General features: G+C 37.1%; 1 protein-coding gene across 3 annotated transcripts; it reads right to left on the reverse strand.

The window, feature by feature from the left end:
* Positions 1 to 17689: 17689 nt before the first annotated feature.
* mst1ra (macrophage stimulating 1 receptor a) lies at positions 17690 to 33568 on the reverse strand. 3 transcript variants are annotated; one of them, XM_079628008.1, is made up of 21 exons: positions 33369 to 33568; positions 30958 to 32222; positions 27434 to 27607; positions 26868 to 26996; positions 26537 to 26701; positions 25179 to 25339; positions 24198 to 24333; positions 23944 to 24080; positions 23642 to 23812; positions 23428 to 23521; positions 23140 to 23346; positions 22687 to 22833; positions 22438 to 22591; positions 22223 to 22312; positions 21948 to 22142; positions 21758 to 21838; positions 21048 to 21229; positions 20644 to 20753; positions 20324 to 20489; positions 19046 to 19182; positions 17690 to 18485 (listed from the first exon to the last, which is right to left on the reverse strand). In XM_079628008.1, exons 1-21 carry the CDS (start codon positions 33439 to 33441, stop codon positions 18272 to 18274), a joined length of 4188 nt encoding a protein of 1395 aa, XP_079484134.1. In that variant the 5' UTR covers positions 33442 to 33568; the 3' UTR covers positions 17690 to 18271. The 3 variants fall into 3 exon arrangements, with proteins under 3 accessions (XP_079484134.1, XP_079484136.1, XP_079484135.1); XM_079628010.1 differs by having other exon boundaries at positions 33226 to 33480; XM_079628009.1 differs by lacking the exon at positions 33369 to 33568 and adding an exon at positions 33237 to 33361.
* Between the last annotated feature and the right edge of the window lie 26077 nt (positions 33569 to 59645).

Here is a 59645-nt window from a genome sequence, read left to right on the forward strand (position 1 = left end):
ATTATGACATTGGTTTAATTCAATCATCTGGACTGTCACTTAGCACAGCGCAATGGCGTAAAAAAGCGAATGTCAGCCTGGAGAAAATTACAAACTTTGAATGGAAGGAAGTTACTTAAAATGTTATAGTTTGAGGGTTTTGAGGTTATAAGCTTCCTGATTGAATAGTCTATGTAGTAAGTTTTCATCTCATTCTTACATCGCTCTTCCTATATTCATGATCACATTAATACTGATTTAATGTGTATTAAATACCCACCCCCCCCTATAACCCAATGTTATGTATGTAGTTTATCTATCTATCTATCTATCTATCTATCTATCTATCTATCTATCTATCTATCTATCTATCTATCTATCTATCTATCTATCTATCTATCTATCTATCTATCTATCTATCTATCTATCTATCTATCTATCTATCTATCTATCTCAAAAGGTACAGTTTTTCGTGAGTCGATTTGATACATTTCTTGAATCATCCTTAAGATTTGCAAACCAGTTAGTCCATATCTCATAAATCCTTAGTTTATCTCTCAAAACTAAGTTTTTACGTTAATGAACATATCAGTGCCACCAGAATGACAACTCCTTGTGTCATTGTTCACAAACAAGATGCTTAGTCATGTTGTCAATATAACAGTCTCTGCAGTATTTTCAGGTGTAAATATGGCCACGATTTTGATGACAATGATTGAAAATGCACAAGACTGCGCTTTATCTGTATGGCATATATAAATTTCAACATTTCAAGAGACTGGACAGGATTCATAGTTACACTTTTACCGTTGGTCTGTCTACAAATTACAGTAAAATGTCATTGCGATATATATGATTATTTATCATATATACAGAGCTTATTTAAATGTTCCTAGAGACACAGTTGGAAGCATAGTTCGCAAGTTCAAAGTTAAAGGAACACTGGTTACACTTCCTGGACGGGGCAGAAAAATACAACTGCAACCAGATTTCTAAGAATGCAGGTTCAGAAAAACCATAAAGTGACTGCAAAAGACCTGCGGCGAGACTTGGTGGCAACGGGCACTGAGGTTTCAGCTTTCACAGTAAAGTGCGTACTAAACGCATATCTACACCACTACTGACCCAAAACCTTTTGGATACTACTGGACCTTTTTGGCCCTATGGATCAGCGGTATGTCTGGAGGAAGAAGAATGAAGCATTTGCTGAAAAGAACACTGCCTACAGTTGAGCATGGTGGTGCTCGGTGATGCTCTGGGGCTGCTTATTTGCATCCCCTGGCACTGGAAAAATGCAGCGTGTGGAAGGCTAGATGGATTCATTGAAGTATCAGGAAATCCTCAAGTCATCTTCATTTATATAGCGCTTTTAACAATATAGATTGTTTCAAAGAAGCTTTACAGTGATAAACGGATAATTTAAGGTAACAGGGATTATTTTGGCTTTATAGCGGTTCTTGAATAAATTTTCCAGCTAAAGTTAGTTTTGATTGGTTCAGTTCCATCGCAACGATCATTAGTTATTAAATTAGAGACCGCTAAGACGACACCATTCTCTCTACACGGACTTTAAACGCGAACCTGTGAGAAACGCTGATGGCGCTCACATGCGCATTAAGAATTAATTATTTAGTTATGCGCATTTGACTAATGTGCGCAGGTTTGTAATTCCCTACAGACCAAGCCTTAACAAACTACTTGTCTGGCCTTAAACATTTTTAGACAGAATTTTATCACTTCGGGGAAGATACGCGAAACCAAAATTATCCCCACAACGCTTTATCTGTAGAGTGGTAAAGGGATCCTCCATAGGGAGAGCTAGTTGGCACTTCGGCACTGCGTTGTTATCGGGTCCAGGCGAAGGTCCTTCGTCAGATCTGTATACGGCCTGGATCCGGCAGGCTGCGGGAAAACCTCAGGATAAACAAAGACACTAAAATTAGCATAGATGCCATTCTTCTTATGATGTAACGAGTACATCAGGATTTATGGGAAGTGTTCCCAGTTCTGGCTGACCTAATCGCAGCCTAACATTGAATTATAGAAGTCTATAATGTATTGTGTGAATGCTAGGTCAAAGAGATGTGTCTTTAATCTAGCTTTGAACTGAGTGTGTCTGCTTCCCGGACAATGGTAGGAAGACTGTTCCAAAGTGTTGGTGCTAAATAGGAAATATTCTTTTATCAACTGGCCGGAATTTTGAGATCGCAATAGTCGTAAAGGACTATAATGCATTAAGAGCTCACTCAAGTACTGCGGAGCTAAAACATTTAGTACTTTGTTAGTAATCAGCAATATTTAAAAATCTATACAATGTTTAATAGGTAGCCAATGCAGTGTTGACAGAACCGAGCTAATATGGTCATACTTCCTGGTTCTGGTAAGAACTCGAGCGGCTGCGTTTTGAACTAGTTGTAGTTTGTTTATTAAGCGTGCAGGGCAACCACCCAGTAGAGCATTACAATAATCTAGCCTCGAGGTCATGAACGAATAAACTAATTGTTCCGCATGAGAGCATATGGCGTAATTTAGATATATTTTTAAGATGGAAAAATGCGGTTTTACAGATACTAGACACGTCACTTTCAAATGAAAGATTGGTATCAAAGAGCACACCCAGGTTCCTAACCGACGACTCGGACTTAACAGAGCAGCCATCAAGTGTTAGACAGTACTCTAAGTTATTACGTGAGGAAGTTTTTTGTCCAATAATTAGAATCTCTGTTTTTTCAGAATTTAGTAGTAGGAAATTACTAGTCATCCAATTTTTTATACCAGCGATGCATTCTGTTAATTTTGTGAATTGGTAAGTTTCGTTAGGTTTTGAAGAAATACAGCTGAGTATCATTGGCATAACAGTGAAAGCTAATTCCATGATTCCTAATGATATCTCCTAATGGTAGCATGTACAGAGTGAACAGCAGTGGTCCTAGTGAGCCTTGTGGTACACCATACTGAACTTGTGATTGATAAGACATCTCTTCATTTACTGCTACAAACTGATAACGGTCAGATAAGTATGATTTAAACCATGCTAGTGCAATTCCACTAATGCCAACATAATGTTCGAGTCAATTTAAAAGAATGTTGTGGTCAATAGTGTCAAATGCAGCACTAAGATCAAGTAACACTAATAGAGAGATACAACCACGATCGGATGATGAGAGCAAATAATTTGTGACTCTAACGAGAGCTGTCTCGGTACTAGGTACGGTCTAAATCCGGACTGAAAATCCTTGCAGATATAATTTCTTTCTAGAAAGGAACAGGATACTGCTTTAGTATCTTTGACAGAAAGGCAGATTTGAGATCAGCCTGTAATTTACTAATTCTGTAGAATCAAGTTATTTTATTAACAAGCGGTTTAATCATAGCCAGCTTAAAGGTTTTTGGTACGTATCCTAGAGACAAAGATGAATTAATGATATTAAGAAGAGGATCTATGACATCTGCAAGCATCTCTTGCAGTAGCTTAGTCGGTATAGGGTCTAACATACATGTTGTCGATTTAGATTAATTAACGAGCTTAGAAAATTCTTCCTCTCCTATAGCAATAAATTAATAGAATTTGTCCTCAGGGAGACTACAATGCACTCCTTGATGCGATATTGTAATAGACGATTGCATAGTAATAATGCCCTGATTTAGGCATTATTTTGTCCCTGATATTATCAATCTTATAAGTGAAGAAGTTCATAAAGTCATTACTGCTGTGTTGCTTGGAAACTTCTGGGTTTGAAGCTTTCTTTTTCGTTAGTTTAGCAATAAATTAAAATCCTAGGATAACATGTCATGCCGTCAGTGAGGAAACTGAAGCTTGGGCATCATTGGACCTTCCAACAGGACAGTGATTCCAAGCATACCTCAAATTCCACCAAGGCTTGGTTGTAGAATAAGTCCTGGAAGATTCTACAGTGGCATCACAGTCACCTGACTTGAACCCCATAAAAAAATCTCTGGTGGGATTTGAAGAAGGCGGTTGCAGCACGCAAATCCAAGAATATTACTGAACTGGAGGCCATTGCTCATGAGGAATGGACTAAGATTCCTCAGAAATACTGCTGTCTTGTTATACATCTCGTTTGCAGCAGGTCATAACAGCAAAATGGTGTTCTAATAAGTACTAAAGATGTTTGCCATGAAGGGGTTGAATAATTTTGAGACTGAAGAAGTCATTAAAAGTTGCATTTTCAGTTGAATTTGGGGAAACCACTTGAAACATTTGTTGTGTTGAGCTATTTAAATTACTTTGGTGGATTTGTTCATTGCAAACAGCAGATAGTCTGTATATTTTGCCTGATTTGCAATGGGGGGGTCGAATAATTTTGATTACAACTCAACATGTCTGTTTGTGTGTTACATTATGTCTCTATAAAGAATATTTTCTGTATAATGTCAAATGCAAGTGGACTACTGAAATAAAGAATTTCAGAAAGTATACTGTATTACTGTGAATATTACCTGTTCTGTCTACGAATGATTGAGGAATTCTCCCGACATTCGGCTGTACCTGCCTCAGCCATTGTAAGGTCATGATTGAGAACGTAGTCCACAATAGTGGCCCTTATTTCACCAGAAACATCTCTACAATCTTGGCCTCTTCTACCTCTTCCACTGTTTTAAATCTGTAACCCTTCCACCATGCATCCTTATTCCTAGCTCTTCTTCTTGCCGGGTGTTGACCCTGTTTGTTTCCTTGTTGTTCCATATATTCCTTGTTGTTTTATATTACAGTTTATGTCAAACAGTTCAACCACTTTGCATTTAATGACTTATACAAATAACTAATGTCTAGAAGTTTTGACTACTCAACAGGGAACCAGTATAATATATTTTGATCAACATGACATTAGCGATTACACACACAGCAGAAAATTGCACATAATCAATTGCATGAATACCAAAGCATTTGCAATTTGCTCAAAAGATTAACTTAATTATGTACAGTTTAAAAATCAGATTTTAGATTATGTTTCAGGATCCTGAACATTTAATTCATACCAAACCAATACTTTTGTGACCTCTAAAAATAGCACGTTCAGATTCAGAAAGATAACAAGTTTTTTTCTTTCCTAAATATTTTTAGAAACGGGTCTTGGCTAACTCTGACATCATTGAACCAATAGTTTTCAAATGATATTTGCATTATGAGTTCTTTAAAGATGATTGGTTACCTTGACAACGATCGTCTAGTCTCGTTTACAAGCGTCATGACAGAGCGCAGAGGGGAGAGTGAAACGTATCAACTAACAAGCCTCGGCTTGCTGGGAACAAACAGTCTCCATCACAGTTTTGTGAATAACAATCTTTTGGGAGGGAGATGCATCTGCAATGAAGTGGTAAAGAATTGGAGGCCTGACAGAGAGTCCTTCTAGCAGAATGAGAATAGTAGAAAATAATAATAATATTTCATGCTGCCACCAGCATACAGTAGGCTACAGTTGACTTTTTACCTAAAGATACACAGTCAAGTAGTTATTTAGCAGACAGATTAATCCATAGTGACGCTTATTTTAGCGACTGCCTTCTTGAAAAAAGGCCTTATGAGGTGCACGTGGTGAGATTCGAACTTGCAACCTTTCTGAATAGTTCGTAATTCGAATCAGATGCTTTTACGTGTTGCTTAAACCAGAACTGTAGTATGTTGCATGTGCACATATGTGTGTTTGTGTGGGCGGGTGTGTGTGGTACAGACGCAGAATCATGAGCTAAATCCCCTCAGAGCTTTGCCACTGTAGATGACAAACTCTCACGTTGTCATGGTTACCACAACACAGATGCCCCAGTTACGTCCAGTGCCATGAAGAGTGGCACATTCTCCATCACAGATGAAGACACATCTTTCATAGACTGAATGTTCACATTAACGTTGCATAAATGTTTTGATACGTATCTGACTATGGTATGTGAACAGCTTCAGATGGTCAGATATAAAATCAGACACATTTTTCTGATAATATAACTTTATTGATGGATTTTCAGGCATGGCTCTTTGAAAGCCAATCAGAAAGGCCCGCTGAATTGCATCCTCTTAAGTGCACATCGAGGGGAAGGAATGAATGGAGGACTTGCTTGCTGAATGAGTCAAAGCAACATATGACGGACATTGAGAGATTTTTTCGGTTTCAAGTGCCTCTGTCCTGTCTGTGAAACGTAGCTAGTCTCTCTGCAGCCTGTAAATGTTTAATAATGTTTCTTACAGAGCAATCTAGCACAAGCCTTCACACCAGACTCTCAAACCTGATCTAAAGGCCACTATAGCCTTTAGTAAGAATGTACTATTTCTTTTCTTATATGTACTATTGTATGTACGAATGTACTATTTCTTTTCTTATATATTTAACACAACATGTTTTGCTTTAAATGTGTTTGAATGTAGTATCGCATATTTTGGTTTGTCTATAAGACGGTTACCTTGTGATTTGTCAGTTCCAGTTAGTGTCGAGAGTTGGCTGCCATTATGATTCCCAGTGGTGACGGTTCACTTCTCCTCAACACAAACTCATAATGGAGCAAATACATGTTTTCTGCACAAATTTGAAATCAATTGATACAGCAACGTGATTTTCTAAAGAATTCTGTTGGCCATCCAACATATTCAGCGTCAAAGCTAGGTTGCCATGGTGATAAGCACAGAAACCAAATCAGGGTCCTTGGAAGATGAGTGTTGTGTGTGTGTGTGTGTGTGTGTGTGTGTGTGTGTGTGTGTGTGTGTGTGTGTGTGTGTGTGTGTGTGTGTGTGTGTGTGTGTGTGTGTGTGACGCAAGCTCAGACATGAAGTATAAGTAATGGAATTAACCATTTGCTCTGCCCTGATCATCCATCTGTACTGTAGGTTTCCGAGGTTAAACTATGACTCAGGCTGTAAACTTTACATGTACTTGCGGTAGAAAAAGTGTACTAGATATTGTTCATGGCGCAAATAGATAAGTGGCATTAGTAATCTTTCTTTTAATGTTCTCCTTGCACAATAAATTACAAAATCACATTATCTGTGATTGATTTGATGACTTTAAGAAATGAAAGTGGTCTATTAAACAATAGGTTTTAATAGATTGTGCAAGAACTAATCTGTTTCAAAGCATTCTATATTTTACAAAAGGCCCCCATTATCTACATTTAGTTTATATTAATTAACGGAAACATTCTAAATCATATACAGTACAGACTGTACAAGTCGTGTTTGTGCTCAATGGAAATCTCAGCTATGGGTTTAAATGGAGTCAAGGCCGATGAACAACAAAGACAGACACCAGTGAGCAGCGTGTTCTCGTCAACCTCTGAAGAGATTCCAAACCTCTATGACTTCCTTTCTCTGTGGAACTCAAACAAGAATATTTGGAAGAATGTTTCGGTGGCCAGCGCATGGAAAAACATTTCTCAAAATATCTTGTTTCCATTCCTCAGAAAAAAATAAAATAAAGGTTTGGATGACACGAGGGCGAGGAAACGATGACAGAATTAAACATTTTGGGTAAACTATCCCTTCAAGAATCCTTTTTTATATACAGTAGTGAACATTTGAAGTGGAACAAAATTTAATCAAAGTTGTCCAAAGAAAAGAACGGTATTGTTCAAAATTCATGTATAACTTTAATGAAAGATTTTGATCCAAATGTTGACTACTGATATATATATATATATCATATCTTTAATAGAAGAAGTTATCCGCATGGTATGCATCAGCATGGCATGATAGTCAATATAGTCTTTTCTTCACAATTGTGAAGTATATCAGAGTGAAATGACTTCTCAAAACAAGAAAGATGGAGGGTGGGGCATGATTGGATGGTTGTGGTTTGCTATTGGTCAATCTCATGTGTGTGACAGGTTGTCCCGCCCCTTCGCCATGAACACATCATCAGAGAAAAGATGTTGGGCAAAAGGGATGGGGAAGTTATTTTTATTAAGGATTAGAGGGTACATGAATGAATAAATAAAATAAAACATAAATCTTTTATAATACATTTACACCCCAATAATCCATTAAAAAAAATTATTGTACATTTTGATTTCATGGGGACTTTAAGGTTGATTCGTTTTTTCACTTCGCTGAATTTAGTGTTACTCTCAGGCAAAATATACTAAAAATAAATATTATGATGTTTAAAGCTACAATATGTAAAAAAAAAAGTCACCGCTAGGGGTCGCTAACCTCTTATAACAAAGGCGTAGGTTTATGATGCAGTGATAAGCTGAATGATGGGACTTGCTGTCAAGCTGATGGATCTAATGTTTATGGATGAGTGAAAACATTCATGTTTTTTAACATTACAGGGGTATGAAGCAGGTCGCGTTTGCTAATAATAGATATCAGGGCCACACACGAGTCCCGCGGATATAAAGGAATAAGGAGATTTCATTCTCCGAACTACCCGCAAGTGCTGAATTAATACTCACACAGTCACACAGGTCAGCTTATTTGACGAATTAAACTTGTGAGGTAACGCAGCGCTGTTTCACATGGTCTACACGATCACTAAACTGCATTTGAGTGTGTTGAAAGTTAAAATGTTATTCTATGTGTTAGTTCGTTTGCTATATGAAACTATCAGTAGGCCTAAGCTAGATCAACATTAGAATAACATACTGATCATATTCTAACATTTCACCATGTTGAGCTATATAACATTGATTTGTTTTATGTACATTTGCTCACCTGTCTAATAAAGTACATGCAAGAGCGGTGTCGCTGTCAAGTCGTGACTCGTGAAGCTCTGTCAAGCTCTGTCAACTGTCTGGCAGTACGAGCGGAAACCAAGGATAGCGCGTATATTCCGTCATTGACAGGCAACATTTTTTTCCGGGACGGCCAATTATTTAAAATTGGAATTTCTCTGAAATAATAAAATCTTTGGAGACTTTTCGGATATTGTAAGTACACAACTGCAGGAAATATATCACACTGTGCAAGTGATTTTTGGATATTTGAATACACAATTCTTACATATTGTACCTTTAATGTTAGAATCTGCAAACTAGAGTTGTCAATCAGTTTAACATTTTAATAGAATTAAATACAAAATATGCTAATTGTTTAATAACATTAATGTCACATTAATACTGGCTGAGAAAATACCCCTAATGAAGATAATTAAAAAAACACACACAACATTATAGACTGGCAAACTTAGCATTCTAGCTCTGTTAACAGTTACTGGGCAAACAGATTTCCCAGCAACAGTTCATCTACTTAAGACAGATATATATTATTTTAGATATGCACAGTAGCAAGAAATACAAATTGATTATTTAGAACATGCTGGGCCTTGCAATCTGTTATTTGATATATACTGCGTGTTTCATTTGATTGCTTGTCTCAGCATGCAGTTTCTAACATTAGATATAAAAATGAGATAAAACAAGAAATAAAAAGATTAAATTTCAGTAAGCACAATGTTTTCATGAAATTGCTTAAAATGTAAACTGAAAGGCTTTTTAAAGCACTTTCTTTACATTTAAAAGGCAAGCATGCGGTTATTTAAACTAATAATATTTTCTCATTTAAATATTAAGAGGCAGATTGACCTTTTGTAAGATAAAACATTTTTGCATAATTGTAATTTTAGGTTTAGGTTTGACCTTTGCCTTCATCTTTGCAAAGCGTTCGGAAAGATCATATATCACCGCCTGGTTTTTCTCTCCCTCTTTGTCACAGAAAAGAATGACTGCATTGATTCACTAAAAATAGCACTGTATATTATTTTCATCCAAAATGCACAGTCTCCACTCCACTAAAATAATAGATATATTATGACACACAAATCCAACCTCAAATATAATCCAAATGTATAGCCAACAGAGCACAATAAAGTGGCGCAGAAAGAGCTAAGCACAATCAAGCTGATTCTTGGGAGAATGAACAATACACCATGCACCACCAACAACATATGAAAGCATAAAAGTGACATTAAGTCATCACACACACCCTAATCAAAAGAATGAATGCATTTTTTGTGGGCTGAATCGGGGGTGAAAAACACAGAGCATCTACAATGATACTGGATTCTTTGGTCTGTTGTATTAGGAGTTGCAGATGGTAAATCAACTTGCATTAATAATGATGATTCACATAGAGTTTTCACAGCTGCTAGAAGCAGCCTTCCGAAGTAAGAGTAAAGGGTTTCTATGACTACCTCTGTCAAGAAGAAATAGAAAAGCACAGCTGTCTCCTAAGCTTAACTCAGGTGTATTTCATAGAACTCTGCAATATACCAGCTTTGAGCAAAAAAAAAAAAAAAACAAGAGCCCGGGGCGCAAAAACTCTGCTGAAGAGATTTTATCGAGCAAATGGAGACAGCCAAAGACAGAAGATCTCAGAGAGATACACTGTCAAAGTCACTTTTGTCTTAGTATTTAATTATTTTGGAATATCTGCAGCAATAGCGAAGAAACAAAAGAAAAAGGGAGGATTATGTATCATACATTTTTCTTTGTGTGCATCCAGGTAATAGCATTTTTGTCTATTAAAGGCCATTCAAAGGCAGCAGTGTATTGTAAAAAAATAAAATAAAATTGTAAGCAACAGATACTGTACAGGGGGGGAGAACAAGTATTTGATACACTGCCGATTTTGCTGGTTTTCCCACTTACAAAGCATGTAGAAGTCTGCCATTTTTATCATAGGTACTCTTCAACTGTGAGTGACGGAATCTATAACAAAAATCCAGAAAATCACATTGTATGATTTTTAAGTAATTAATTTGCATTTATACTTTTTCTTTAAGAAGCCCTCCTGTTCTCCACTCATTACCTGTATTAACTGCACCTGTTTGAACTCGTTACCTGTATAAAAGACACCTGTCCACACACTCCATCAAACAGACTCCAACCTCTCCACAATGGCCAAGACCAGAGAGCTGTGTAAGGACATCAGGGATCAAATTGCAGACCTGCACAAGGCTAGGATGGGCTACAGGACAATAGGCAAGCAGCTTGGTGAGAAGGCAATTACTGTTGGCGCAATTATTCGAAAATGGAAGAAGTTCAAGATGATGGTCAATCTCCCTCGGTCTGGGGAACCATGCAAGATCTCACCTCGTGAGGGATCAATGATCATGAGGAAGGTGAGAGATCAGCCCAGAACTACATGGCAGGACCTGGTCAATGACCTGAAGAGAGCTGGGACCATAGTCTCAAAGAAAACCATTAGTAACACTACGCCGTCACGGATTAAAATCCTGCAGCGCACGCAAGCTCAAGCCAGCGCATGTCCAGGCCCATCTGAAGTTTGCCAATGACCATCTGGATGATCCAGAGGAGGAATGGGAGAAGGTCATGTGGTCTGATGAGACAAAAATAGAGCTTTTTGGTCTAAACTCCACTCGCCGTGTTTGGAGGAAGAAGGATGAGACCAACCCCAAGAACACCATCCCAACCGTGAAGCATGGAGGTTGAAACATCATTCTTTGGGGATGCTTTTCTGGGGACAGGACGACTGCACCGTATTGAGGGGAGGATGGATGGGGCCATGTATCGCAAGATCTTGGCCAACAACCTCCTTCCCTCAGTAAGAGCATTGAAGATGGGTCGTGGCTGGGTCGTCCAGCATGACAACAACCCAAAACACACAGCCAGGGCAACTAAGGAGTTGCTCCATAAGGAGCATCTCAATGTTCTGGAGTGGCTTAGCCAGTCTCCAGACCTGAACCCAATAGAAAATCTTTGGAGGGAGCTGAAAGTCTGTATTGCCCAGCAACACCCCCGAAACCTGAAGGATCTGGAGATGGTCTATATGGAGGAGTGGGCCAAATCCCTGCTGCAGTGTGTGCAAACCTGGTCAAGAACTACAGGAAACGTATGATCTCTGTAATTGTAAACAAAGGTTTCTGTACCAAATATTAATAAGTTCTGATTTTATGATGTATCAAATACTTATGTCATGCAATAAAATGCAAACGAATTACTAAAAATCATACAATGTGATTTTCTGGATTTTTGTTATAGATTCCGTCACTCAGAGTTGAAGAGTACCTATGATAAAAAATTACAGACTTCTACATGCTTTGTAAGTGGGGAAACCTGCAAAATCGGCAGTGTATCAAATACTTGTTCTCCCCATCTATAGGCTTTGCTATGAGATGTCTCATATATATATATATATACATATTCCTTTTTGTTTTATTAAGTCAGTAAGATTTCAAATTGAACTCAAAAGTAACAGTAAAGATATTTATAGTTTTTTTTTAAAAGTGCATTTCAAATAAATGCTGTTTTTATCATGATCCTGTGACACTGAAAACTTTGGTTTGTAATGCATATATCCATATATTTATAAAGATGGATATATAAAAATGGTGACTTACCAGAGAATTAAATATAAATAAGAGGGAAAAGGTCAGTATAGAGTGCTTGACTAGAAGGTTACACTGTAACCGTTAGTTTCATTCATTAAAAAACTTATCCAACATACCCTGCATAACTGAGGACTATAAAAAAACAATTCTAAAAAACATCTACACAGATGACAAGGCAAGCTGTCACACTTGACTCCAGTTAATATTCCGTGTAGCTTTATTTCTAAATAAACTTTATTTCTGTATAAACAAATAGAGGGTTTTCACCAACGTCACGTTCTGGGCGGTAACCAGGATGCGCGGCCATTATGGAGGCACTCGGATGTAAACAACAGCATAGATTGCACTGTATGTGTGCTACTTGACACATTGTTACACTAATAAACCACGGAAAAAAAACACGTGGAAGCTGCGAAATCATATAGAGTAGGACTTAGTAAGCAGGAAAGAGCGAAACGTTAGGCTACGTTCAGATTGTCAATCCAAAAAAGCACATCCATATGTGTTTTGAAATTCTATTCAAATCACATATCAGGACATCAGCTTCAGTCTGAACCATAGACAGTAAACTGAACGCTCTGATCGGATTTCGCGTGGTATGTGACTCTTACACCACGTAAAATGTAAACGTCAGACGTTGTTATGTGAAACATGCTGAAAGTCGACGCCGAAACAATGCTGTGTTGTTGCAAAGTGCCAGACGAGCAGAAAATTATTATTTTTGAAACTGGCGCCGACAAGAGCGCGGAAAAAAACGGTAGCCTACATACCACTGGCATGATACCAGCCTCCTACAGTTCTGCCGCAGGCTCAAGACGCAGTAGTCCAGCGCGGTGGCTACACATTTACATGTTGTAAAATTTAAATGAGACAACATCTCTATTGCAAATGCACACCCCTCCATCAACGCAACGTCATTGCCAAAGAGCTGCATGGACACACACATCGGATCTGAACAGTTGCGATACGGTGTGGACATCATTTTAGATCTCTTCTCTTTAACTTTTGACAGTTTATAGAACTTGAAATGTTTTTTCCCGGTGCGACCGATTAGTAGCCTACAGACCAAGGTTGGAGGAGTACATGCCTACAGATAACAGAATAATGTGAATATGTGCTTTTATATATTATATATGAAGCGAGTTGATGCATATTTCATACCCAGGCATGTTAATAGAGCTGCACAAGCAATACGAGGAAAAGTGCTGGTCGTGTCGTAACTCATTAAACTCAAAGGTCAGCATAATGTCAGTATGAATTTTCAAATAAAGTTTCAAAAGTTTTTAAAGTTTTTTTTAAAGGGGTCAAGTCATAGTTCATGACCATTTTCCATTAAATTCAAATGAAAAGTTAATCCATCAGCAGCCATCTTGGTAAGCTATTTTTTATGTAAGTAAAAAGTATATAGGTAACTTACATCTATGTGAATAACATAAAAAAAAAATATTACATCAATAAACTAATTTTGCTCCTTTAGCTCAAGATTTGAAAACAGACTTTAGAAACTTTGTGTTTTTTTTTATAGCACATCAAGCTCTTTTATCTCAAAGGATCAAGGGAAATTTGATTTCACATGATATGAGCCCATTAGAACAATTTGGCTTAATAAGACCTGAAGTAGTCTATATCAAATAGCTGGAGGAAATTGGTAGATAATGGCCTGAAATTGTTGCTGAAATATGTATTTAGCCCAAACTATTTCCCCCCCTAATAATACCACTAAACAAATACCCATATGGAGAGTTCACTTAATAAAAGCAGCTAAAATAACATGTTCATTTCAAACTTCTGTTAATGCACACTTCATCTTCCTTAGTGTTTTCAAGTAAAAAATGCCACCAAACCATATAAGTATGAAATATAAGCAGAAAAGCAATTTATTTGCAAATATGCTATAGTAAAAAAAAATAAAAAAAATATGATAGTAAGTGGTGAAACATTAACAAAAGACCTCAAACTTTCTTTCATAACAGAACATTCTGTCACTCTCAATGTGATCTGCAAAGATCAAAATGGCTTACCTTAGCATTCACTCCAATGCCGCATATAGCCTTGGGTCTGTAAAATGCTTTTCATGGCATGGAAACCATTTTTTCAATTAATTCCCATCCACAGACATATTCAACCCAACAGCATTCATGTGAATACCAATCTGTACCTTTGTGACCTCAGTGAGACTTTACATAATATCTCTAGATGTTTTGCGACAATGCAGAGAAGCAGTGGCAGAAAGATGGAAGAATGCACTGCAGTTCTGTTTGCTGGAAACACACAGACTCAAGGCTAAAATTCAAACTGAATACAGAAAATAAGATGTCAGGGTAAAGAAGCATGAATGCACAAAATCGTGACTTAAGGCATTAAAATCAACAACAAAATATAATAAAATAATAGCCTAATAAAATAGAAATATAACATAAATATAGTAGGCTATATATACAATGTTTTTTTAATGTTGTCTCGTATGCCCAGCAAGCTTGTATTTATTTGATACACATACATTCACTACTTTTAAAAAGACTTCTAAAAAAGTCGCTATTTGGATTTAAATAGACAAATGCTTAATCTATGGTTGAATCATTATTGCAGTGCTTATGATGTTTCTAGCATGTTTGGCAACAGTTCTTCAAACCCTAACTGACGGAGGGAAGACACATCATGGCCATATTCCAGGATGACATTGTCAAGATTCCTCAGGCTCAAATTTAGGAAGAATGGTTGAGAGGGAACATGAAGAATCATTTACACACATGAATTGGTACCTGAGTCCAGACCTTAAACTCATTGAAAGTATTTTGGATGTGCTGGAGGAAACTTTACAGAGTCCTGGACTTGCATTGTCAATACAAGATCTTGACCAAAAATGCAAATAATGATGGAAATAAATGTGTGATGTTATTTCCATCAAGAAGTGCATCAATTTTATTTACAATGCAAGAGTTAGAAGAACTGTTGCCAAATATATAACATGCTAGAAACATAATAATAATTGCATTAATGATCCAATCATAGACTCTTAAGCATTTGCCTATTGAAATCCAAACAGTATTTATTTTGTCCGGGCAGTGTATAACAGAAAACTATTCTTTAATAAAGACTAAAAAAAAATTTTTTTACAGTGACTCTGTTTTTTTTTTTTTTTGTTTGTTTGTTTTTGCAAATTCATGTGTGTAGCACATTTTGGCAAAGTACAAACACACACATACCGTACATGTACAGATAAGCTTCAAAGCTGCAGAGGAAGAACACAGTGTTCAATAGAAGACAGGTTCCTGCTTTGGCTCTGACATCTGAAACATCCTCACCATCCTGAGCTTCCTAAAGACTCCAGCACTCCGCTGACAAAACACAAACAACACTGATCTCGAAGAGGATTGAAAACGAGACACAAATAAAGCACACCTGTAGGAAGACCATTTAAACAGCTCACTGGTCAGGTTTTATGGATATTTTCATGGATATTTCTTCAAGATTGTGACTGATAACCTAATAAGTCAATTTAGCACTCTCAAAGTCTACATGTGGTGTTCATATTCATCATACCTCAGATTTTTCCATGTTTTGGACACAGGGTTTGTATTAAACAAAGACAACACTTGAACAATCAATGGAGGAATCATGAACAGACAAGATAAGAGACACTAAACTTCAAAATAAAAGTACACCAATTAAGGAGTCATGAAAACAGACTAAGAAAACATTTAAAGCACTTTTTTATTAGGTCTGATTGCTTAGAAAAGCAATAGCACACTTCTCTTAATAAGTAGGTATCATTCATGTTGCACAAACACTATGAGACACCAATTTTTGGGTAAAATTGGTAGTGCTTTTGCAAATATTGTTAATCTCAAATCACCCATACAAATCATTGCCAGACCCTCTCATCCCTCTTTCAGAGAAGACAAACCACATAAACTGGATTAATGCTTAAAGAAACGTCTACGTCTGAGGGATTGAGCCGGAAGTTCATGTAGTTCTGTCATGTGTGACCGTTCCAGAATCCCTCCACTAACAAGCTTATTGACCAGTATACCCTCCATGATTCAGTTAGGCTACAGCCCTTCTCACTCTCTTTCTCCAACACTTACTTCGCTCTGCTCAAACTCTGCTTGGTCTCTAACAAAGGCTGAGTGACAGAAACAATGAGAGTTAAATACAGTGTGTCTTCAAAGTGAGTTGAGGTGAAGGACAGTTGCTGGTAGCTATGCAATCAAATTGTTTCTGGGAAGTTATAGAAGTATATTATAGAGGTATATAGATATAGCCTATATGTTTCAATACCTGCATCATGTAATTTTCCTGTTGAGGAAGCTGAGCTGTGCTTGAAATAGTGTTTCAGTTTGTTGGAGCATCGAATGGCATTTGCAACCCATTTTACTTTGCAACATGTAGCCTATTTATGAGTGAAAAAGTATATTCAATGAAAAAATAAAAATGTCCTTACTTGATCTTATCCATCCGAGGTTGTTGGATCTTGAGAAGTATGTTTCACAACAGAATTGAGCCAGACATGTAAGGAGGCTGAAAGTCAAGTTTACACTGTATCTCAATGGTGATGCATGTTTTAATTTATTTTTATTTGCACCTATTGTTGCTATTATTTCATAACAAAATCTCAGCTCTAAATTACATTAATTGTGAGACTTTTGAAAGCATTACTAACAGCAGAAGCGTAAAACAATCACTTTATGGATTGCACCAGTCAATTTTTATTTCATGTTGATATTAATTCTCACTTGTTGTGAATATAACTTTCCAATATATGATTTAAATGGATTTTAAAGAGATCAAGGCAAGCAGACTGAAAAGACAGAAATGACTCAGCATTTCATGACACTGGCATTTAAGTGTTGCGTTTTTTTCCCAATGTGACAACTATGACTCACGGCAGTCCACAAGAGGACAAAGCTCAACACAACATGATAGCATGCGATACTAAAGTTATGTGGAAAATAACTTACAGAAGGTCTATACTGACCTCCAGTGACGAGGAAGGTGAATCCCTCCAAGTATGCCCAAAATCCTAAAATAATTTATCAGAACATCATCACAGCTATTGTAGGTCACTGAGCTATTACTTTACTAAAAACAATGTAGCTTATTAGCATCATGGTTCATATTATTCAATAGCCCGCACAACCCCAGTGAAGTAATTTTAGTAGCTAGAACCAAATCGCTAGACAATGTGTTAAACATTTTTTTTTCAATTTTCTTTACTTCAATTCAGTAGGCTAATAAAGTTTTCCACCATTTTAATAGCTTACACAGCTATAGCTAACAAAAATATGTTCTAAGAACATTTTGAAAATAATACCATTTCTGAATGTTATCTTAACGTTCAAAACGTAGTGTTTTTTTATGTTTTAACATTTTTGTTGATTTAACATTTTTGAAGAATTTTTACAATTATGTTTAAAAAAAGTTTGTAATTTAATGTCAACAACATGAGTTTGAACTCTTTATTTACACTGAACAAAAAATCACAGAAAAAGTAGTAGAATGAAACTGATGGAATCATATTTCAAGTAATAATATTGCTTTCATCATTTTTACAGGCAGTGTGAACATAAAAATGGTTTGTTGAACAGTTGACAGAACAGTGTTGCACTGTAAAGTATGAGCAATAACAGATGATTCAGTTGATATCAGGGTAATAAACAATTTCATGTGCTTTAAAAAAGTATAAAAAAATCTGACAATCAACATACTGTAACACAACAAAAGAAATGCATTCATATAAAAAGTGCACTTGCACAGAAGTTGTTAAAATCCCAAAGACAAGACGCCAATTTGTCTGTGAAACTAGTTCACAGAAGCATGACCATAACAGAGGCACACACATAATGTCTACTGTCTTTGGCTGGACACACATTGGGATTCTCCAAATACAGCAGATCATCTTCAGTGCATGCTCTTTGGTTCTCAAACTTCACAGGACTACATGAGCCGTTGAATCCACAGGACGAAGGCAGCTCAGACTTCATTTGGGACTAGGGTCAGGTGGAAGAAGAGTGGTCCCAGTGCGCGGGTGGGGCCGGGGAGAGTGAGGAGTAGGGTCGGGGCTGGTCTAGATTCACATAGGTGATCTGGAGGTTGATGTAATGGTCCCCCTCTAGGTCGGAGTGGATCTCTTGAATAGCTTGTACGAGCGTAGGGAAACCTGGTCTCTTCTCAGGCTCAGGATGCCAACACTGCATCAGGATGGACCACCTATAAAACAAAAGTAAATTACACAATCCAAAATGATATATTAGTATATAGTAATTTATAGTATGTAATTTATACTCTATAGGGCCAGATTTCCTATCAGCTTGCGTCAGCGCAAACCCTCTTTTGGTGATAAAAAAACGTGGACAGGGTTATTTTTGCGGCTGACCAAATTGCATTTGAATGAGTTTCTATTTCAGATGCAAAATTTATGGTAGGAGAGTATTTAATCATTCAAGGTCATTTACTAAGGTTTGCGCTAGTCAGTTAACTGGTAATCGGCATTATTTAACGCCAAAAAAAAGCACGTCTTAAACCAGATGCTAATTTGCGCTGCTCTTTGGTAGATTGCGTTGGTCATTAATGGAAATGATCCGGCTGCATCAGTGTTCTTTAATTTGCGTTTTGTCCCATGTGCGCTTTTTTGGAATTGCACTCTCAAGCTAATATGCCCTGTTTAGTAAATCTGGCCCATAGTATATAATCAATGAGATATCAATTTTGATTCCACATGAAATGCCCCCTTCATAATGAACAGCAGGTAAATACACGTAAAATCATACATGGAATCAAAGCAGTATTGTGGCTGTGGCAGTCGACGGCCTTGCATCAGATATGATGTAATGTCATAAGGGTCCACATCAGGATATGGACTGGCCCCTCTAGTCATCATCTCCCACATCAATACTCCATAAGACCACTAGAGGGAATAAAATGCATACATTTGTATGTAAGTTATATAACCAATGTAGCGTCATACCTACCTGCTGAAATTTAAATCCCACTGTTTGATACATTTACATAAACATTATTATTGTTTACCCTGATTTGAATTACCCCAATTAAAGGGTTAGTTCACCCAAAAATGAAAATAATGTCATTAATGACTCACCCTCATGTCGTTCTAAGCCCGTAAGACCTCCGTTCATCTTCGGAACACAGTTTAAGATATTTTAGATTTAGTCCGAGAGCTTTCTGTCCCTCCATTGAAAATGTATATACAGTATACTGTCCATGTCCATAAAGGTAATAAAAACATCATCACAGTAGTCCATGTGACATCAGTGGGTTAGTTAGAAGTTTTTGACGCATCGAAAATACTTTTTGGTCCAAAAATAACACAAAATAAGACTTTATTCAGCATTGTATTCTCTCCCGGGTCTGTTGTCAATCCTTCACAGTTACGCTGATGGCGTAAGACGCTGATGACGTGTTATCTGGTGCGCCCGAGCTTCATTTATAGACTGAGGGAAACGCACACTGTAAAAGTGTCTCATCCGCGACATGCACATTTACGCACCATTAAAAAAATGATATCCACGCAAACCATGTAGAATAGCTTGAGTATAGCGTGCGTCTCCCTCAGACTGTAAACGAAGCTCGGGCGCACCAGATAACACGTCATCAGCGTCTTACGTCAGCAGCGTCACTGTGGTGTCCTGAACGCAGATTCACAACAGACCCGGGAGAGAATACAATGCTGAATAAAGTCTTATTTTGTGTTATTTTTGGACCAAAAAGTATTTTCGATGCTTCAAAAACTTCTAACTAACCCACTGATGTCACATGGACTACTGTGATGATGTTTTTATTACCTTTATGGACATGGACAGTATACTGTATATACATTTTCAATGGAGGGACAGAAAGCTCTCGGACTAAATCTAAAATATCTTAAACTGTGTTCCGAAGATGAACGGAGGTCTTACGGGCTTAGAACGACATGAGGGTGAGTCATTAATGACATTATTTTCATTTTTGGGTGAACTAACCCTTTAATCATGTGATTTTAAAAACATAATTCTTGAAATGGCATAAAGATTTTTCATGTTTAAACATACCACATCTGATTTAGTGGTGAATTTCTGTGTCTGCAGACTTTCTAAAGCCATCCATTTGACTGGCAGCTTTGCTTTCTTGTTGTCCTGGATGCTGTAGTATTCCTTATCATAGACATCTCGTGCCATGCCAAAGTCAGCCACCTTCACTGTAAATAACTCATCCAGCCTAGGAAAAGCAGTTCCATTATATTCGATAGAAATGTATTTTTCCATACTCATTGTACTTTGGTAGGACAACAAAAAAAGGGTGTTGATTACAGTTTGGAATATACATACTCTACTAGACACATTATGATAAATTAAGGTTGCCGGTTATTTACATGCAGTTGCGTGCAGCAAGGTCTCTGTGCACAAATTTCTTGTTTGCAAGATACTCCATTCCTTTGGCAACTTGAAGACCGAAGCCAACCAGGTCCTTCACTGTTGGATTCTGAACATGAAAGATGTTTTTATGAGGCATTTTTCAGTGTAACATTTTAGTAAGGTGACCTGAACTTAAAAAGATTAAAACGTTTCTGGAAAAACATCCTTGTTGATTCTGAAGCAACATTACTATTGACAAATCATATTTTAGGGTTAAAGTTAGGCTTAAGATGGGTTTGGGTTGGGTTTGGATGAGCTGGGTTTGAGTCATCAACCTATCAGTTCTAATGATTAAAGTAAGGGTTAAGGTACAGTATGTTGTTCCAGACACTGATTTGTAGTATAAATGGAATGTGCTTACCCTCTGTGTAGAGCGGATGAAATGCCGGAGGTCTCCATGTTTCATGTATGGCAGGATCACCAGGGGAAGTCCATCACTGGGAAGCACAATGCCCAGGAGAGACAGGACATGGGGGTGGTGGAAGGCCTTCATAAAGATTCCTTCTCTTAAAAACTGCTCCACTTCCTCCAGATCAGTGATCCCTTTAAAGAAAGAATAAGACATGCATATTTATATACGATATATATACGACATATTGTCTTTTCCATAATAGCTTGACATGTTAATGTTGTAGGGTAAAATCACTTTGTTTGTCTTTTGAATAATTAATATATGTCTTTTCATAATCTTACTAAAGTACTTTAAACCTAGGCATGCATAACTTATTTGTACAACACTGGTTATCAGTTGATATTAAAGATTTTTGAATTTATAAATATTGGTCAATGTGAGCTAATGGTTGATAATGATAACTAACACTCACTTAAAGTTACTCTTTATTAACACTAATATGTTGATAACAATGTTATTATTCTGTATATTACCGGTATAATGTTGTGATGCCTGAATTCACTTTTAAAATTTTAAATGATAGATTTTTTTTAAATTAGATTATTCAGAAATTGGCCTTAACATTAAAAATAACTCAAATAAAATAATTACCATCTTATATTTTTCAGCCACAATTTTAATATTGGTGCACCTTTATTTAAAAGTGTTCATTTACTTACTATTGAGTGACTTGACAGCACAGTGAATCTCTTTGTCATCACTATCAATGAGATATCCATGATACACCGTTCCAAAATGACCTGAGAAAGATTTGGGATGAGTATTAAGATTTGGGATGAGAATGTACTATTAAATAAGAGAAAAATGGAAAATAATATACCAAAACTGCTATTGTCCTAAGAAATGTACCTTTCCCAATGATTTGGTCATTCTGGATTTTGACCTTTTTGGGTGGGATCAAAACATTCTTCACTTCCTCCAACAGATCTGGCCGGAGAGCAGACATAGAGATCGTCGGAGATGGCATCAAAGGAGCGGCTGCAGAGTCCATCGTAAGACTGGAGAACGGTCTGCTCGAGGCTTGGAATGGGGAAACTACCAGACCTACAGGACACAATTTATTTTCACTGAAGAATAAAAGCTCTTTATAAATGATATCTCATTGTTTTCACAGGTTGCCTCACCTCTTCTGTAGTCACCATCAGGTGATCTGTCATAATTCTCCACCGCCGTGCGAGATGAATTCATGGATAGTCGAACCTGAGCAAGTGCAGCTGCCAACCAAACAGTTTTGTTTTGTTTTTTACATTCATATTCACCAAATTGGACATTCATTTTTCATACAGTAAAGGGCCCCTCATCTTGTTCTTGGTACCAAAAAGGTATTGAAGGCACTTACCTTTCTTTCTCTTGCGCTCATGTGCCATGGCTACGTAGGCCAGAGCAGCCCCCACGCCAACTGCAGCTATGATGCCCAGCACCGTGCCCAAAATAAAATTATTCTTCGTAATAACTACCAGACCAATGTAATATTCTTCTCCATTCACTAACACCTGAGAAAAACAAAATGGAAGAGAAGAGCATCATGAATAAAAAACAGAGGCAGCATAAACGTGTCAAAGCTGAATTCAATGTCACAGACTCTGACCTTGACTGGCGCCCCCTGGCTAGGGATTGTCAGATTTTTGGGGATCCGGCAGGTGATCTCATTGTCCAGAACTGTAGCCTTGCAATCCACTCCATTGATTGTCATGATGATTTCCATGCAACCGGACACCAGGGTCAGTCTTTTGTGCTGGAATAAAAATAAGCATCAGAGAGTTATTTTGAATAGTAAAAATATTTAAAAATTACAGTTTTAACTGTATTCCTGATCAAATAAGTGAAGATTTGGTTCAAAAACTAAGAAAAAATGTATTGTTAATTAAAAATGATAAAACTTGTATAAATGACGTTATATAAATAAAAAATATATATTTTTAATATCAACATTTAACAAAAACATGTGAAACCTTGGCCTGGTCAGATTCTATACCTTTTAGTTAAAGGTCTGCCTACATGAGACTATATAACCCCAAATGTAATACATGCTACCACGTACATGCAATGAGACTTTGTCCTGCCCTGGATTGAGCTCAAGCACATGGTCCTCTGATTCAAACGGGATGGGTTCCCCATCAGCATGGCAGGTGAAAGACTGAGGCAGGAGTTCCTTGGCCCCATCCAAATCTACAGAGAGGATTCCTGATGACTTACATTTTGGGGTTTTACACTCTATCTGGGTGGGATTCCTTTGACCAACACACACCTAAGGAGGTACATTATCCAGTAAGTGGCAACATATTCACTATTATCAAACATGGCTCTTCAAAATACAAATGAGTCCTACGGTTTGCACTGGTCTTGTGTTGTTGACTCTGTAGTTAATGACGGCCTGGTAAACAGAGTCCAGATTTTGCCCAGTGATGGTTATTTTGGACCCTCTTCATTGTGGCAGCACCCCAAAAAATACATAGCGAACAATTGAATGGCCTTTTACATCATTTACTGTTAAATACCATTTTAAATGGTTAACAAAAGTAAAACTGAATGTTTTGACTCACCTTTTAAAACCACAGTTGGGCTTCACACCCGTCACCTCAGGATTCACCATGTAGCTAAAGGTTTTTGAGGCTGAAATAGTTGATTCATCAATTACAACCTTCACATCTACTTCTGAAATCTCCTCAAAACTTTCAGACCTGCAAACGATAGACGTTCCATTGCTGGAGATGCTGTGGAGAAACAACAGGAGGAAAATCCTCAGAAAGCAGTAGTCAAAAATGTAGTACTCACATCCCTATTATATTTCCAAACCATGACTTATAACTGTTAAACAGTGAATTTCATAACCTGGCACAATAACCTTTCAACAGGGCAAATTCTGCCTCCAAGGCTGACCGTTCTGTTTCCACCAGCATCCAGATGTTTTCCTGACAGGGTGACCAGGGTTCCTCCAATCTTAGGTCCAAAGTTTGGATTGATATCTGTGATTTCTGGGGTCTGATGGAAGATATTGGGTATAACAGAGTTTTATCAATGTAAAACAGCAAAATCATACATAATTACTTAACATAATCAAGTGGAATAATTCAAGACTGAGAGTGTTTTGGTCATTACCACAAAACTGAAGTCTTGTATGCTAGCCTTCCCAAAGATGAAGTATCCACTTCCCACTCTTTTTTCATTCACTTCCATTGTTATATCAACACTTTGCTCCAGGCCTGACACTTCACCGTCAATCCTACACACCAGCCTGAGAGATGAATGAAAAATAACATTCATGAATAGATTGTAAACCATTACATTTTATTATCGGAAATGTAGCTGAAATAAAATAACATAAATAATAGATGAAAATAACTACTAACTGAATTAAAATGTTTAAGTTCAGGTACTGAAATTAAAACTGAAATAAAAGTAAAGATAAATATAAATATGTTGTAAAACAAACTATTAAAATTGACACGTATAACAAAATATCTCAAACGTAAACCAGAAATAAATTTAAATTAAATGAATTAATTGAAAACTGAAAATATAACCATAAAAGCTATTATATAAATTATATTAAATAGTATAATGGTATAGAAAATAAAGCTAAAATATAATTGATAAAAAATATATGTATGAAAAAAAAATGTAGTCCATGTTTATTAGTGTTGGGGTCATCAATATGAGTAACAAAAAAGGATATCTGTACTGCACTGATTTTTGTTCTGTGTATCAATGTCCCTGAGTTTCACTGCTTCTGTATGTGATCTGTAACATTTGTGCATTTTATGAAATTCTTGCTCACCTGTATCTGGTCTGTACGAAGTTGTAATTGACACTCATTTAAAGCTTGTGCTTGCAAAGTACTCCTGCCCAGTGCCCACACAAAAAAAACACGTTTTTTCTTGACCCGGTTGAGCAGTAAATGTTTTATCTGTACCTAAATGTTATACACACGTTTGTTTGACCTGAGTATTGGCTATTTAAAAAAAAAAAAAAGGATATGCTTTGATACACCCCTGTCACAGCTTCTTATTTCAGTAGAAAGAAAAAAACTGTATTTGTCAAACCTTTTTGTGGGGAAACTAAAATATGTGTGTTACTTACTGGGAGCTACTGCTTTTCTCTGGTTTAACAGTGCAGTTGTTATTTCCCACTTTAACCTGGTGAGAGGTTTCAGTGATAGCAGGTCGGGAAGCTGATTGGAAGTTCCAGCCGCAGAGAGTAAGGTCACTCTTACCATTTATGGGTACTATACTGGGGAAAAACTGAAAAGCAACAGTGCACAAAAATCAAGTTTTAGGGTTGTGCATAAAGCTCATAATAAATACTATGTGAAAATAGTAAAAAAAAAAAAAAAAAAATACTGAAATATGTTATTTAGATCAGCCCCTAACTTAATGTAAAACATGACTGTACAACATGTCAACTTAGTTTTTTATAATAAAAAAACAATATCAGTCAAGAGTCTGGACACAGACTGAATTTGTCTTTTATGAATTTATTTTCGCCAAAGGCTGCATTTATTTGATAAAAAATACAGTAAAAAATTGTTTTTATATTTTTATGATTATTTAATATCTTGCCTTGTGGAGAGAGGGTTTTTTTATTTTCTCCTTGTGTTTCTTTTTGTTTATGTGTTGTGTAAAAAAAAAAAAAATTTACTATAAATAAAATATTGTAAAAAATACAGTAAAACCAGTAACATTGTAAAATGTTTGTAGCAATTTAAAATAATGTACTCTACTTTAATATATATTTTAATGTAATTTATTCCTGTGATGGCAAAGCTTAGATTTTCAGCAGTCATTACCCCATTCTTCAATGTCAAATGATCCTTCAGATTTGTCAATGTTGTAAATGGTTATGCTGCTTAATATTTTTGTGAAAACTGTGATACATTTTTTTTAGGATTCTTTGATGAATAGAACATTCAAAGTAGAAATTAAATCTTACTGACTTCGACCTTGTAGTAGTACAGAATAGTAGTAGAGTATATGAAGTTAAAAAAACTAAAATTTTAATTAGTTTTCATTTCAATTCTTTGGAGAGCAAAGGAACAGCCTACAAATGCCCAGCATACATCTTAGCAACTTAAATGTTTTGTTTTTGTTTTTTGTTTTTTACATTTTCCGTCATTGTATAATTTTCATACTTCCATTTGTGTTATTTCAGGTTTGATGACTTTACCATTCTAAAATGTTGTATATAGTACAAAACTAAGGTTCCTTTTCACTCAAATGACTACACATACAAAGCTGGCATTCCATCAGGTGTGAGACAAGGGTGAGAGTCCAACAAGAACTGTGGTTGTTAACACACCCCTGCCCTGATATGACTACAATGATATTATCAGTGCACACTCACCGTGTATAATGAGAAATGCAAACTTAAAAGACAGACAGTTTATTGTGAGTTTACATTTACTGGCATATTATCGTCATACTCCACTGGCAATGTGTTACCTGGGTGATAACAGGAGGGCAGGAAATGCTACTCCACTGATCTTCACACTTTTGGGAACAGACTCCACCACACCAGCTACATCCCATAAACTTGGGCGCCGCTAAACAGACTGAACAGTTGAGGAAATGGGCACAGCCTGGACCTCTGGGAGACACATCTATCAGCTGTACATAGGATGAAGAGAGACAGATTTGACATTGGATGGATGTGAACAGAAAAATGCAGATGAAAACTATGAGTCACTTTATGAGTATATTTTTAAACGTTAAACCTTCAGTTCTCTGCTGACGGCTGTTAAGCTTTTGAACTGTACAGAATAAACGTGCATACCTTGTTTCCAACAACAAAGAGCAGAGACTCGGATGAACGAATGGCAGCCATTCGTGAAACTCTCTGCATGTCTTCCACAAGAGAGTAGTTGGCAAACACTACAGGGACTGATGATCTGCTCAGAATGACCTGAAAAGTATACACATTTTGATGTTTTTTATATGTACACATTTAACAGAAGGACACTTAGTCACAGCTACACAAATATGAAGCATGCATAACATCTGTCCTTATAAGGGAAACATTCATTCATAGTAACCATCCAATATATGGAGCCAACAAAAGCCTGGCCTATGATCAGATTGGCCACTCATTAGAGGGAAAGATATGAACTTTAAACTTTTTAACAACTGTTAAGGAGAGGATTCAGAGGGGGCAGCTTTTTGCAAATATTTATGGTGGCTGAAATGAAAGATTGGAGTTTGAAACCCACCTAAAAAGGCTTTTAAACACATATGTTAGCTCCATATTAAAATGTAAGTAAATTTCAGTAAGATGCAAAACATTTTTCACAGTATTCAAAAAGGAATCTGTTTCTACCCAAAAAATTGTGAAGCACAATTAACCTGCAAGAGCCTTCCATGATCCGTGCCGATGTGTGCCACAGTTTTGGTCTCAATGGTGGTGACCAGAAGAGAAGTGAAGAGAACATCATTCATCTTTCCATTGAATAAATCCACTCTGTAGCAAGGCTTTGCCACCATGGTGGGGAGAGCTTCGCAAGCCAAATCATCTGGATTCTAGACAAAATAGAACAAAATGAATAAATATATTTTGTGACTGCACTTTTTTTTTTTCATGTAACATTGCTTAGCAAAACATCTGTAAAAAAAACAGAGAGTACACAGAAAATGTCAATTTAACCAAATTAAACCTCACAAAATCAACAATTACAAGAATATACACACTCCATCCCACGGTTTAAAAGATAAGGCTTAAGCCTGTCCCAGACTAAAATGCATGTTTGAGCTGTTTTAACTGAAAGCAATTTGCACTGAGATATCATAAAATACGTCAGTGTCATTGTTTTGTCTCAAGATGCATATGTGTAATGTTTGTTTTTTCTAAGGCACGTTTATGAAAGCTATACTTACAGGTCCAAATTGAACTAAGGCCTAACCCTGGCTTAATCCAAGCCCTGTCTGTAAAACCAGGCCTATACGTAAAGCTCAATTTATTGTTTGAATAAACAGCTATATTTTAATTTCATTGACACTTTCATTAAATCAACTTTTTTACTTATTTTCCATTTCCTGTGCCATTTTGATTATGATTTGCTTTACTGATTTCAAAAATGGGGGCATTGTGACCGCAAAAAATTCATCCACAGCAACATCAACCAGTGAAAAGGAAGCAGCAGCACTTGAAAACGGAAGGCTCCAGAAACCATCTGGCAGTAATAAATGATTTCCTGCCCATAAAGCTTGAACCCTTGTACCAAATTAGGATTTTGTGGAATATGTGCAGTCTGTCAATGGTAACAGTTTGTCCAGTCTGGATTTAATTTGCATATTGCTCAAGAAATTAACGAATTTAGGAACAGATGTTGTCATAATACATTGCTGGGTAGTAACTACATGTAATCTGGATTAAGTAACTAGATTCCAAAATGTAGATTATATTACATTTTAAAATGCTCATATCATCATATTACTGTCAGGTGTGGAGGTGGTGAAAGGAGCGAGGACTCAAGTGCAGAGCTGCTTTTTCAGAGTGGGCTTTTAATAATAATAAAATAAAACAAACCAGACACCAAAAACTACACCAAGGGGGAAAACAAGACTAACTTGACTTGACTGAAGCACACAGCAGGTAGTAGTAAACTATTCAGAATTCATTGATTCTCCCTAATTTTTTTTTACTCTAAATCCTTTCTAAAAATAATTATTAGTTTGAATTTGACATTTTTATGATTAATCATTATCTTTTCATCAACTCACAATTCCCCTGCAGTTATTTCATCAACCCCAGTTTAGGAAACCCTGGCATAAAGTAATGCTTAAAAGGAACACTCCACTTTTTTGGGAAAAAGGCTCATTTTCCAACTCCCCTAGAGTTAAACAGTTGAGTTTTACCATTTTTGAATCTATTCAGCCGATCTCCGGGTCTGGCGGTAGCACGTTAAGCATAGCTTAGCATAGATCATTGAATCTGATTAGACCATTTAGCATCTCTCTAAAAAAAAAAATGACTAAAGAGTTTCGATATTTTTCCTATTTAAAACTTTACTCTTCTGTAGTAACATCGTGTTCTAAGACCGACGGAAAAATGTAAAGTTGCGATTTTCTAGGCTGATATGGCTAGGAACTATACTCTCATTCCTGCGTAATAATCAATGAACTGTGCTGCTGTACCATAGGTGCAGCAGGTGCAATGATATTACACAGCGCCTGAAAATCATAGCTGAAAATAGGACAACTTGCTGGGGACTATTTTCATGCAAATTTCTATTTTGAGAGAGATGCTAATGGTCTAATCAGATTCATTGATCTATGCTAAGCTATGCTTAAAGTGCTACCACCAGACCCGGAGATCGGCTGAATGAATTCGAAAACGGTAAAACTCAACTGTTCTCTGGAGTTGGAAAATGAGTTGGAAAATATTCTGTAAAATATAATGGAATTGCAAGAAAACAAAAACAATGTATGTGAGATGTATAGGGTGGAATATCCAGAAATGATTTACAATTGACATGCATGTGCAATCTAACTACAGGACAGCATAGTAAACAGTGTTTTATTTCAGGCAAACCCCTTGTTATCGGTGTTTCTATTGATTAAAAACAAACAGTTTGGTTAAAAACAAACAGTCACTACTGAATATCCTACCAGCCCACTACATACTTTCTTTGATTTATCAGATTTTGGCTCAACTCCTGTTTAAGCTTCTGAGGGATAGAGCGAAATTCAGCCCAAAGCGTTTGCCACAGAAAGTTCAGTCCACTAGTAAGATATTGAGTGACGTATTAGTTCATGTATGAGCATGTGGCGGCTGGTTTCTACAAAACAGAAAGTGACTTCATGGATTCAACAGACTTTTAATTCACACGCGATGAGAGTGTCTGATAAAGTCTGACTATCACTGAGATCCCTGAGCAAGTGCAGCTCCACATCTGAGTTTAAAACCACAATCAAATGTTTGTGTGAGTCATTTCCTGAAAGTGGCTGTACTAACCATCAAATATTTTATGGTCCACTCCTTTTAAGGTACAGGTTGTGTAATATAAACTAGACCAATTACATAAACCCTTTGACTAAACACAAGATGGGGACAAGTCTTGAGGTACAGGTAAAGCATAACATGGCAGTAGACAAATTAAAATGACTCATTCAGCTTTTCAGTAATGCAAAGTAAACATTCATATAGACAATTAATGCTATGGTGATCCGAACGGTTGCTAAGGCATTACTAGGTGGTTATGACGGTTGCTAGGGCATTGTGAGGCAATTGCTATGATGTTTTGGGCCTTGCCAGCTGGTTACTAGGCCATTGCTAAGCGAATACTAGGGTGTTTGGGGGGTTGCAAGGGCATTGCTATGGTAATCTAGGTGGTTGCTATAGCATTGCTAGGGTGTTCTGGGTGGTTGCTATGGCATTGCTAAATGGTTGCTTGGGCATTGCAAGGCAACTGGTGTGTTGTTGGTTGTCGGTGCAAGGGCATTGATGGGCAGTTTCTATGGTGATCTGGTTATTGCTAGGGTGTTGTAAGACATCTGCTAAGTAGTTCTGGGTAGTTACAAGGACTGTTTCACCCAGAGACCTCAAAAGGGGGGTTCTGAGAAGCAGGGTCGAGAAACACTTATTATGACACTGAAAGTTCACCCAAAATTTAAAATTCTGGCATAATTTACTCACTCTCGAGTTATTCCAAACATGTATGAGTTTCTTTCTTCTGTTGAACTAAAAAGAAGATATTTTAATGTGGGTAACCAGACAGTTGACGGTAGCCATTGACATCCATAGTAGGAAAAATATACTATGGAAGTCAATGGCTACCGTCAACTGTCTTGTTACCAACATTCTTCAAAATACCTTCTTTTGTAGCTTAATGTGAATTGTCAAGAGGCTGCATTGAGAAATACAAACTCACCTCATGTGGGCACATTTCACAGGACTGTAAATGGCACAATCCCCGTGAGAGTTGCTCCGTCCCACTTGAACAGCAGGAATCTAATCCCTCTTCTATGGCACTGTTCACGTAGTCTATTGGAAATGCACACAAGGCAGACTGGTTGATAGGATTCCCCCTTTGATCTGATACAGCAAACACCCCATACAGAATTGGGCTTTCCATCTTCACCCCTAGGTCATCAGCCAGCTCCTTGCCTGCTGTACTGAAGTGAGCAGCTTGAACCGAGTTGTACACAACATCCCTAAAGCTCCTTCTCCGGCGTTTGGGCTCAAAGCGGCATTCCAGAACGATCTCCCTGTACATCCAAACCTCGTTGTCCCTGATCGGCAGCCGCCCAAGATGGGTCTGCAACTTGCCGTTTGATTTCATTGGGCTCTCCAACTGTACAGATAAGAAATACACATATTCTTCCGTGGAAAACGTATAGATGTAGTCAATGGTAAATGTATCCTGGAATTTAGGAAGAACCGTTAGACCCTTCACTTCGCTGTCAAAGCCATTTTCTGTGTTAAGTAGACGGCGAATGGAAAGAGAGCGCTTCCCGAAAGTCCTGGCAATGGTGGTATTGATGGTAGCTGCTGTAAAGAAGAACGTTGAAAAGCCATCTGTGACTGCACTGACCTTTGTTCCCAGAGGACTAGCAACACATTCAGGACAATCCAAGCGTGAGTTGGCTTTTTCATCAAAACAACATACAGGGTTAGAAGGTTTTTGGCCTTCAAAAAGTTCAAGGTTGTTACAGACTCCATACTGGGTGCTCCCACAGATGTACAGCAAGTCAAGATAGCCCTGAGGCTCTAAAACAAGAACTTGGTTATCTGTGTCCAGTGAAGTTCCTGGTTCACTCTCAATAGCACAGTGACAGGTCTGGCAGTCTGGACTGCCAACTGGGCCAGTTCTTAATTCCCATAGTTTAGTGAGATTTTTGTCCAAGGCTTCAACAACATTTTGAGAGGCTACATAAACTTCATCAAAAGATTCCTTAACAACTATGTTCTGTATGGATTTTGTAGTTTGGAAAAAAGAGACAGAGTAGGCAACAGAGAAGTTTATGTTCATTTGCGGGATCGCAGGACATGTTTTTAGGGCACATGTCAAATGTATCTGCAACCAGATACACTTTAACAAGGTCCTGGGGCTGATGAACATCTCCACAGTCCTATGTAGCCTGAGGTGAAGGGATGCCACTGCTGTTACTAACACATGATGAAGATAACCAGGACCTTTGAATGGAAAAATGACAAAAATATATGAGATTAACAGTCACTGTAAAATGTTTTCTTCATTATGTCAGAACAACATCTATTCCATCCATTTACATTATTTTGTCAGTAACTTAAGGCTACTGAATGCAGCTCTCACGAAACTGATCAACATGTCCATAGACTGTTACTTGGCATTTTTATTATATTGTATTGCAAAATTCTCCCTTAGCCTACTCTATGCATGTATTAGTGCTTATTACACTAATCATGCTTGTTTCATTGTACATTTAATCAATACACTTTGATTTGAGGTCTTAAAATTAAAGTGAGATGAATTTGACACCACATTTTACTTTTAAAACTAATTAATGCTTTAAGATTTTGTACAGAGAATGAGAATGTACCAGTTTTTTTTTTTTTTTTTTTTTTACCAAAATAGGCTACATTTACATACATTTGGCAGGTGAAATCCAAAGAGACTTGCATTCAAGGTTTACATTTTATCAGTTACACACCAAATAGCCTTCCTATCACGTGGTATAAGGAACCAGTGTTGTCAATAAATAAATAATAGACCTGGAAGGCGTTATCATATTTGGTATTTTGGCGGAAACTGTTACTATCCATGGTAATAATTTGCAAGTGACCTGCCTATGAAGTAGACGGGAAATGGCTGTATAATTACGCAATATATAGCCTTAAGATAAAGATTTTCTCTTTAATGTAGGCTATTGGAACGTGCTCCCTGTAACCGAATTGTAAATAATGACTAGCCTATGCAACTTTACGCGCACTTTTAAACAGTCGATAAACAAACATGTCAAAGCGTAACGCAGCTTTGATTTTCGTTTTTAGTCACGAAGTTGTCTTATTTAGGCTAGCTTAAGGCTATAGCCTATTTGAATTAACTAAAATGTGGCGTGGGAATGTTACAAAAAAGTCTATAAGCACTGACCAAAAGGATAAAAATGTAGCCTAGGGCCTATTATTGATTAGTAATTGTAAAAAAGTGTGAATTTACCTGAAGCTCACCTGTGGCCGTTTCCCTCTTTCTCTGAAGTCCAATGAAGAGTGAACGTGCGCTCTCAAACGTCAAACTCCATAACAAAAACGCCACAGAATACGACACCAGGGATTAGGCTATACTTGATCAATTGTACCCACCTGAAGAAGAAAAAAACCTCACAAGATTAACTCGTTTCTTCGACGGGACAGTTTCGACTTCTTGTATTAGCATGAGACAGAAAATACGGTCAGTCCCACAGTCTCAGAACACGCCTGAACACCTCATAAGGAAGTGATGTTGCACAATTCCTCCTCATCCTAAACATCTCCCCAGGGATTGAAATGATCAAAATTAAGGCTTGCACTCCTCTTTCCTTGTCTTCTTAACGGCATTTAACATCCAGATGACGACTATAATATCTGGATTTCATTGGCTAGTCAGAGCAATAACATTTTTGAAGGAATGCAGGGAATGTAGTTCCCATGCTGGCTATAGGCTATTCTGGGGTGAGGGGAAAAAACTGGTCCGTCAACAATCATTAAAATAATGTAATGGGAATTTAAGCCAGCTATACACAATACACCAAAGCCTACAGTAGTTCACTTTACGTAGATGTTGTGCTGATGATACAGGTGTTCACACTATTAAACTGTTGTGTGGACTCGGGAGGGTGGGAGAAATTAGTAATTGTGTTTTGGGTGTATCATTTTCTGATGTTGTTACATAGCATGTAGACGGACGTAACAGATGATGTAATTATGGATTTCACATAGCCTATATTTAAGTACAGATGTTTACTATTTATATTCTTGTTTGCTTATTCTGCTGTCTAGATAAGATTACAATATATTTGAATAATTAGGCCTACTTTATTATACGAATTAATTTGTCATCAACAAATATTTTGTTAATAATTAATAAATCATTATTATTTTCTTATTATCGTTTATGTATTACATTATTTTCTCTAGTAGCCTAGTCAATGATAAAAATCAGGAACAGATTAAATATGAATACGGAGACCAAATTCAAAATGTGTTGTAATTTGTTGAAATTATATAGGCCTACTCACCTTCGCATCTTGATGAGTTTACGTATGTTTAAGTCCTTAGTTCGTGTGTGTGTGTGTGTGTGTGTGTGTGTGTGTGTGTGTGTGTGTGTGTGTGTGTGTGTGTGTGTGTGTGTGTGTGTGTGTGTGTGTGTGTGTTGGGGGTCAATTCCTAAGTATATCCACATGGTGGCGCCAACAACCCGCATATATTAACTGAAACGTTTCATAAATTCAAGAATGCTTTGTAAAATATCTAGATCTATTGGAACACCATTGCTTACAGTTTGACAATGAAGGCCTTAAGGCGAGACACGGCAGGCAAAAACATCGTTTTTTTTCACTGGTCAATTTTGAGATTTTAGGCTATTTGTCTTCAATATCATGTCTTCTTTCAGACTTGTGGTGAAAAAAAGTCCAAAATACACATTTAGGTCTTTATTTTACTACACTTTGTCTATTTGCGTCTGTAGATTTCTCCAAAATTCAACAAAAGTTGGCGTTCTAAATCAACGCGCTGCTCCGCGATCTCTGTGTTCTTCCTTTAATCACGCACATGTCTGAAAAGCTCTCTCTCTGCTGTACAATGCTGTCGGGTCCAAATATGGTCATTTCCTTTTAATCAGCAACCAATCGTGAAAGTAAAATGGGCATTTAACCCTAAAAGCGAAATCTCATTGGCTGATGTCAATTTCTGACAACGTGATTGGTTCAGATGCATCACGTGACGCGCTCTGACACTTAGATGTGTGTTTTTGACTGTTTTTCTGCTCAGTTAAAGGCCATAAATGCTGTGTTTATAAGTTTTGATGTGATTTAGGTGGTTTGTATTGTTGTTGCTAATGAATTGATAAGATATTGTGTCAGTAAATAGTTGTTTCTACTAAAAAAGTATGATTTTTTACATTACAAATCTTTAAATGCCTTTTTCTCAAAATGAGTTTTTTGTCATCCTCCAGTAGAAACATCTCAGCCTATGTAGCACCGATGTACACCAAACTTTCCAGTTATACACTTAGCAGTATTCTGAAGATATGTTCAGAGGGATTTGTTAATAAATCATTCCTGGACTGATTTATGGGACATTTTAATCCCAAAAATATGTCGAAAATCGATTTTTTAAGGCTATGGACAGTATATTTTGATTTCCTAGGTAATGAAAGCATATATCCTGAAATCCCTCTGAACATCTTTTTTCATCTTGTGTGTAAACAAAATGAAAAAAGAATTTTGCACCTGGCTTTATCATATGTTCAGATCTATCTACCGAAAATATATGCAAAAGTGTGCATATTTAATGAGATAATACCTAATTTGCATAATTAAACATACAAATTTCAAAAACTTGTAATACATTTTTTTTATGAACTTGTGTAAGTAATCAACTGAGGAAGTGTCATGGTGATATCTATTATTTTTAAATTGTACCCTATTCACCTGTAGTGTCTCGCCTTAAACCAATATTCGATGAAATATTGATAAAGTCAAACTCTATGTTATGAGTAATACTAATCAACAACATGCATGTAATATGTAAGTATTTTGTGGCACTGCAACATGTGCACACTGCAAAAGTAGATGCTACTGTTAATAATTATAATTGCACGTGGTATGAGTTACATGGACATTGCAATGAAAGAGAAATGTATAATGTTAAAGAGAAATGCTGTTCTTTACAACATTTGAGAACAGCTTGTGCTGTTATTAAACAGTCCATTTTGGACAGCCAGTTAAGGCACAAAGGTCATCCAGACTTCCTTTTGTCAGCTCAAACTCTGTTTGGGGTCTGTTCAGACCGCTTTAGTGTGTGTCTGTTTGCCAGAACGAGTGGAAGTAGAGTTGTTGTTAAACGGAGTACCCAGTAAACTACATGCGTCATAGCTATTCACACTGGAGTGAATGCTATTCTCTCTGTCTCTGAATGTCCAAAGGTGCCGCTCAGGCCTCTGCCGAGGAAGAGAGTGATACATAAAGTCTTTCCAAAACACGAGAAAGAGAAAAACAGGTTGCTAAAGAGCCTATGAAATCAAAATTAGAGTTTTGTGGCTTTTAGTTCATGCCATTGAGGTCATTTAGTCGAGTAAAAAAAGTTAAGAAACATTATTTTTGTCACTTTAGCATCTATTGTTGTCTCTCAATATCCAATTTTATGCAAAATTGTGTAATTTCAATGCATTTAGTATATTTTATAATAACCTTTTATGGTTTCAATTGTAATAAAAGCCATAAGAGAAGTGCACTTTTTAGCTTTTTAATGTCCCTCGTCTCTATTCAACAAGTTGTATGCAGTTTATATTAGCAATATTTTATTTTATTTTTTTACAATTTTTCAACGCTTTTTCAAAACTTTTCATACAGTTCTCCTAACCAATTTTCGACCTGGCACAGCAGTTAATTTCACATTCAAAATGCACTAAAACTACCAAAGCACTCACATTAAGTAATTCTTCCATAAGGTTGTCAGCACCAAACAAACACAATTTACCACTCATAAAACAATAATGTAAAAAACACCAACAACAAGTAGCATTATACAATGTTTTATTTTGTGACATATCTTTACAAAACATGAATGACACTTTTTAGATTCAGAATATTTCAATATGGAATTGTTGTAGAAATGTAGCAAATTGCTGCCTTATTAATTTTTGTTGGCCTGCATGCAGGCGCAGAGTTTTGGCAGTGGTTGTGTGTAAATGAGAAAATAATTCATTTACTTTGAAAGAAGTGGTCAGTGAATGCATTTTGTGCCGAAGCAATGATAAATGATCTGCAGTTCATCCCACACAGGCTGATGCTGATTTAATCACTGTGTGAAGGGTTTTGAAAAATTGACTTAAAAAAAAAAAAAAAAAACTAAGTTTGAGGTAAAAAAAAATGACACCCCATCAATACAGCCAGCTGGGGGCAGCCTATTCTGCTCTTGCATGCACCATGCTATTTATTACTTTCTCTGACATTGTCAACTTTATAAAAGGCCTTTCTGGTCCATTTCCAGTTCCACAGACAAGCCACTAATTCAATTTGTTAACTCGTCAGCTGTGAAGTGGTACTCTATCAGTGATTTATTTCACTGTGCTCCACTGGTGTGCAGAACAAGTTTGACGTTTTACTTCTGGCTTGCATAACTGTGGAACGGTTCGCAGAAACACACACAATGTTCCTCTCTCCCTCTTTGAATATCAGATTTAATGCAATTTCTTTGCATGAGAAATAGTGCTGCGATTAGGTCCAAACAATGCAAAATACATAAAAATAACAAAAATGTATGATAATAACATAATAATAATAATGATATAAAAAGAAGAAGAATACAATTGAAAGCACACAGCAATTAATAGGTAGAAGAATGTGATTATATGCAAACTGACAAATTTGGAATTATATACATTTCAGATGCATTGAATTTTGTTTTTCGGTATCACTTGCTATTTCTCTCTCTCTCTCTCTCTCTCTCTCTCTCTCTCTCTCTCTCTCTCTCTCTCTCTCTCTCTAATTTGCTGTACCTTTAATAATTCTATGTAAATTTATTCATTGCATAAGAAAAGAGAAACAAAGCTTATACTTATACTTATACAGGTTTTAGGTATGCTGTTCAATTCACCGCTATTTTTTTAATGAACCAAAAGACCCATACTTCCCCATCTCTTACTCAGGTCATTATATGACAAATTGAAATAGTATTATGTAGATTTTTCAAGGTATAATGCTTAAAATAATATCAGCAATTACTGTCGATGCATTCACGTGAAGAAGCTATGTGCTTCATTTAGTTCTGGAACAACACATAGGGGATACTGGGGTGACTTTTTTCACAGATTTTATATCACTGTCAATTTTACATATAGACAAATATATATAAATATATATCTATATGACATGTGACCATCAGGCTTGATTTCCTCTGTTCCTTTGCAATTGGTTTTCCTTGACTTTAGAATAATGGGAATTGGGCGGCTTTGTCATTCTAATCGCCTTCAAATAGCCAAACATGGTTGTTATCATCATTGAGGAAATTGACAGCAAAAAGATCAATAGTCAAATGCCTATAAACCGGACCAGTTCTATATACAACATTTTATTTGGCGTAGGAGGACACAAAGTCAAGAGTTTGAGAACAGAATGTGAATGATCCTCCATTGTTTGATGAGCAAAAGGCTCATTGTCTTGAAGAGAGACAGAGTGAAAAATAAACTACCCACACACACACAGACTCTGGAATGCTAACGTCATAATTATTGGATATTCTTGTGAGATACGGTCTAGTTGCATGACTTTACATTAGCCTGCGTCATCGCTCTTTATAAAAAACACCAAAGAACTTGCTGGGGCACATCACAGTTTGATTTGTACTGTAGGTCATGTGCTCCACACGTTTGTCCATCTGTCTGGGGAGTCAGCCACTGTTACGCAACTCTTTATCACATCGGTTGAACCAGTCAGTCAATCCAACAGTCAGTCTTTAAAACACAGATGTTTATTTTAAGCAGGCAATTTAATACCCAACAACAATGGCTATGTTTACTTTGACTTGACCCTAATGGCATGTCACTCAAATTTCAATGTCAAATCCATTCACTCACTGGCACTTTAATTGGGAAATAATAGTCATGTGGAATTAATGGCTTTGTTTCACTATCCTGAATTACTCCCTGCCTGGACATTCCCAAAACTGACTGGGTGAGATATTTATAGGTGTGGTTGCTGTGATTCACGGTGACGCTCACCTGGGTGTTCATAAACCTAATTTCAAGTGTGCATGGGAGCCCAGGTGGAGCTTGCGGTATTTGTGGGGACTTTTCATGCCTGTTAACTGAAACAGAAGTGCTTAAAGCAGAGGCATGGACATTTGGGGATTTAGTCCAGCATTGCCATATTAAAATGCAAAGCTATCTACAAGAAATAGTAGTCTATAAATAGAGTCTATCCCACCATCTCAGAAGACTGCCAGAAGTCCAGAAGACTGTGAAAACACCCTTGACAGCACAAGAAAAAAATTAAAATAAATAAAGATTGAGGAAAGACAGTTAAACTAAATAAAAGATAAGATTGTTGGCTGTTATAGGAAATATGAGTTATTTGTATGTTGTGTTTTCACTATAGTTCTGTTTCCTGTGTTTTCAGTTGGTTTCCTTGATTATTAATTGTTTGATGATTAGTTACACCTGTGTTTTATTTCGTTGATAAGTTTGTTCTGTGTATTTAAGCCTTTTTCTTTCTGTTCTTTGTCAGTTCTCCTCGTGATATTACGGTTGTTCTGTTCCTGAGTTTGAAATTTGCTTAATAAATATATTGACATTGCTGGAAATAGATAAATTCCTTCACATTTGTGCAACCGATTGTGGTACTGTAATTTTTAAATATGTCATTTTGATTATCAAAAGTTATTAAGGAATACAATTATTGACTGCAGTTATTTTAAAAATCAAAAAGTTTTAGCAAATTGATGTTTATTATTATTTAGGTCTGTAATTAACATTACAAAGTACTTTTGTATAATTGGGCATTGTTTTTTTTAGTTTTTTTGTATTTACAAAAGTATACAAATAAACAAGTCAGTTTATTTGCATACTTTGTGCCTTTAAAAATGTGAGGCTACAGATGAGTGTGTGTGATGAACAGTTAAAACCCTCCAGGAGGGTCACAGGCATCAATAGACCCCGTGCTGTTTGCTGTTCCTGGAATCAGTAACACTTAATAGCCATCGCCCCCTAACCACTTACACAAACTCATACGCACTCTATGCATAAACAAAAGCTGTTCAGAGATTTCTTCTACAGATTAGCCGAATGAGTAGGATGCATGCTTGTGGAATGTGACCAAGGACCTTGTTTTGAGTGTGATCCAGACATTAACAACCTCTCAGCTGCAGGAGAAAGAGTTTGCTGAAGAAATAAAAGCCTTTCATTCAACATACTGAACAGATCTACGACACCACTCATGCCTAATGTCCTTCCATTATCCAGATGTGTCTCGCAGAACATCTGGTTTTGTCTTTCTGTCTGGTATGTGTCTCACCCGGAACATTGCGTACACGTGCGGCAGTGTGTTTGTAAAGTAGCGTTATGTAAGTCTACTCCTCCTCCCCATTCTATGTCTGAAACTGCTACTGTGGCTGCACATGTGATGCACACTGATTCATGGATTTCTGCAGGTGAACTGACAGGAACAAAGCGGTCGACTCATGTTCACGGCTGCCAGAGATGGCAAATCATCAGACCTGTAATTAATTTGGCAGATAAGCTCAATGCGGCCATTATGAAGCTAATTGTAGAGTCTTGATATACACCCCATTTGCATCAATGCAGCCTAGATTTAAATTTGACAGATTTTGATACGCTTATTGTTCTTTTCTGAATAGTAGGTAGTTCAATACAATTAACATCAGGGTAATTGCAGCACTTTCACTCAGGCTTTTATCTGTTTTTTCAAAAAAGAATTTTCTCCGACTGTCAAAGTCTTTATGTCTCTTATTCTTTCAAAATGGCTTACGATCAGTTTTCTTCTAGTTTGAACTGGTTAAAGGGATTGGTTTATTTTTAAAAAATGAAACAACTGTCATCATTTCTCTCTCTCATGTTTCAAAAATCTGTATTATTTTCTCTTTTAACAAGACACAAAAAAAGATGTTAGGCTGAATGGTCATGTTGCTTTTTTTTCATACAAGATAAGTGAATGATGACCACAAACCCAAGCTACAAAAAAATTACCAAAGCCTTAAAAAAGTAATCCATGTGCACAATATTACAAGTCTTCTGATATCATAAGATAGGTCTGTGTGAGAAACAGACCAAATTTAGGACATTATTTAATGAAAACGTACCCTCTGATGTAGATTTGTGTGAATATGCAAATATTTAAATGAGATTTGAGCACTGCAGCCATTTACAATTCTACATTCTAGTAAACTTTTCCTTTTGTGTTCCATGCAAGAAAAAAATGTCAATACACGTTTGTAAATTATTACATAAATTTCATTTATGGTTAAACTATACCCTTTAATTTCCTTTTTCTATGGAAGGATTTGTACATAACCTGAGCAGCAGTCTCGCCCATGTTGTACGGCAAATTTCTGTAGACTGAGCATCCCCAAAATCCTAATCTTATCTTTTCTCTTTCATGTGTTTGGAATGGTGGGAGACTAACCCATTGCTTGATACCTACACTGTAAAAAATAATCCTGTAAAAAACGGTAAACGACTGGCAGCTGTGGTTGCCAGCATCATACCGTAAAAATACGGTGTGTTACTGTTTTTAAATCAACAGCTAAATACCGTTTTGTCAGTGACAGTATAAAACTGTAATTTAACAGCATATAGCTGTAGCTGACCAAACGGTATTTAGCTAATTTAAAAACAGTAACACACTGCAGTATTACGGTATGATTCTGGCAACCACAGCTGCCAGTAGTTTACCATTTTTTTACAGGATCATTTTTTACAGTGTAATTAGGAATCGCTTAGTCTGCTTTAAGTCTCCATAAATACCAAGGATTTCAGTTCTAGTTTACAGTTCTTCACTAATCACTACAAAAGGGTTTTGTGGGTGTGTATAATCATGTCAGTGCATGTAAGTGTGTGTGCTCATTTTCCCTGCTCGTGTTTGCAGGTTAGTGTTACTGGGTTCCACTTTCAAAGAATGACCTTGTCTCTGGCCTCCTAACATGTATAATTCAGAGCTAACCGGCCAGTGCTATTGAACCTTATGCAGCACTATACTAACTACAGTCAAACTGCTATTGATTAAAAGTGTTGTGTGTTGACAAAGTCATTACTGATGCTATTTTCAGGTCAACCCACTTTGACTAACCTTTCACATAGAAAGCTATTAATGTGTTTTACAGTTGTGATCTTATTGCCATTATTAACTATTCCTCATACTTAGGGTTAGGGATTTGAACAAACTCCTAACCTTAAGTATTAAAGGGTTAGTTCTCACAAAAATGAAAATTCTGTCATTAATTTCTCACCCTCATGCCGTTACAAACCCGTAAGACCTTCATTCATGTTCAGAACACAAATTAAGATATTTTGATGAAATCCGAGAGCTTTCTGACCCCTATAGACATCAACGCAATGACCACTTTCAAGACCCAGAAAGGCAGTAAAGACATCGTTGAAATAGTCCATGTGACTACAGTGTTTCAACCGTAATTTTATGAATCAACATAAAAATATTGGCCAACATAAGAATACAAAAATATTGTTGTTGGGTTTTTTTGCGCACAAAAAGTATTCTCGTCGCCTCATAAAAATAAGGTTGAACCACTACTCACATGGACTGTTTGCTATCTTTCTGGGCCTTGAAAGTGAAGATTACTTTGCAGTCTATTTGGGGTCGTCAAAAATGTGTGTTCCGAAGATGAATGAAGGTCTTACGGTTTTGGAACGACATAGGGGCGAGAAATTAATGCCGTAATAAAAAATGTTGTGTGTGATAACCCTTTCAATTTTCAAGTATTGAATTCAATTATATTTCTTTTCCTTCATTATGGTGCGTTCACACCGGACGCGAATAGCGCGTCATGCGCGAATGATTTCAATGTTAAGTCAATGCAAAGACGCGTTACGCGCGTAAAAAAATCCTGCGGCGCGAATGACGGTACGTTCACACGGGGCTTCAGCGTCAACGCTTGACGGAAGGCGTGGCTGAAGTTTGGCAGACGCCATGGTCATAGCAGCGTCAGCCAATGAAATTAGACAGGAATGACAGGATGAACGTGATGAACGTGATTGGCTGCCGCCTGGCTACTGTATTTGCATAGAGCGATCCTGATTGGCTGACGCTTCCGTCTGCGGCGCTTCACTGGCGTTGCTCGCGGCAGAAGTTGAAAAATTCTCAACTTCTGCTGCGAGCAACGCCAGTGAAGCGCCGCCGACGGATCCACAATCCTTTTCGGCAACGCTTGACGTCACCCATTCAAAGTCAATGGGAAGCGTTGACGCTCACGCCCCGTGTGAACGTACCGTGAGGCGTAGAGTGCGGCGCGGTAGACACGAATACGCCTCATTCGCGCGTCAAGTTCGCGCGAATTTAGCGTCTGGCGCGTTAAGCGCGAATGATTCATGTAGTGCTTTTTGTGCATTCACGCGTTTGACGCGAATTCGCGTCTGCCGCCTGGGTTGAAAAATCTGAACTTCTGCGTCAATTCGCCCCGTGTTAACCAGTCAGGAGCCTGCTTGCTTCACGTGGCATGAAGTGACGTAGCATAACAAACTCCTGCTCAAAGTCACTCATTCAAAATGGAGGAGATACTAATTTGAGCTGTGAGTGGTCACCCGGAATTATATGATTCAAGTTCATACTTTTATAGAGACAGGAACAAAAAGGACTTCGCTTGGAAGAAGATAAGTGAGGAGATTGTACAACCTGATAAGTTGTAAGATACACAAATTTCACTTTTGTGTTACGTTACTGACCTACTAACTCGCTAGCAAGCTGCCATGCTGCTAGTTTACAACTATTTAAATGATCTATCAACATCAGACATCTTGTAAAAAGATGGCCACCAACGGGTTTTGAAACTTTTGAAACTTTCGCCTCTGACGCACGTAAATTCCGCTTCAAATTTATGTTTTTACACGCGTCAATTTCGCTCTTGACGCGCGAATGGACACAAAGTGATCAAGCGTATAACTAGACGCGGCAGGCGCGAATTTGACGCGCTATTCGCGTCCGGTGTGAACGCACAGTTAGAAGTGCATTCAGGATTTTTGAACCAAAGATGAGATTAACATTGGGGATGCACAAAAATTATAATTCTGGCTAATATCGATAAGCTCGTTATTATTTTCATGTTATAGCCGATAATCAATACATTGCAGATATTTATTTTGTACTCTTTTGTCTAAATACATTTAAAATAAAACACAAAAAAATACGTTATTTTAATTGCTACAAGTGCATTTAGGCATCATAACAGTGTAAAGGATTTCCCCCAAACTCAACTTTTTTTAAGAATAGCTGTACAAGTTTCAACAAAAATCTTGTGTAGTTAAATGTATAACAATTAGTAAATTAACCTTGTATAACTTTTAAAAATCGTTTAACGTTAACGTTAATGTGTAGTTAAAAAAATGTATTTACTAAAGATTACATTTAACTTATTAAATTATTTATTTATTAACTATATAATAAAAAATAAATATGAATTTTTAAAATCAGATACATTATAATTAAAGATTAGCTTTAAAGATTAACTTCAAGTGAGTGTTAGATGACAACAAACGTAATCTAAAATGTAAAAATATGGGAAATGATCACACAATTAAATATCCCAAATTATAAATACAAAAATCCTAATTAAAATGTTAAAATCAGCAGTGTGATAAAGTAATACAGACACCTTCTGCATTGCATAAGAGGAGAGGTTTCCGTTCTAAAGGGGAAACCCAGACGGTGGTGGTATCTCCCTTCACCTCTCCTGGTATCTAAACCCTGGCCTCAATTCTGGCTGTGACGTCCAGACAATCCAATGAGCACTCGGATGACTTCACCAAACTTGGGAGGTTGATAATGACGTCATTAACGATACCCCAGCCTAGAGTGTTATGTCAAGTTTAGATATGGCCTAAGAGCAGAGGCATTTATACAGACAAACATGACATGCTGCGAGTAAACTAAGAGCATAGATTCGTCAAACAACGTTTCATTTTCAGCATGGCTCATGAGCTGTAACCCTAAACTGAAGACATCCTTGCCAAGAAAACTGCCGCTGACACAGACGTAGAAATACACACTAAATTAACCTCTTACATTAGTGAACTGAAAAGGACCATGATCTCTAACCTCCTACAGATCTCCCTATCATCAATCCAGATTCCCAGGGAGCTCAAGGAACATGCCATCCCCTGTTTTTGGCTCCCATGTGGGACGTTACTCTTAAAGAGAAGGTGTTGAAAGCTGACTTTCTTTGCACAGTTCATGGAAAGAGGATGTTATATATAATTAGCTGCCTTTTCTGGATAGCTCAAATAGCGGTTATATTAGAGTTGGTATTCTGTAAAAGAAAGTCACTTATTATCATTAGAGGCTTAGAGCATTTTATAGGAGGTTACATTTAATTGGAACATTATGATTGACTTTTTGATCGTTGGCCCCAAGCCACTTTTCTTGCACCCAATCTGGAACTGCATGTTCCACTTCAGAAAAGGCTGCGCTCATATCGGCCCCTAAAACCTGATGGTATCAAACCAAGGACTGTTAACGTCAGAGGCCAAGGGGCTGGATAATATCACAAAGGAAGGTTTTCACATAAATAGTTATAAAATGTAAGTTTGTAAGTGAAAAACAAAACATATCGGAAATATTTTCTCAAATTTTAAAATAAAATATCACATTTAATTAAATGAATAAATAAATGAAAGCCTACTTATTATGCTGTTCAATTATGGTGCCATTTTATTATTCGCATTGTTTTAGCATTGTTTTTCCCTCTGTTGTTTGTCAAAGATTATGCATAAATGTAATGTTATGTTTTATTGATCAAATTTAACATTAAAACATTTTTTCCTCAATTTAATTAAGGTTATCAGAACAGACATGCAACAAAATGATGCTTCACAGCCCTCTAGTAAAGCTACAGATACACATTTACGATGTGTAAAATCCATCAACAACTGCTTTAAGACCCATCAAACTCAAAACTAAAGTTGTGTAATATTTTAACTAAGCGAAAATAATCATAAATTCCTGCAATGACTGCAGAAAAAATGTTCTGGCCTGAGATTATTATCTGCTGTGTTCATGCCATGCTGGCATCTACAGTGTATGAGGTTTAACATACGTGTGTGTGTGTGTGTGTGTGTGTGCGTGTGTGTGCGTGCGTGCGTGCGTGTGTGTGTGTGTGGGGGGGGGGGGGGCATCCATCTGATCTTGTGTTCTCATTGACCGATATGAGTCACTAATCTCCAGTTAATGTCGGATCTTTCTGAAGATTGAGATCTGATTACACAAACACACGTGCATGCACACACACACACACACACACACACACAAACATACACTGGATTCTGGAACTTGCATGTAGCTGCCAAGAGTGTTAAGAGAATTGGAAACAGGTCCTGTGTTTAACTATAGGATAAACAAGATGAAAAGAAATATGGTAGAGACGTGTGCGAGAGAACGAGAAAGAGAGCCAGTGAAAGTACAGTATGCTCAAAAGTTTGGAATCAATAAAAGTAAATATTGTAATTATAAGTTATTATCAGTGTTCGAAATAGGAATATTCTTTATTATTTCAACAAAAAAAAATCATTGCGATTTCCGTATAGCCTATAATTTACAGTATGAAAAATAGATTTTTTTATATTTGCTCAAAATGTACATTCAACTGTTAATACATTATCAGTGTATTAACAGTTTTAGCATTAGATGATGCAAACGAGATAAATGTAAAAATAGGGAAATTGAGCATGCACAATTAAATATCCAATGCATCTATATCTCTGATATCGGCCGATAATCAGTAGGACACTGAATAAATTTCAAGCACCCTCCTCAACTGACTGTAGGGGTGGGCGATATGGCAAAAATATCATATCACGATTTTTTTCAGGAAAATCACGATTTTATCATGATTCTTTATATAATATACAAATGAAATAAACAGTGCATTATTTTTTCAGCTACAGTAGGTGTATTTAACAAATCCATTCAAGAAAGAAATGAAATGAACAAATATAAAAATAAAACACGGACACTCCGACACGGACACCGGCATGGACATGGACACCGGTACGTACACAGATACGTATCGAACACAGACACACGGACACCGGCATGGACAATGGGACGGACAATGGCACGGACACAGATATGGACAGAGACACCGGCACGGACAATGGGACAGACAATGGCACGGACACAGATATGGACAGAGACACCGGCACGGACAATGGCACAGACACAGATACGGACACAGACACCGGCACAGACAAACGGGCACTGGTACGGATAATGGGACGGACAACGGCACGGACACAGACACCGGCACGGACACTGGCATGGACACCGGCACGGACACAGATACGGACACAGGCACGGGCACGGGCACTGGCACTGGCAAGGACACAGATACGGACACACGGACACCGGCAAGGGCACGAGCACTGGCACTGGCAGGGACACAGATACGGACACACGGACACCGGCACGGACACAGATACGGACACATGGACACCAGCACGGGCACGGGCACTGCCACTGGCAGGGACAACGCCACGGAAACAGATACCAGCACGGACACACCGGCATGGACACCGGCGGACACCAGCACAGGCACGGACACCGGCACGGACACCAGCACGGACACCGGCATGGACACCGGAACGGACACTAGCTCGGACACCGCCATGGACACCGGGTCGGACACCGCCACGGACACCGGCCACAGACACTGGCACGGCCACCGGACACTGACACACAGTCACAAAAAACGTGACTTTGACTTGGTTACACAGACTCACCAACAGCGGTTACACAAACAAAAAGATACAATGGAAACATGAGGGCTATTTATACACCAAGACTAATGACAAACAAAAAAACACCGAACAATCAAGACGATCAACCAATAAGAAAATGACAGTAACCTTGAATGAGTAGTAGTTGAGCTGTTAAGAGATCACTGTTGTTTACTCGTATAAGCCATAAAACACTCTCATAAGCCTCCACACACACATACATAGAGAGATATTTATTCTTTTCATAGATACACGCTGCACCTACAGTACGAGGGGATGAAAGAGGAGACTGAAAGACTGAATGAAAAGGGGAGGGAACTTCGGGGGGATCCCACTTAGTTTCCATGTACCTTTCTATTTCTGCTTCGCTCTTACACATCTCCCTCCTTTATTCACTCACAAGACATAATCTCCTCTAACCTATTACATTCTACATGGAAGATAAACAAACCAGATACATCATAATAACAATTCATGAAATCACATCTCAGCCACTGCTTTCCTTCAACAATCCTAGCAATGCATGAAATCATCTCTGCCTCTGCTCTGCCAAAATGCAATGAGATCACTGTTCTTCTGTCTATGGTGTTTTTAAATATGCATTGGCCCCCACAAGTATTTGAATATTTAAAAAAACACTTGGAAATAATGCATTAGAGATCAAAATATCAAACTAAGTGGCATATGCAAACAGATTTTAAAATACAAATACAATATTTTTGTCATGACTTTTAACCAACTAATAATTTTAGTGGCTGTATGACATGCTTTTTTTGTTTCAATTTGCATGGTATAAATGAGTGCAAAATTATTGTTTTATCATTTAATACCAAGCTAACTTTTTTCTGGTGATATACAGAACCATTTAGTTGAACATTTGTAGTGTTGTGGGGGGGCATTACGAGTAACGCAAGTTACGTAATCAGATTACTTTTTCTACTAAACTACTAAAGTAATGCATTACTTTTACATTTACAACAACATATCTCTCAGATACGTTTTAAAATAAGTATCAGAAGTTACTTTGTTTTCCCATTTCTTGATTGACACCTCTCCTGTCCACTAAATGTGAGCATGCATTTACTCATCTCACTTGCACAAAAACATATTTCAGTATTCCTCAAAATAAATAAAAACAGTGCAATGCAAATTCATATTACACAAATCTGTAATAATAAAATATAATATACTTGATGTATTTAATCTCACTTTATTAACCGTACAGACGTGAATTTGCACTTCCTTCAGCCTGAGTCTTATTCATTTCACTTTTAGTGTGAAAGCATCATGCCAAAAAAAAAAAGAAAAAGAAAAAGTGAACCCAGCCCACACAAAAGTAACGTATCACATTTTCCATAAAAAGTAACTAAGTAATGCAATAAGTTACTTTTTTTAAGGAGCAACACAATATTGTAATGCATACTTTTAAAAGTAACTTCTCCAAACACATTTGTTATAAAAAAAATGTTTTAAATCATTTTTTAAGAGTGGCTAAGTGAGCTAATGCCCAGTGAACTACTGGCCGTCAGGGAAAACAGAGAAGAACAGACAGGTGTGCTTGGAGGGGCGAGAGGGGTGGATGGCATTTGTGTTGGATGTTTGATGTGTGGGTGGTTATGGGTGAGTGATGTGTGGATGGATGTGGAGGCTGGATGTCTGTGTGGGCTGTTGGATAAATCACGGGGTTTATTCCCTTTGTGTAAGCATGACTGAAGCACTGCTAAATTGCTCTGTATTTTGCGTGCCCTTTCATGGGGGTTCACCAAGTTTATATTTAAACAACACGGACTGGCACACTAAAGGCCATCTCTTGCACAGAGCGTAGGCAGTCTTCCCTTCTGTGTGTTATGTTATCTGTTTGTCTATCTCTAACTCTTTTCCATTGGTCGGCGACTCAATAAACCAGTCCCCCCTTGTTTTGAAATCTGAGAGCAATGCAATGTTTTGCCTGGTTTTGTCATCCGTTTTGAAATGAAGAAATGCGCAGTGTTGATTACTCACATGGGAAGCTCTTGTCTAGTACACTGTGTTCCCAACTGGTAATGCTTGAGAATAGACCACACTTTCAAACCTCCACAAACACAGAGGGACAGAATAATGATTGATAAAAGGGAAATTTTTTAGCTATATATTTGCATTTTTTTTCCCTTAACTTTTTTATTCTCTTCACAAAAAGAATAAGGTTTAATTACAAAATATGTTTTAATTATAAAGAAAAAAATGTAGAGCTTAACCAATACTCAGAATTTGGCCTATATGCATTTAACCCATTCAAGTTAGTGCACACTAGGAGCAGTGAGTAGTGAAAACACACACACGCGCACACGCACACACACGCGCACACGCACACACACACACACACACACACACACACACACACACACACACACACACACACACACACACACACACACACACACACACACACACACACACACACACACAGCAGTGGGCAGCCATGCCCCGGTGCCCGGGGAGAAATTCGGGGGACAGGTGCCATGCTCAAGGACACCTCATAACATAAATATGAACAAGCTGAATTCATTTTACAAGGCAGTACATGTGCTTCAGTAAATTTAAGTGAGTTTTGTGCATGATATATTCAGATATCATTCTGTTGTTGCTGTTTTTTGTTTGTTCGTCTGTTTTTGTTGAAGTTATGTAAGCAAGCAAAATTCTGCATGCATATGTGTGTCTATGTGCAAAACAAAACATGGCCAAATCAGCCTCTAGAGGGTCAGCCACTCTCACCATGGTTCTCTAAGGATCACCTGTTTTGACCATCTCACACACACAACTGGTAGGTCTATTCTATTCTCTGTGCTTGAGATCTCTGTTCTGTCCTTCCATGAAACCGTGACTCCCTGCAGAATTCAGTCTGTCTGTTATGTCACCCTGACCTCTCCTCTCCGGTTTATCTCTCTCCTACAGTTTCTTTTCTCTGATATACTTTGATACGGCCTTTCTTTTGCCCAGCTGTGCCTCCACCATCCTCTGTGGCCTTGCCTGTCTCCATTCATCTTGGATTAAATTTATTATCACACATACCTATTCATCTTACATACCTTTCCCTCTATATTTCATTTTCATTTTACATCCTTCTTTCTGGTCCCTTTTTTGTCTCTTCTGGTGGGTCATTTCTTATTGGGACAATCAGGTTTGTTGCATAACTGCACAGGACAGATGGACAGGTCATGTATTATTAGTATCAGACACAGTCATAAAGTAGGTTTTAATGGGCCACTGTTGCCAGATTCAAAGTAATTTGATATTGGGTGTATGAGACATTGTTGAATGACTTATAAGTGACAGACTTATTGTGTGAGGAGATGGATGGAACAGGATTTGAATGAAAAATATAAAAAGATTGCAGGGTGTTTACCAAGTTCTTAGTAGGTTTACCAAGTTCTTAGCACATAGTGGCTTGTGGCAATTCTTATGTTTTCATAGCTGACATGTTGCTTGCATCATCTATCTTTATACATGCAATGACCTAACCAAAGGTTCATAACCTCTGGTTCCTTCTTCAACCAGCTTGGTTGTAAAGATGAGTTATGCAAGCTCATTCTTACTTAAAGTTAGGGGATTGTTCTAAACCACTAACCCTACACTTCAGTGCATAATACGTATTGTTTGTGCAACAGACCTAAAGTAGTGCAGCCCTTTGAGCTGAGTTTTACAATTACTTTTAGAAGTAATGCAAATTTTAGCACAGTGGATGATAAAATGGGCAAAAATCACACATTGAAAGAGGGGCCTGAGTATAACTAGGAAAAATAATATCATAGCAACCACCCAGAAAACCCTAGCGACCAGACAGCAAATGCTGAACACACTGGCAACCACACAGCAATTAGCTAAAAAAAAAAACTCATTACAACAATGGGAGAACACATTAGCAACCACCAAAAACACCCATCAATCAAATATCAATGAAATAAAAATAACCAACTCTAAAGACCATTGAATAGAACATTAGAATACCTCAACTACATACAGTAGCAACACCCTGGCAACCGCCCACAATAACAGTTTTAATGGGAAAACCCCAAACATATTTTCTTCAGAAAATAGAGCTTTAAAAAATAGTCTTTTAAAGCTGCATATGTCTGTAGATTTCATATTTACAAATATGCTGCTGAACATATAAATCTCAGTAATTAATTCAAATTTGATGTATTTCCATCCTAGGAAAGGGCGCAACAGTGACTAGAATAGAATTATGGGTTTTGTTTATGGTATTGAAATTGCGGTCCTTTTTGTCTAACCAGGCCCAGGGCATTTCACTTGCTAATACTTATGATAATTTCTGTTCAGATGTGCGCGTAAATGACAGAAAAAAAGTGGGGCACTGTGTGATCAAAATAACATGCAATGCTGACAGGGTAATTGCTGCTCTAATTGCTCTCAAGCACACACACATATTATACTTCAAAGGTGTTGGATGGATTCTAAATACATTTTGTGTTCTATGCCCAGTGCACATTTTAGTGTGTTTGTGTGCCCGTGTTTATGCACATCTCCTAGTGAACCTATTCACAGTTGGCAGAGTCGGATTCTGTATTTTTCCACTGTGCCCGCTACAGCCCACAGACACTCAACATTCGGTCTCAGGTGTGCCGTGCCTGCTGGGGCCCAGCCAATCAGAACATCAGCGCCCTGCCTCAAAACATTCAACAGCCAATCAGAACATCCACTCTCTCAAACAGATACTTGGCTGCTGTACGAGGCCTCATATCACCTTCTTGATATCCATCGCATCACTGATACCTCTCTCACACATCCACACTTTCACAAAGGGAAAGAGAGTTACTAGTGTGGTTTAAATGGGTCATGAACTGCATTATTTGATGTTTCCTGGGGTGCACTTATAATGTTAGTATGATTTTTTACATAAAAAATTGTCGTAATTTAGAAATAAAAGGCATTTTTCCTAACCTGATTTTAACCCCTTTGATTTGAACGCTCTGTTTGAAGGGGCGTGTCTGCTGTGAGACTTCAGTGTAAACGTCCACTGCTGTGATTGGCTCACATCTTTGCATATGAAGTAAGTATTACATGTGTAACTCTCTCAAAAACTTTTAGCACGTTTTTACTATTACAGCTCTCAAGGTTAACTAATCGTGAAACGTGTTGATTATCATTATATTTAGATGGATAGCTTTATATTTAGATTGTGGCATTAAAGTTTACAGTGATGAGCATTGTAGCCGATCACAAACATGTTGAGCGCATGAATGCAGTGATCTCGTCATTGCAACTCGATTTCAGCACTCTGACGAATGCTCTCATCATAACTAACAGTGCAAACACAATGTAAATAAGAGATTTGTTTATTATAACAACAGGCATTGTACTTGTGCAGAGGCGGCAGATGACGTTATAAATTGGGACATTCCTAAACGAGTAGTTTTCTGGGCTTGGTTTCAATAAAATATGTTTTTGGACTAACAAGGAAGGTTTCAGCCCTGAAACTAACAGGATATTCTTACTGTATGATGACCTCTTATATGTCAAAAGCTCAAGGGAAATTGTATTTCTCAATTCATGATCCCTTTAATATAAGCCAAAATGCTTGCTAATATAAATAATGCAAAATAGACCCACCAATTGAGATATGTCCATGTAAACGTACCTCTATCACTTTGTTCGTGTCTGGTTACCTGTTTATTCAGAAGTAGATGAAGGTAGAATACAGTGGAGAAAAACAAGCATTTGGGACTAGAGTAGGCTAACAATAGCTTTTCCAATAGTGCGACAGAAACTCAGCTGTTTTCGAAATAGGCCTAATGCTTGAAATAATTAAATAATGTAACATTCAAAAGTGTTTCTCGAATCTCACGCTGGTATTCTCGATTCATTTCAGTGAATCTTGTTCTTTTGAACTTCGAACGCCAATTTTTAATAAACTGGTTCAAAAAACACTTTGTCGATTGATTTGAATCAGTCGATTCACCACACAGTATGGCATTTTATGACTTCTATTTTGTGATAATGACTTCTATTTTGTGACAAAAGCAATATTTAGTTAAATACTCCTGTTATATGTTTTTGATTCATTTATATGCAAATAAAGGTTTGATTAAAGCTGCAGTCCGTCGTTTTTCCTCTTTGTCGCCATCTCTGTTAGAAATCTGCAATTGCAGTTATTCGCGGAATTATTAACTGTGCGTGGGTAGTAAATCGGCATGAAACAGCGCGGATGAACACAATTGAGGCTGCCGCGTCGCTGTGGATACTGTAACGTTACTGTCATCAGCAATCTCGGAGTATACTTTTTGAAAGTGTCAACATTAGAATTTTCATCGGAAAATGTCATCTGAACAAGTAAGTAACATTCACGTTTGTTCTGACCAAATTCGGGGGGTGGGGGAAGCATTGCAGTAGCTATATCATGCTGATTAAATCTAACGATTGCTTATATCACGTCAAAACGTGAAAAATATATTTTTTCTGTAGCCACTCTGAAGTCCGAAGTCTTTGGGTTTTACAACTGTTGAATCTCCAGTTGTCACTGGTGATTGTCGCTTTAAACTTTCGGGATCCGAGTGCTAAGCTAAATCTCCACCTCCATCATCCACACACGCTAGCCGGGGACTCCTTCTCTATGTGTAAAGAAGTGACGTAATGACGCAAAGACATGCTCGAAATTCCCGCGGAAATCCACCAGTACCACTGGAATTAAAATCATTATTACAAGCTTACCGTTTTGAATCGAGGTAAGGCAAGCAGATCGTTTTGAACACTGGCTGGTTACGTTTTTTTTCAAAAATGTCTTTTTTGATATTTTTAAACCCAAAAAAGTGCCGGACTGCAGCTTTAATTTAATTAGTTTAATGTCATTTTTAATAGCCTAAGTTTTTATATATATATTATGTAGGCTATGTCTTTATAAATATAACCTTTTTGTCATCCTCAAAAGAGAGAATTTATCTTGCTTTTATTTTCAATTTAACAGTTTTTATCTCATATGAAAATAACACAAAATATAACATATATAACTTTACCATCTTTACCTCAGGCTTAGCAGCCATTTTAAGTGTGGTGAGTTGATACCAGTTTTTTTTTACACCAGGTCACTTGACCTGAATATATGCAGGGACCAATATGTATTTTTAATATTTTTTCCTAGAAAGGTCCTCACAATTAAGAGCATGCAAAGAAGTACACAGATGCGGTCTCATGATGTTTTCACACCCTAAATTATTGTACATGCAATTAAACTCTATGGTACACTGGGTACTAAGCATTATATCACACCTAAAACACAGTAACAAACAAACATGCTGTAAAAAAGTACACAAAGCAAACACTGCAGGGCACACCTGTAATGAGGGCTATTAAAGTAGGCTATATTAACTGTAAGATGACAATGCAGTTGCTTTTGAAGCATGACTAATTGGTGTAGTCATTTTAATATGATCAGATTTCCATGTAAAAATTTAACAGCTTATCTTAGGTTACAGTCTGTCTCTTAAACTCATGCAAAGATATCTCTTTCTAACCGCACGTGAGACTATACTTTCATTTACTCTGGTTTCACACTTTCACCTTTTCCCCTCCTTGTTTTTCTTCAGCACAGCATCACGTCTGCAATGGCGGACGCTGGCAGCTGACGGCTGCTAATTTACCTATTAAATATGAATGATCTCATTTTACTTGAGAGTTTTTTTCCATGCCACATTGCTCATGACTTGCTATTGGAGGGATTTGTAACAGTTTTCTGTAAAGCTGATTATGAAACAGGAAGTATTGTGAAAAGCACTACGCATATAACCAACATGACGTACAAATGAGTTGTTAAATGTCCATATGACATAACAAAAACCAATGCACAAATAAAAACTGATTCAAAACATAACACACAAAGATTTGCCATTGAAGTATTGGGTTAATACTTCATGACTTTTCTTAATCTTAGGAAAACTTACATTCTTCAAATGTCTTCCTTTACAATTAAACATTTTCTGGTGCACACAGAGGCATGTCTTGAAGAGGTTTAGGTCAGGATGAACATTACAATAATATGAAGTAAAAAAAATTATATATTTTATACAATATTTGATAAAATTATAGACATTAAAATAGCATGAGCCTATTAGCAATGCCAAGGTCAACATTATGGGAAGATATATGATGTATATCTTGAGTGAACTAATTGTTTTGGATGAGTTTCTGCGAAATACGTGCAGCTTCTTTTCATTGTCAGTATTCTGACCTTTCTGTAAAAGTTTCGGTGTAAGAAAGGCACATTTTGCTTTTAGCATGCATAGGACAGGTTATGGTGAGTGGGTCATATGGTGAAGTTTACTCATGTTATAGAGTCGGGTGTCAGGGCTCTGGAATTCACCCTTTTCTCCATATTACTGACACCATCCAAGACTCTCTGATTGTCTCTGTATATCTCTCACCCTTGAGTGCTAAATCCTAGTTGAGGAAATGACACCAGGTGCCTGCTTATAATCTCTCTCCTTATTGATATTCTCTGGATTGTGTTACGGAGGCCACAATCCACACACATAGCCACTGAACCATGCAGTACATTTAGGTACACTCTTGAAAATAAAGGTTCTTTATTGGCATATACCGGTAGTTTTATGAAGAACTTTAAACATCCACGGAACCCAACAATTGCACAGAAGGTTCTTTAAAGATTCTTCAATTGATTAAAAAGTGCTTCACACTAAGAAAAACATTTTTTTAAGAACTGTTCCATGAAAGGTTCTATGGGTAACCAAAAATGGCCACAACATTCCTTAATGGCATCATTGTGAAAATCCCCTTTTGGAACCTTTATTTTTAATAGTGTACTGGTAATATATAGTTTCTGCAGACACTGTTAGAAGTCCTTTTAAATATTGTATGCATAAAGATCCTTTGTTCCAGTATGAGGACATTTTTTATTATAAATTTAACAATTGGTGTTTTATGTTGTCATTAATTAAGCCAAAACAAATACTTGAAATATTAAATGGGAAATATTTACTTATAATTTTTTGTATAATTTTTACAATTAATATTTTTTCAAAACATCTGTACAGAAAATATTGCACAAGATGCTAGCCTATATAAAATACAAACTATTGTTTAATGTATGTGCACCACAAAGAAGAAGAGAGAATAGCTAACACTTACACTTAAAACTAGAGCTGTCATTCGTAGATTTAGGACACAATGACAGCCAAAAAAATGTGTAAAGTATTTGTGTTTTATTTATTTTTTATATTATTTTACTTGTCTTTGTGCATAAAAATTCCCAGATTTTAAATCAGCACACACATAAGACCACAGACATCACATTTTATTTAAATCTGTATTTGTGTTATTTTACACATGCTATTGTATAACAAAATCTATTCAGACACCGTCAAATGTGACACAGCAACGGGTTACCATGGAGACCAGAAAAATGACTCCCAGTGTCTGAGGAATCCACTTTCCAGCTCTGTACACAGTATCAGAAGTATTGATGATGCACATCTGTGTGAGCATAACGGTTGCTCAGCTGCTCTTTATGAGCACAGGTGTGTGAGTTTGCTATCTTAAATGAAGGAAAGTTCAAATTAACAAGGTCCTCCTGTATGGCAACCATGTTACCTAACACACTTCTCTCCCATATTCTAAATTCCTGAAACTGTAGACTAAAACCAACACCAATGACCTATGGTCTACAAGCATTGTGTAAAATCTGAACTAATAAATTTATACTAAATACAACAAAACATCATCATTTGCATAACAGAGTCGAAAACTGTACTGGGACTCAAAACGTGAATGTTAGATAATTTTGTTCATTTAAATGGATCATCAGAATAAGTTCATTCACTACATTGAATCTATTTTTTTTAGATCGTTTAACTGATTGACTGTTTCCAACACATGAGAGTTTAAAATGAACTAATTTATTAGACTGTATCCGACTTTCCTTTCTAATTAGTTTATAATGAACCGATGAACTAATGAAGCATTCTTTTTAATGCTATAGGATTAGTTTAGAATGAAATGATTCATTAAAATCAAACAAACTTTCCAACGCTATAGGCTACATGAGAGGCTAGGCTATAGGCTACATTCAGAATGAATCGGACCTTCCAACTCTACACATGACACTTTTAAATAATCTGATTCAATAGAATGAATCAGACTATCCAGCACTAAATATGGGAGTTTAAAGTGAACCAATTAATTAGAGTGAATTATATTGTTTATACATTTTTATTATTTAGTGTGTTAAGCTATTAAAGCCGGGCATTTGGCCCCCACAAGGCTCTGGGCAAAACCTGACCCATGCACATTAGGACAGCATGTTCATCTCAGCAGGATATGCTATTCTCTAAGGTAGGGTGGAGAGCACTCAGGAAGTTTCAGACAGGCTTTGTCTTGGAGAGGAAGTGTGTGTTCAGGACAACGATGACCCTTCATAAAGACATCAGTCCAGTCTCTCATTGTATCCGGCATGTGCCTTTTTTTTAAATCAATCGGTATGTGTGTCATGATCTCACCAGCTCAGGAAGAGCTTCATATAGACAGATGTAAGGGATATTCTAAATGCGTTGACATTGAATATGGATTATCTCAGAGTCATGTCTGTGTTTATTGCACGTGATGGATTGTTTTCATAGTGTGGGTGCACAAAGTCAAAACTGCAGACAACTTTGGCATGCAAGCAATCATTTAAGATGTTTTAAAGACGCCAGGTCTTCAAGAAATGCTCAACATGTTTTACATGTGTTTATTAAAATTAGAAATCCAGAGAGTATTTTAAGATAATATTACCTTCTTTATAATAGATTCTTCAGCTATTTGTATATGCTACTGCACACTTTTGGAGCATGTTATAGGTAACTTGTTTAAATTATTGTTTTATTATCTCATTTACATGTCCATTTGGACAGTTTTATGGCAATTTTTCTAAAATGGGATCGTATTTATAACAGAAAATGAAAGCTTTAGTAAATAATATATACTAAAGGTTTAGTTTACTATATATTAATGAAATACGTGTGCACAGAGCAGATATAGCTTTAGTAGAGGGACTGTGGAGAAACAGTACTATTCTAAGACATTGTGTGAATACTGTGCAGGTATTATTCAGTGACCTGTGTGGATTTGCTCTGAGCTCTCTGGTAAATTGACTTACCTTGACCCCAACTATTTTCCACCCAGTGCAGGACGTGGCTGTTTAGGGATCTTTGGCCATGGGCCTGTATTGTTGTCAGTTTTGGCTGGTCGGTTAGATTCATACTTAGAGTCTGATCTCACTCCTGAGCAGAAACATTTGTGTATAGGTCAAAATACTCCTTTGAAAAGGCCTACTCGTGTTTCCCATGATGACTTTAGTGTTTAAATGCTGCAATGTTTTATTGCTTTCCTTTCCTGCTAACTTGTAAACTGTCCTCTATGTTGGTTCAGGTATGTCAGTCATCACATTCTCATTTACTCCATACTAATCCATTCTTACTGCTTGTGCACTGTCATCACGTGGATAAAATCAGGAGATTGGGCCCTCCCTTGGTCCCTCAAGGTTATCTTTGGCTGTCCTCTCTTACACACACAAACTCAATATTCTTTCATCGCTCTCTAATTGGTTCAAAACACACAGGGGCAAATTCATTTAAATTTTGTATCACTTTAGTATATGATATTTCAGTACGAAAACCTCCATATTTTTCACTAACCACTAGTAAAGAATGCTGAAAAAGAATATTCAAATTGTCATGGTGAATATTTAGATTAAGCCATTGTCCTTCTTTTTAGAGCTAACTAACCTTATTTTCTTTTTAAATAGCTTATTATAGATTGCATTATTCGTAACGCACAAATATGCACAGACTTAAAAACAGCATTCACAATCCATTATCTTCCATAATGTGACATATTTCTGAAATACAGTATTCAATGCAATGGAAAAGACAATAATTGAT

The sequence above is a fragment of the Phoxinus phoxinus genome (assembly GCF_949152265.1).
Source record: "Phoxinus phoxinus genome assembly, chromosome: 11".
Classification (NCBI taxonomy): domain Eukaryota; kingdom Metazoa; phylum Chordata; class Actinopteri; order Cypriniformes; family Leuciscidae; genus Phoxinus; species Phoxinus phoxinus.

What these genes read in the sequence shown, in the direction of transcription:
- mst1ra (XM_079628008.1), bottom strand. Translation starts at nt 33,441, where the DNA reads ATGCTAATACAAGAAGTCGAAACTGTCCCGTCGAAGAAACGAGTTAAT. An exon ending in ATCATGGAAGGCTCTTGCAG is followed by an intron (nt 26,997 to 27,433) that starts GTTAATTGTGCT and finishes TATACTTTTCAG; the next exon opens with GTCATTCTGAGCAGATCATC. An exon ending in TGATGGTGACTACAGAAGAG is followed by an intron (nt 22,143 to 22,222) that starts GTGAGGCAACCT and finishes TGTGTCCTGTAG; the next exon opens with GTCTGGTAGTTTCCCCATTC.